The sequence below is a fragment of the Gossypium arboreum genome, chromosome 5 (genome assembly GCF_025698485.1).
Source record: "Gossypium arboreum isolate Shixiya-1 chromosome 5, ASM2569848v2, whole genome shotgun sequence".
Lineage (NCBI taxonomy): Eukaryota > Viridiplantae > Streptophyta > Magnoliopsida > Malvales > Malvaceae > Gossypium > Gossypium arboreum.
Window position 1 is genome coordinate 25798066 of NC_069074.1, and position 58937 is coordinate 25857002.

A 58937-nucleotide genomic window follows, 5' to 3' on the forward strand; every position below is an offset into this window, starting at 1 on the left:
TTTTTAAAAATGAATGGGTCATATTTGAATATCAATTGAACCAATAAATTGAAAATTTAAACAACACATAATTAATTTCAATCTCAACTCTTAAAAATGTTTATAATGGAGTTACCAAGTTGTCAAAACAATTTTTTGAACAAAAGTTAGTTTGACCATATTTGAAAGAACATGAAACTTTCAATTTTAAAACACTAGAGTTTTATTAAAAAATTAGAAGTCGCCATCGATTATTTTTACTAGGTGATTGGTCACTCATAAATTGCCGTGAAATTCGTCTTTTTTTTAAGATTATTTTCAATGTACGTTGAAGCTGAGAGAAAAGTTAGATTTATGAATCAATTACATACGAGGAAAATTATAGCACTATTATATCATCTAGAAATTAGTACCTTATTTCATTGTGGTTTGAATTTAATATTTAATCATGATGCCATAAATTTTTAGATTGTGCCCAAAATTTATAATTGAGTGAATCGAATGTTGAAAGCTGGGAAGATTTTCAAAGCTCGTAAATTTTTTTATTGTAAAAGAATTGTTTTATTCACTTGTATTTGAGGAGGGCATTCGAACATTAAGAGCAATAAAGGAAATTGCGTCCGATAATTTTGAGAAACCTCATCAATTTCCCTAATGTTACAATATTGCCTTAATTCTGAAAAATCAGAATTCCTTTTGGTGATTATGCATGTCTTAAAAACATACGTATACGTAGATGATAGAGTAGATTCTATATTAGTATTGAGATTTATACAAATTAACCCAACTTAAGTCGGACAAAATATGATTACCACAGTTATCATGACGACAGTTTAACTTTATTAATACCATGCTCCCTTTTTCAAAAAAAAAAAGAAATTCTACATATATAAGTGGTAACTCAGCAGTTGGCGTACCGTAATTAGTATGTTTAAGATTTATAATGAATTTACAGTCCCTATTTCTTTTTTCTTTACAATTTGCCATCTGAAGGGTAGCAGAAGAGTTTGGAAGGGAGAGAAAGAGGGGAAATAATGAATGAATGAATGCAGTGGCCATGAAAGAGGAAATGGTCGGCCCTGTATTTTGCCCACCTAAAGCATCCTGTGTCATGTGATCTGTTGGGATTCCCTGGGAAACGTACGCCAATGCCCAATCTATTTTTGTCACTCCTAATACAAGTATTCTAAAATAGATACGTGTATTCAATTCGATATATTCGATCATTTTTTTTTAAAAAAAAAATTATAGACATGGAGGATTATATTTTTTTAGTCCATGATTTTTTTTATAAAAATAACAGCATGATTGGATGAAATAAATTATGTCACTGCATGTATTGCAGCTGAGAAATGGGCAGTTTGGCAACTTAATTGTAATTAAAGAATTAAAATCAGCTTGATCTGGGTTGTGGTGTAGGTTAAGAGGTGACCAATACCCAGATCTTATTTCTTTCACCCTTTCATTATTTGTCCCCATAACCCAGCATTGCAATCCTAATTCCTTAATCTTCAATGGCTTCCAACATGGTCCTCTTCCATCAGCATGTCCAACATATAAGATGTTTGAAATCTGAAACAGTAGATGATATTGATAATCAAAGAAGCTAACGGCCATTACATATTACTAACTTCATTTAGTTATCGTAAAACTCCGCTCTCGCATTAAAGAATATTAAGGATCCGCATATACGTATAGAAATTTACGTTTATACTAGTGAAACAAAACAATAACAGCACGTTTGGTTGGAGGGAATGGAATAGCCATTCCCTCCTTATTCTTGGATGAACAGCTATGGCATAGTTTGGTTCACCGTTTTCTTCATTCGGCGAATAGCTATTCCTTTATTATTCGTCTAATTTATCGAATCATCATTCGGCGAAGGGAGTTAAGAATAGCCCATTCAACGACGGATGTAATAGCAAAAATTTTCCCTCAGACAATTTTACCCTGTGTTTCTTCACCCCTCGACCGTCAATTCGGTCGTTGTTGTAAAAGTGCTGCTCCCTCGATTCCGTCACTGCGAACCGTAGATTTATCTCCGACTCGTTCCCCACCTCCGCAGCCTCCTTTCCTTTGTGAGAACTCTGTAAGTTCAACTTCTTCCCCTTCTTGTTTTATAATTTCAATTATGTTTGTATTATTGGTTCCGTTTTTCCTCTTTCCTTTCGATTTTTTTCAATTATTATTGAGAAATCTAGTTTAGTAATTATTTTTCCATAATTTTCTTGAATTTTGAAGAAAAATGGAATTTTTTAGTTCTTGCTATCTTGAATTTTTTTTCAACTATCACTATCGCGTCTTATACTGTTCATTGTTGTCATGCTCACAAGGGTCTTATGGCTGTGTTTTCTTCTTTTCTTCTGCAGAGCTATTATTATAGGTCTCTTGAAGTTCTTCTTGGGTATCAGTATCCTTTTGACATGGATTTACAGCATTAATTCATTTCTATCACTTGATCTTACTTACCGCTTTTGTCTTTTGGTGGATCATGGTGTTGTTTCTTTCCTTGTAGTATATCTTCTCATCTTCAATGACTTTCTGAACTGTAACTTTGGTGGAATGAACATCAGCAGAACTTATTTGACATAACCAATCCTCAGGTTTTAAATGAACCTTTGGAGTTCAGGTTATTTATCATGTGAATCATCAGGGCCTATGTTCATTATGGGTGCGAAAATTTATCCTGACCTTTTATATAGTTCTGAATTTGTTGAAGGTGTTCTCTGTTGATATAACAACTTACTACTGCAATTTTTGTTTCCTTAATGAGATTTTTTTTTCTTTCTTCTCAACCTGTTTCAGGGTTTGTATCTGTTATTTGATCTATTATAAGTATAACATAAGGTAGGAAGGGCATAAAATACCAAACATTAAACCTCAAGTAGATTGTTGAAAATGTTGGTTTAGGCTTGTCTGCCTTTGTCATTGTTTTACCGTTGATAGACTGGAAAGAAACGAGATAAAGTTAGGTTTGCACTCATTGTAATATCTCAGATTATCTTTAAGGTATTTAACTATTTTTTCCTGGATGATATGGAACTCTATCTAAATTGGCAAAATAACTTATTTGCTTGAGTATCTGCATCTAAATTGGCAAAATAACTTATTTTCTTGAGTATCTGCAGTATAACTAAGATCTTTCTATTTCTATGTGAAGTTGATATCTTTCAAATAATGATATAGAATATTTGGTCTTATTTTCTATCGCTGTTTTCTTTAACAAGTTGCAACCTATATAACTTTTTATTTATCACATCTTTTAGTCTTTGGAAGTAGTATTAGAAAACACTCACTCTAAAAGGTGTTCTGTGGTTGTGATTTGTTATTATCTTTGATGATTCAGAACATTGATTTTGATTTCAATGTCTTCTGTTATGATTGTTTTAGTTTGAACCTTGATCCTTGTTCGGATATACAATGATATTGACATGTGGTCCTTTGGTGCATAGTTGCGAACTCTTTTTAGGGTTGCCGTTATTCCTGTGTGCTTGAATTTGATCTTCTAAGGCGAATGATTGAAATACTTGGGTATGCCTCTTCTTTGGTGGATGCATTTTGGCTAATAATTTCATGCTATTCTAGGCATCGGTTTTTTAATTGATTTAGGAATAGATATTTCTTTGGTAGGTTTGATAGGAGGATAATCAAGTCTCTCTCTCTGTGTGTGAGTCCCCCTTGGGGGTTCTAAGATTGACCACCCGTGATCACATTAAACAATTTGGTTCAGCAATTATTTTTCCATAATTTTCTTGAATTTTGAAGAAAAATGGAATTTTTTTAGTTGCAAAGACTGCAGTCTGTGGATAGGGTTAGAAATTGTAGATTTTGGTATTGGGACCTTTTTCATTAACCAACTGGTTAAATCCAGATGATAGAACTGGTATGTTTGTATTATTGGTGTTTGCTGCCATGGATACAATCTTGGTTTTTGTCTTGTGACATCTTTGTTTTCCTTATACAGGGTAAAGACTACAGGTCTCAGTTTCAAATGGGAAATGGTACTTTTTTTGGAGCTAGTTATATCCATGTAAATTGTATGAAGCCATATTATATTTGTTGAATTGAGCAGAGATGAAGAACTTAGCAGAATAGACAAGTTATTGGATTTTTAGTACCTAGAAAATTGACTTTTATGCTTAGATCCAGTATAACATGGATCTATGCACTGCTATGGTTTGTCTTCCTTGTCATTGTTTCTGTTAAAATATGCACTGGTAAATTTGTTCCTAAATATGCCATTAAGGTCTATTTGGTATGAACAAAAGAGTTGGAAGTAGGTTTAAAAAAGGAAGAAAGGTGTCTTGATTCTCTCAAGCATTTTAATAAACTCATGCTAGATTAAATACAGTGATTATTGATATTCTGTTGTGACATCCAGTCCATGTCCTCCAGTGAATTAACCACATTCTTTATGCATATCTACGGAGCACAATGAAACAGCAACAATAATTGGTCAATATTATCCTTCTCTAAGCTTTTTTAATGCCTTGTCTCCATCTTTGTTTTTGTTAGCTTTGTTTAATGTCTATTTTCCATAGAGAAGAAATTAGATTCTCTTTTTTTGCATCATCTGACACTGCTTTATTTGGTTGGTGATTTGAACAATTTGGCATGGATTTGAAGTTAGAGCAGTTCATTAGATAGTGTGAAATAGAAGCACATTGATCATAATAGAGAAGAATTGGAGTTCAAATAGAATCCTTTAATACTGCAAGTTTCTATCGCGTGTTGTATTGATGCAAATGTTGAATAGGACAGAGTAGGAAATGCAAAATTGGATCAATTCCTTTTATTGAAACATATAAAATTACATAAACAAGACTGGAGTATCGAATCGGCTACCTATCCAAGAAAGAAAATGGCTTTTTGTCAGGTCGTAAGAGGTGTACTTTTTCTTTATTTTGCATTCTTTTGTTTTGTTTTCCAAGTATTCGTTTCGGGTACTTTAGAGGAAATTATATTAATAATGTTATTAAATTATATATTATTTTATTAAATTATATTTAATAATAATTATGTTAAAATATGTTTAAATTATTTATTTTATTTTTATTAAAAATATTTAACAATAATCTTATTAAAATTTAATAACAATAATCATCTATCAACAAAAATTACATTAAGGGTATTTTGGTCATTTTAGCCTTTTTTCTTATTCTATTACAACATCATTCCATTCAACCAAACACAAGAATTCTATTACAGCTCTACTCCATTCCATTCAACCAAACAGTTGAATTACTGATTACAGCTCTATTCCATTACAGCTCTATTCAATTACAACCCTATTCCATTACAGTGAACCAAACGTAACGTAAAGCTGCCAAGTTTGGTGTGAATGTGACTTGAGAGTTATTTGTCATTTTAGAACTTAACTTTAGTTTTCAATCCATTAGTTGGGTCGGGTTAAAAAATTTCAAGTCTATATCCGTTTTTGTCTAATCTAGTCCGTTCATTTTACTATTCAAAAATTAATAATATATTAAAAAATATTTGCATTTGATATTTTATATATTTTTTTAATTAAATTAATTTTTTAAAATTATTATTTAAATTAGATTAAGTGTAAAAATTATTGCCAAGACAAGTTACTTGACCCTTAAAAAGATCTAAATTTTTAAGTCCGGCATTTTTAAGTCCGTCTTTAATAGATTATATGAATTATTATTTATATTTTAATTATTTTATACACTATTATTGTTAGTTCAACTCATTTTAAATTATTTTTAAATTATATGAATGATGGTAAAAAGCTTAATTTAAGCAAGAAAGGTGTCTTTTCGCTCCAACAGATCTTATTTAGGGATGGCAATAGGGTGGTCTATCTTTTGCAGCTTCAATATAAAATGACCCACCCTGAATTTAACCCAAAAATAAATGATACACTCGACTTTGGTTCTGAATTTGACCCAACCCCATTTTAAATATCAAACTTAATTTATTCCTTTTTTTTCCTAGTTTTAAAACATAGATACAAATGGCAGAAAAAAATTTTCTACACAGTTTAATTTTTAAAAAATTAATACCACGTCATCGTCAAACGGTTATTAACAAAATTATTAATCAAAGTTCTTAATTGATGCAATTCTAAAATAATCTTACATTTTATCAGTTAAATAATAATATTTTACATGTCAATAAAATGAATCAAATAAAATAATATAATATATAGTTTGGAGATCTTATATTATGCCATATTAATTACGAAAGAAGTAAAATTAAAAACAAAAATTTTAGCAATAAGTTAGAAACAAAAATTAAATTAATCCATCATAATATTTTTAATTTATACATCATAAAATTATGAATAGTTGAAGCTTTATGTATATTAATTTAGTGGATAAAAACACACTTATTCATAGTTGTGTAACTACTAATATAATTTACTTAAATAAAAATAATTTTTAAAAAAATCTTAAAATTTATTTTTTAATGTATTAAAATTTGCAATGAATGTTGATCAACAAGTGGCCAACCATTCAAGAAAGCTAGTTAATATCAATTAACGATTAATGGTCACATCATCAAACATTTGACATATTCTCATTAGTTGAAACATTATTAACTTTTTTATACCAAAATTTTTTATGTTGAATTATGGGACATCCTGGATGGCTTGACTCTTCTTTATGAGCATGGTTTTGGTAGCATTTTAATTGAGACCGATAATCTTAATATAGCAAAAAACTTTACAAGAGAGGACAAGAAATGGCTCCAATTCTGTTTTAATCAGGAGAATTCACCAATTGTTGTTATGATTTGAACAATAAAACATTCGACATATACCCAGATGATAATACTCTAGAACGTCATATTTTTATGTGTTAATTGCATGTTTATTTTGAGTATGATCCTACTAATTTGGGCTATTTATAGTCTTTTCTTTTTTAGGGATTAAATTGAAGGCAAAAGTAAATTTAAGGGAGAAAAATGTGAAATTAATGATGAATTGGGCCAATTTGCCAAGTAGGAGAAAAGGTGGTGCCGAAAATGCAAACATGGAAGACCCAAGGACAAATATGCAAAAGAAGAGATTTTATAGCACAAGACTCTATTTTAATTTCAATTATATTAGGATAATTATTAAGGATTTTTATTTAGATTTAATTTAGGATTTATTTTTATTTATCTTTATTTATCTTTATTTATTTGTATTTATCTTTTAGAATTTAATTAGGAATAGACTAGGTTTTCTAGTACTATAAATAGGGGATGGAGTGGCATATATTGAACATCTATTTTTTCTGTAAACACTCCTTCTCTCAAAAATTCTGTCTTTTGTTCTCTCCATATTTTTTTCAATAAAAATCCAATTTTTATTATATTTATTTCTTTCCCAAAAATCATGAGCCACTAAACCAATTTAGCCGAAGGTTGTCAAAATTCCCCAAAAAGCTCATGAGGCTTAGAACCTGCGCTTAGCCTTCTCAACATAGTGTTGTAGGCCAATTTTAACCCATTTACATCAAAACCCAATTTAATCTTACCTAACCCACCAAAATTAAACCCAAAATCTTAACTACCCAAAGCCCAATTTACATCAAAACCCCAATGGCCCAAACCCTAAGCGCAAATCAAAATAAAAAAACCCTAGCCCACAACCTAAACTTTTCTCAACTAAATCCTAGCCTTTGCCACCACCAACTCCACTAGCCACACTTGCTCCACCACCTACTCCATTAGCCACACTTGTTCCACCACCACTTGTACCTACAAATGAAGACATAAACAATAAAAAATATTTTGTAAATGGCTATATAAGCATTCTCATATTTTGTATTTAGGGGAGGAAGAAGTTTTGGGGGAGAAAGTTATTGTAAAGGATTTTTGAGAGGTTTTTTGAGAGTAATCAAGGAGAAGAGTTATTGTAAAGGCTAGTTTTTGGAGAGGCTAGTTTTTTTTTTTGAAGATTAATCAAATATCAAAGCAAAAGAGGTTTCTTGGTCTATTCTCGTTTCAAGTTCTTTGTTTGCTTATTGTTTTCCTTTCAGTTTTATTTTGTTTCTTTTATACGAAAGTAAAAATTAAAGGAGGAAGCTTTCCTATTTTTACCGAAAAAGTTTTTTTTGAAGTCCGGCTGCCATGTACGGTGGCACCGACGGTGGCCGGCGGCGGTCCGGTGGCCGAAAATCACCCACTCTCTCCCTCTTTTTTTTGTTATTATTATATTTCTTAATATTATATTATATATATATTCTTTTAATGTATTAGGTATATTCTAAATTCTATATTACGTATATATATTATACTATTTTATGTATATATCTTTAATACTATATTATTTATATATTTTTTTCTACATGTTATCTTATGTATATATTTTAATTATATTATGTATGTATTTTTTACACTATATTATGTACATATTTTTTTATATCTATTTTATACATATGTATATATTATATATATCTTAACATTACTAGTTATATTTTCACTATTTTATGTATATACTTCAAACACTATATATAGTATATTTCTAACACTATTACTATTTATAAATATATATATATTTTACGTACATACTCTTAATATCTTTATTATGTATAAATTCGTTGTTTTTATTTCACATTGGATACTATTATTACGTTTAATATATCGCATGCATTGTTATTGTTTTAATATTGTTGTCATATTTATTATTTGTTTCAATGTATTTCCAACTCGTTTATTTTTATCTCCCGCCTATTTTATATCATTCTGTTGTTCATTACTTTAAAGATTTTTATTCATGTTTTTACTAATTTCAATAAATAATGCAATGTTTCGCATTTTGGAATATCGAAGAATTGTGCCCTAACTTACGGGGTTTTGGTTCTCTTGTTGGTTCTAAATAGCTAAATATCCTTTTGAGTTTTGAAATGCACAGATTTCCAATTTAAATTAAAAGACGACCTTGTGCTCGGGAATTCATGGTATTGTGTCCTAACTTACGGGATGTGATACTTCGATATCTCGAGATAAGGAAATCTTTAAACAAATCGATTTAATCTAATTCAAGAATTTTAAAATCAGTATTAATAGAAAAGATCGTATTTCAAGTGCCTTCCCGATTTTTAGTTTTCGACATTAAGACACTAACTAATCAATTCGGTACCAATTTTTTGGGCGTGTCGAGGGTGCTAATCCTTCCTCGCACGTAACCGACTCCTGAACTCATTCTCTCAAGTTTCGTAGACCAAAGGCCCTGTTTTAGTAAACTAAAATTGATTTATTAAAACAAATGTGATCCGATCACACCTGATAAAAGATTGGTGGCGACTCCCGTTTTAATTTTCACTTTCAAACAAAGTTGATCCCCGTTTTCAAAAGAATGGTTTCGACAGCTTGGCGACTCCACTGGGGACCTCGAGAGTCGAGCCTTAAATTGATTATTTTTTGGCTTTTGTCAAAAATTGAAAATCGATTTTAAATTTACTGCATTGCATGTTGTCTGTTATTTTCGCGACTTTCTTCATAATATGCTTGCTTTAAGTGGTTTAATTCTTTGAGGTATCTTTGCATATCGCATCGCATTATTGGTCAATTTCACCCTCTTAAGTGGAAGTGAAAAACTACTCCTTCGTGAGGTCTTCACCTCCGTATAGGATAGTGGATCGCTTTCGGGATACATCCGTACCTGCGTCTTCGTGAGGTTTTCACCTCCGTATAGCCGTAGGGAAATGTATTTCCTTGAATTGAACTCGGTCTGCATGAACCTATAATGGGTGAGGATCAAGGAATCTGCTGGTTCAGGTACCTTTACTTTAGAACCAAACTACATGTAATGAGCCCTAGGAGCCTACCCTAGGTAGAACCACACCAAACCCTAGTGGTTACCTGATTAGGTGCTTATTTACTCACTATTTGCTTTGAATTCTATTCTTTGTATATAATACTAACTTGTTGTATTTTGATCATTTTCGCATGACATTTCATCATAAAAGGTTGTTGATTTACGTTCGGTTACTAATTAGAAGAGTTTAGCATGAAAAAGGATTTCTTGATAGAATGGAGGATAATACGGCCGTCCGAGTGTAGTCTGAGAGAACGCAACAGGAGAAAGGAAATAGTTTTACCGAGGGATATGAATCGTAGTTGTGGGATTTCACTCGTATCAGTGTGACTCAGAACGACCTGCAAGAGTTAAGGGATATATGGAATAGTTGGAATGGCGAAGTCAAACAACTCTTATACTGTAACTACGACGACTTACCCTATTTGCTCGATGTAAAGGTGGAAAAGTACTTGTTCCGGGCCCTCGCGCAATTTTAGAACTCTGCTTACAGTTGCTTCACTTTCAGAGGAGTTGATTTAGTACCTACGGTGGAGGAATACATGGCGTTACTTAATTGCTCAAGATTCAGCCGATAGGGCCTATTCAAGACCTGTTAATGTCCCTCCTTTTTTGAAGAAATTGATGAATATAACGGGATGAGCGAGCAATGGGTTGCGCCCGCATCAAGCAAAAAGGGATAGTAAATGTATTCCTTGGAGGAATTTGAGGATTTTATTCTTGCGCTTTTCGGATTCAAGAAAAGGGTTGATGTTTTTGCCTTAAGTCTCTACGGTTTGATCGTCTTTCCTAAAGCACTTGGACACATAGATGAAACCGTCTCAGATTTATTCGATCGACTTGATAAAGGTACCACACCCGTCCCGGCAATCCTAGCAGAAACTTTTCGATCCTTGAAGATATGCCGGAGAGCGGGCGAGGAAAGATTTATTGGTTGCGCACAACTTCTTTTGGCTTGGTTCCACAGTCATTTTTGGAAGGTGGAGAAGGTCTCCTATCGGGTATTCTCTAAGGATTATTCCCCATTAAGAGAATTAGTGGCCACATCGAGGCGGGACGACATCTCCGAAGAGAGGTGGATAACTATTCTCTAAAATTCTGAGCATCAAGACGTTGAATGGAGGGCTCCGTGGTTGATTCCTGACGAGATCTTATATAGGTGCGGTGATTTTGACTGGGTCTCTCTGGCTGAAATATGGGGAGCCATTGAATACGCTCCACTGATGGTGTTAAGGCAGTATCGATCAAGGCAGTTTATACCGGTGACACAAGGGTTGGCACAATATGAGTTCCCCTATAAAGACAACAATTATAAAAAGAGGGTTCGCGAGATATCAGATGCACGGAACCAAACTCGAAGAATGAAAGGATTCACTGCAGGCCCGATGACGACCCCCGAGTAAGAATGGTGGTGGGGTAGGAGAGTTAACAACAACATCCCTAGGCAGAATCAAGGGAACACAACCGATAGAGGAGCATTTACGGGTCATCCCATCCGAGTTAGAGATCATTAAGTAAGATTTTGAGAAAAGAAACTCGGAGTTGGGGAAGAAGATAGAGCAGCTAGAAGAAGATAAAATGAAGTTGGGGTTAGACGTCGATATCCACAAGCTAGAGGCCGAGAAGTTAAGGAAATGAAAGAACAAGGCCGAGGAAGATTTAGATAGTCTGAAAGCCGATTACAAGAAGCTTCGTATAAAGATAAAAACTGCCAGATTAGGTAAAACGTCGGAGCAATGGCGTCAAGAGATTAAAGAGGAAAAGACTAGAGCTGACCATTGGGAGAAAAGATTTCAAGATGCCCGAGTACGAGAGGACACTCTGAAGAAGAGTTTGTTAGAAACCCAAAACGAAAGGGAGAAGTTACGAGCTCGGGTGGCTGAATTGGAAAGATTACTTCAGCAACATCTTAGCCATAATTCGATAATTAAGCTAAAGGCTAGTCTGAGCAGGATCAAAGAGTTGAAAGGGAAAATAGAAGAACTCGAGACCGCACTGCGAAATAGCAAAATTCGAGTGGAACTTCTTGAGACAAACAACGACCATTACAGAGAACAGCTTCACCACTCTCAAAACCAGATTAGAGATAGAGACTATGTCATGGGCGCTATAGCTCGAGTTCGGAGATAGGTGATCACTTGCAAACCTTGGCGATTCAAGGCGATATATTGAGCTTAAAGTACAGTCGGAATCGATCGAGGTCAAGCTTAGCTTGGCTTTTAGGAAAGTTAAGACTTTAGGCATTAGGGCAAAGTCGTATATGTAATCATCCGTTCTATGTAAAGAAATTTTTCTTCTAGTGAAGTTCTTCTAATGAAATTGAATTTTAATCAACGCCTCTTTTTGCATCCATTAATCCATTCATTGCATATACATATCCCATAATCATTTGCTAAGGTTAGAATCATATAATTTGCAGTTGCAACACTTCAAATCTGGAACCACGCCATTCGTATAAAACGCGTCGACAAGCTAGAGCAATAGAGGCTGAGTTCAATGAAAGAATCGAAAGGATGGAAAGAATCCAGAAGGAATTACAAGAACAATGGCTAAGTCACAAAGAAGAAACGAGGATTTGATAGTAAGATCTCGAGAGGAATCACTTGAACAAAAGGATCAAATGGCTAGAATGATGGAGATGATATCAGTTTTGGTCAAAGGAAAAAGACCCATGCAGAACCCCGACAGTATGGAACCTCAATCAAGAATTAATCATGACTAGGATCCACTCTATCCCCCAAGATTCACTCCACCATATGCCCATGCAACACAAAGAGGGTATACTCAAGGGGAATCCATAGGCTTGGAATAACGACCTATGCCATTTGCTCATCTAGGGCAAGGAACATTTATGTTAAATCCCGGAGCAACCCTTACCAATCCTGTAGTTCTAGATTTAGATAATCCAGTCGAAATAACCAAGTTGAAAATAGATGATCACGAGGCTCAAGAGAAGTACAGGAATTTGGAAGAAAGACTCAAGGCAATAGAAGGCACTGAAGTCTTCTCGATACTAGGTACTAAAGAACTCAGTTTGGTACCTGACCTAATCCTCCTCCAAGTTCAAGGTGCACGATTTGAAAATACGATGGGACAAGATGTCCAAAGCACATCTTGTCATGTTTTGCTAAAAATGACCGATTCGTGAATGAAGATAAGTTACTTGTACATTGTTTTCAAGACAGGTCTAGTAGGATCGGCTCTTGATGGTACAACCATTTCGATGGAAAGGATCCAATCTTGGAAAGACTTGGCGTCGGCATTCGTGAGCAAGAAAAGCATGTATCAAATATGGTGCCTGATCGGATGACTTTACAAATGATGGAGAAAAGTCGTCGAAACTTTTAGGCAAGATGCTGCAGAGATTGAGGGACGTCTCAGCCCAAGTGGAACCCCCACTAACGAAAACAGAGATAACCGTCCTTTTTATCAACACCTTAAAGACGCCGTTTTATGACAAACTAGTGGGAAGCGCCACAAAGGACTTCGCGAATATTGTAATATCCGGTGAGCTTATAGAGAACGCCATCAAGAGCGGTAGAATGGAAGGTCAAGAAAGTTCAAGAAGGGTAGCACCCATGAAGAAGAAAGAACCAGAAGCCCACATGGTGGGAATGAGAAGCCGTTATGCCCCTAATCCATATCCAAACCAATCCCGACCTCGAAGTTATTCACCTTCAAATTTCTATTATCCCCCTCAAACACCTTACTACCAAGCACCACCTCCTTCCTATCCCGTATACCCCACGAACAACCAAAGACCCGTCACCACATTCCCACAAAACACGGTACCCGCTCAAAGCCAGCCCAGAAATGAACCAAGACCAGCAAGGCCTAATCCTAAGAGACCACAATTTACTCATATCCCTGTGTCGTATGGGGAATTGTACCCAAAACTTCTAGAGAAACAGCTGATTTCTCCCCATTACATGGCACCCCTTAAACCTCCATACCCAAAGTGGTACGATCCAAACGCTAGTTGTGCATACCACGAGGAGAACCAAGGGCATTCCATGGAAAATTGCCTAGCCTTTAAGAGGAGAGTTCAAGGACTCATTGACGCGAGTATCCTACGGTTCGATAGTGCCAGTAACGCAACTGGAAACCCGTTCCCTAACCATGCTGAAGGGAATGTGAGCATAGTGGGGAAAGAGGATGAATGGAAAGTCAGAAGATGTGTTTCGGAAATAAGGACGCCTCTGCAGAAAATCTGGGAGGTACTGGTTAAGAAAGGATTATTTTGTCACCCCGATAGAATTCTCGGAGAAGAATGTCAAAGTTTTTACAATTTCTATAGAATTGTAGGACACGACATTCAGTTGTGTGAGGAATTTAAAAGGTTGCTTCAAGACCGGATGGATAATAAGGAGATTAAGGTCCTTAACAAGAGGAAAGAGACCAACGAAAGAGAAGTATGCACCTCTGACAACCAGTCATCAAGTCTCCCTTATAGCGCGGATCGACCGTTAATAATTTATTACGACGCGACGAAAGAGCCGGTGAAACCAAAAATGATAATCGAAGTACCGTCTCCTTTCCCGTACAAGGACGACAAAGCCGTACCATGGAAATATGACATCAATATCGTCACACCGGAAGATGAAAAGCTCAAAGCCATAACTGGAGATGTTGGAAAGGCAGGTCATTTTACCCGAAGTGGAAGATGTTATTCGAAAGAGGTCGAACCAGTGAAGAAGAATAGTGACTGGAAGCAAAAAGGGAAAGCAGTGATGCATGAGGCTGAAGTCGAGCAAGAAATTTCACCCGTGCAAGAAACTAAAAAGCCTGCGAATGAGGAGAAAGCACAGGAATTCTTGAAATTTATCAAACACAGTGAATACAATGTGGTGGAACAATTGAATAAGCAACCAGCATGAATCTCGGTTTTATCTCTGCTGCTAAATTTGGAGCCACACCGGAACGCTTTGCTAAAGGTGTTGAATCAAGCTTATGTGGCAAACAATATATCCGTGGAGAAGCTGGACAGATGGGTGAACAACTTGAATACGGATAATTTCATTTCTTTTAGTGATGACGAAATACCACCCAATGGTAGAGGCTCCGTGAAAGCACTACATGTTACGACTCGTTGCAAGGACTACATAATACCGAATATGCTTATCGATAATGGCTCGGCACTCAATGTCATGCCTTTGGCCACGCTTTCTAGAATTCCGATAGATCTGTCCTATTTAAGGCCCTGTCATTCCAAGGTAAGGGCATTCAATGGGACAAGGCGTGAAGTTATGGGAAAGATTGATATCCCTTTAGAAGTGGGCCCTTACATTTACAATGTCGAGTTTCAAGTCATGGACATCACACCCTCGTATAACTGCCTTCTGGGAAGGCCTTGGATCCATTCTGCTGGAGCAGTTCCTTCCTCTCTCCATCAAAAAGTAAAGTTCATCATAGATGGTTGTTTGGTCACTGTCGAGAGAGAAGAAGATATTATCGCATCTATCTCTGCTGATACGCCATATCTTGAAGTAAGCAAAGACGCAGTGGAATGTTCCTTCCGATTCCTTGAATTTGTCAATGCCACTTTTGTCGCTGAGGGAAATAGAATTTGATGCCAAAGCGTAGAAAATACCGAATGGGTGTCAAGTTGACTGTAGGAAGGGGAGCTCGAGCGAGAAGAGGTTTAGGGAGATATCTGCAAGGAATAGTCAGGGCTCGATACGGTTTAGGGTTCCAGTCGGACATGCGTCAAAGAAGAAAGCAGTGGAAGAAAGATTCAAGAAAGAAGGATCGCGAGAACATTAAGCCGAGAACCAGAATGGGAGCCCATGGAATTCCCTCATTTGTCAAGAACATTTACGTCTGCGGGAATGATATACCTAGGGCAGTATAGTGCACAAAGCAAAATGTTAATGATCGAAGAAGGTTTTTAGAATATCAGTATAAATGTCATTGACAAAGGAGCTGACGCGAATAAAGACGTCTCAAAGATACGCCCTCGTCCCCCGGGTTTCATGTTGAACAATTGGACTACCGAGGATCTTCTTGTAGTTTATAAGTCTTCAGAGTAATGCTCAAACGTTAACATTCTGTTATGTCCTTAGGTATAATAGAATTCTTTTGTAAGAGCTTGCATTCGCTCTTTATCATTTAAATGAATATTAATGAAGATGCATTTTGTCACGATTTTTCGCATTATCATTAATTCCATAATCATTTCATAGCCTATCTTTACATTTGCCTCATGCCATACCATAACATTCAGTTTGTTGGTTTCAATACTTGGATGCCCTCTATAGTTTCCTTTTCCATTCAACTTTCGGTGCTCGATATCAATTGCATGAACAAACACATTACGAGTCCTGAAATCAATTTTGAGAAGGCTGTTTGTTTAGGAGAATTCAAAGCTGAAGAAAATGCTGAAGACTATGTCTCGTCTCCTGACTTGCTAAGAATGGTGGAACAAGAGGATAAACAAATTTTGCCTCATCAAGAATTTGTTGAAACAATAAACTTGGGAGCTGAAGAAAGGAAGCAAGAAGTGAAGATTGGGACCTCTATTTCAGGGGGCACCAGGCATAATTTGATTGCTTTGCTCCGTGAGAACAAAGATACATTCGCATGGTCATATCAGGATATGCCAGGATTGGATGAAGATGTAGTGGTCCATAAGCTCCCATTGAAGCCAGAATGCAAACCCATTCAACAAAAGCTAAGACGGATGAGACCTGAGATGTTGTTGAAAATAAAAGAGGAAGTCAATAAGCAATTTGATGCTGGCTTCCTACAAACCTCCAAATATCCAGAGTGGGTGGCCAACATAGTTTCGGTACCAAAGAAAGACGGCAAAGTACGAATGTGCGTGGATTATTGTGACCTGAATCGAGCAAGCCCCAAAGATAATTTTCCCTTACCACACATTGATACGTTGGTGGATAACACAGCAAAACATTCATTGTTTTCTTTCATGGATGGATTCTCGGGGTATAATCAGATCAAGATGGCCCCTGAGGATATGGAGAAAACTACCTTCGTAACAATGTGGCGAACATTCTGCTACAAGGTGATGCCATTTGGGTTAAAGAATGCTGGGGCAACATATCAGAGGGCTATGGTGACGCTATTCCATGACATGATGCATAAAGAAATAGAAGTCTATGTCGACGATATGATTGCTAAATCCCGAGGGGAAGAAGAGCATGTAGTGAACTTGAAGAAGTTGTTCGACAGACTGAGAAAGTTCCAGCTAAAGCTCAATCCGGCCAAATGTACGTTTGGGGCTACCTCAGGAAAATTGCTTGGCTTCATTGTCAACGAGAGAGGCATTGAAGTTGATCCAGATAAAATAAAAGCCATTCAAGAGTTACCACTTCCGCGCACGCAAAAGGAAGTCAGAGGATTTTTAGGGAGATTAAACTACATCGCTCGATTTATCGCTCAACTTACCAACCAATGCGACCCAATCTTTCGACTCCTTCGAAAACATAATCCCAGATAATGGAACGAGAAGTGCCAAGTGGCTTTTAACAAGATAAAACAATATTTGTCTAGTCCTCCAGTGCTAGTACCACTAATGCCGGGAAGACCATTGATATTGTATTTGATTGTGTTCGAGAATTCAATGGGTTGCGTACTGGGGCAACATGACGAGTCCGGAAAGAAAGAAAAGGCGATCTACTACCTCAGCAAAAAGTTCACTGAATATGAGGCAAAGTATTCATCCATAGAAAAATACTGTTGCACTCTGGTTTGGGTAGCTCGAAGACTCAGGCAATATATGCTGTATCATACGACATGGCTAATTTTAAAGTTGGACCCAATAAAGTACATGATAAAATCACCTGCACTCTCAGGAAGAATGGCACGATGGCAGATCTTACTATCAGAATATGATATTGTCTATGTGAGCTAAAAGTCGAAAAAAGGGAGCGCAATAGCTGACTTCTTAGTAACTCGAACAACAGAGGAATACGAGCCATTCGGATTTGATTTCCCAAATGAAGACTTGATGTGCATTACAGAAAAAGAATGTGAGCCATCAAAAGAAAAGTCATGGAAGATGAGCTTTGATGGTGCATCGAATACATTGGGGCATGGGATTGGAGCAGTCTTAGTATCACCAGAAGGAAACCATTACCCACTCACTGCCAGGTTGAACTTTTTCTGTACCAATAACATAGCAGAATATGAGGCTTGTATCATGGGACTTCGTGTAGCAATTGGACGAAACATCAAAACTTTAGAGGTATACGGAGACTCGGCCTTGGTGATATACCAAATCAGGAGATTGGGAAGTGAGAGATTGGCTGGTCAAATCTGATAATCTAGTGGCGAAATGATTAAAGAATTGAAGAAATAACTTTTAATTACCTCCTACGAGAAGAAAACCAATTGGTGATGCCACGCCACTTTGGCTTCAATGTTCAAAGCAAGCAGAGAAACAAAAATAATGCCTCTTCAAATGAGCATATATGAAGTCCCTGCACATTGTTTCAGCATTGAAAAAGAGCCAGATGGACGGCCATGGTTCCATGATATCTTAGAATATGTCAAGAACCAAAAGTATCCCGAACAAGCAAATGAGAATGACAAACGAACAATCAGAAGAATGGCAGCAGGATTTGTTCTTGATGGGAACATCCTGTACAAAAGAGGAAAAGATCAAGTGCTCTTGAGATGCGTAGATGCTGTTGAAGCCAGAAAAATACTTGAAGATGTCCACGAGGGAATTTGTGGGACACATGCCAATGGTTTCACTATGGCTAGGAAGATTATGAGACTCGGTTACTACTGGCTGACGATGGAAAGCGACTGCATTAGTTTTGCAAGAAAATGCCACAAATGTCAAATTTATGGCGATAAGATAAATGTAGCCCCTTCGCCCCTTCATGTCATGACTTTTCCGTGGCCCTTTTCTATGTGGGGCATGGATGTTATAGGGCTAATTTCCCCAAAAGCTTCTAATGGACACCGGTTCATTTTTGTGATTATTGATTACTTCACAAAATGGATAGAAGCTGCTTCGTTTGCCAATGTGACAAAGACTGCGGTTTGCAGATTTTTGAAAAAAAGAAATCATTTGTCGATATGGTTTGCCTGAGAGAATTATTTCAGATAACGCCTTGAATCTGAACAACAAAATGATGAAGGAAGTGTGTGAGCAGTTTCAAATAAAGCATCATAACTCGTCACCCTATCGCCTGAAAATGAGCGGAGTCATTGAAGCGACTAACGAATATTAAGAAGATTATTGGGAAAATGACTGAGACATATAAAGATTGGCACGAGAAGCTACCATTTGCTTTGTATGCATATCGCACATCTGTACGGACATCTACGGGGGCAACTCCTTTCTCTCTAGTCTATGGAATAGAAGCTATGCTACCTATCGAAGTTGAGATCCCCTCTTTACGAGTCTTAATGGATTCGAAACTAGAGGAGACAGAATGGGTTCGAGCTCGATATGACCAGTTAAACCTCATCGAAGAAAAACGTTTAAAGGCAATTTGTCACGGACAAATGTACCAGAAGAGAATGATCGCGGCCCATGACAAGAAAATACGGCCAAGAGAATTCCACGAAGGAGAACTCGTGCTGAGAAAGATTCTTCCAATACAGAAGGACTTACGAGGAAAATGGGCACCAAATTGGGAAGGACCATATGTCGTAAAGAAGGAATTTTCGGGCGGAGCTTTGATTCTCACTGAGATGGATGGGAAAGAGTTACCAAATCCAGTGAATTCAGATGCTGTGAAGAAATATTATGCTTAAAAAAAAGAAAATCAAGATGAAAACCCAAAAAAGGGCATCTTAAAAAAAAAGAAAAAAGAAAAAGAGAGAGGGATCAAGGTGAAAACCCGAAAAGGGCGTCTTGATTAACACAAAAGATTAGGATAAAAACCCAAAAGGGCGTTCTAATGAAGCAAGCACTGGCTTAAAAAGCAAGGCGTTTTGAACGGTGGGTCAAACAAAGAGACTACAGTATTTGAAGCATTTCTGAAAACTCGAAATCTCTTACGCAAGAAAGCCATGCTCGAAAAGATTCTTGATTGAGGAACGTGGAAGAGTTCATGCGTTGAATATCTAGAGTATTTGTATTTGTTGAAATGCGATCCCCTTTCTTTTTATGACACTTTTTTTTACTATCATTGATTAACTTTCTTTGTTTGCTACATTTGAAATGAATAAATGTGAGGTATCCTTTTGTCCTTACCTGACCATTTTCATGCATCTTATTATGTGGTTCATTTACATGATAAATAGTGAAATGACATACTCTAAACAAAAGAAGTACTAAGCATTACCCGGATAAGAATTTGATAAGTACAAGAGCCTCAAAGCAAGGACAAAGTTCAACCAGGGGCAAAAGAGCGATATCTGAGAAACGCAGATTAGTCGTGAAGCTAGAAGATGGGTACAGGGCCTGAAGAGAAAGTCAAGAGTCAAAGCAATGAACGTAGATCATTAAAAATCATGACGGAAAGGGACATATGACAAGCAAGCCCAAGGCACATAGCATGATCATGTAGGCATAAAGGTATTTAAGGCAAACATGTGCATTTCATGATAAAATCATGCATGACATATACATATATTTCAGCAGAACAAGAGATTTCGATGATAGCTGTACTGAATCAAAGGAAAGGACACTTGAGTTCTACCAGATGACATCTTTTGGTATTTTGATGTTTTTATTTTTATCTTTCAAAAAAAATCAACTCATATTGCGAGAAGTGAGTTGGGCCTCAGGTCACACGCTGAGGTATTTTCAATTTCCGTTTTTTCAACTTATGCTTTTCAAAAATCAACTCATATTGCGAGAGGTGAGCTGAGCCTCGGGGCACGCCGAGGTATTTTTAATTTCTGCTTTTAATTTCTGTTTTTCAAAAATCAACTCATATTGCGAAAGGTAAGTTGAGCTTCAGGGCACGCTGAGGTATTTTCAATTTCTTTTTTTCAATTTTTGCCTTACAAATTCTGCTTTTCAAATCAACTCATATTGCGAGAAGTGAGTTAAGTCTCAGGACACGCTGAGGTATTTTCAATTTTCGTTTTTTTAATTTATGTTTCTAAAAAAATCAACTCATATTGCGAGAAGTGAGTTGAGCCTCAGGACATGCTGAGGTAATTTCAATTTTTGTCAAAACTCAACTCATATTGCAAGAGGTGAGTTGAGCCTCAAGGCACGTTGAGGTATTTTCAATTTCAGTTTTTCAAAAAAATCAACTCATATTGCGATAGGTGAGTTGAGCCTCAGGACACGCTGTGGTAATTTCAATTTTTGTTTGTCAAAAATCAACTCATATTGCGAGAGGTAAGTTGAGCCTCAAGACACGTTGAGGTATTTTCAATTTCAGTCTTTTAAAAAAATCAGCTCATATTGCGAGAGGTGAGTTGAACCTCAAGACACGTTGAGGTATTTTCAATTTCATTTTCAAAAAATCAACTCATATTGCGATAGGTGAGTTGAACCTCAAGACGCTGAGGTAATTTCAATTTTTGTTTGTCAAAAATCAACTCATATTGCGAGAGGTGAGTTGGGCCTCAAGACACGTTAAGGTATTTTCAATTTCTGTCTTTAAAAAAATCAGCTCATATTGCGAGAGGTGAGTTGAACCTCAAGACACGTTGAGGTATTTTCAAAAAAATCAACTCATATTGCGATAGGTGAGTTGAACCTCAAGACGTTGAGGTAATTTCAATTTTTGTTTGTCAAAAATCAACTCATATTGTGAGGTGAGTTGAGCCTCAAGACACGTTGAGGTATTTTAAATTTCTGTCTTTCAAAAAAAATCAGCTCATATTGCGAGAGGTGAGTTGAACCTCAAGACGCTGAGGTGTTTTCCATTTCTGTTCTTCAATTTTTATGTTTCAAAAAAATCAACTTATATTGCGAGTGGTGAGTTGAGCCTTGACTCACACTCTGAGGTATTTTCAAATTCTGTTTTTCAAATTTTGTTTTTCCAAAAAATCAACTCATATTACGAGAGGTGAGTTCAGCCTCAGGACACGCTGAGATATTTTCAATTTCTTTTTTTTTTCAATTTATGTTTGTCAAAAAAATCAACTCATATTGCAAGAGGTGAGTTGAGCCTCGATCATCTGTGAGGTATTTTCAATTGATTTTTATTTTTATTTTTTTCAATTTATGCTTTGCAAAAATCAACTCATATTACGAGAGGTGAGTTGAGCCTCGGGTCACATACCGAGGTATTTTCAAAATCTGTTTTACAAATTTTGTTTTAAAAATCAACCCATATTGCGAGAAGTGAGTTGAGCCTTGGCCCACGTGCTGAGCTATTTTCAATTTCTGTTTTTAATGTTTAGTTTTGAAAAGTCAATTCATATTGCGAGAAATAAGTTAAGCTCAGGATCACATGCCAAGTAAAGAATAAAGATTGGAATTAATCGAAGACACAGATTTTATTTCCCTGAAGTTACAGTGAAGCTAATTGAAGTTGCAGTGGAGCTGATCGATGATATCAGATATTACCTTTCTAAAAGTTGCAGAAGAGAAGACCACAAATTTTATCGACTAAAGCGATGGAAGAGCAGATTGAAGTCAGAGATCTTATCTTTTGAAGTCACCTTGGAGTAAATCGAGCTACAAGGCATATATCGAAGATGCGATGGATTTGATCAAGACAACAAGATACGATGGTTTGGAAAGAGACTACCTGGATGAGAAGAGCACCAAAGAAGTCCATACTTAGTAAGACCGGGAAAAATTGGCATTTCTTTGTGTCTTTGCTTTATTCCCGTTACACGATAATAAGCAAAGAGGGGCAGCTGTTGTGGGCCAATTTTAACCCATTTACATCAAAACCTAATTTAACCTTACCTAACCCACCAAAATTAAACCCAAAACCCAAAATCTTAACTACCCAAAGCCCAATTTACATCAAAACCTCAATGGCCCAAGCCCTAAGCCCAAATCAAAATAAAAAAAAACCCTAGCCCACAACCTAAACTTTTCTCAACTAAATCCTAGCCTTTGCTACTACCAACTCCACTAGCCACACTTGCTCCACCACCAACTCCACTAGCCACACTTGCTCCACCACCAACTCCACTAGCCACACTTGTTCCACCACCACTTATACCTACAAATGAAGACATAAACAATAAAAAATATTTTGTAAATGGCTATATAAGCCTTCTCATATTTTGTATTTAGGGGAGGAAGAAGTTTTGGGGGAGAAAGTTATTGTAAAGGATTTTTGAGAGGTTTTTTTAGAGTAATCAAGGAGAAGAGTTATTGTAAAGGCTAGATTTTGGAGAGGCTAGTTTTTTTTTTTTTTGAAGATTAATCAAATATCAAAGCAAAAGAGGTTTCTTGGTCTATTCTCGTTTCAAGTTCTTTGTTTGCTTATTGTTTTCCTTTCAGTTTTATTTAGTTTCTTTTATACGAAAGTAAAAATAAAAGGAGGAAGCTTTCCCATTTTTACCGAAAAAGTTTTTTGAGGTCCCATTGCTGTGTACTGTGGTGTACAATGGCAGTGGCGTGATCCGAGGATCGGACGGTGGCGACCTTGTGTAAAAATCACCCACTCTCTCCCTCTCTTTTTTGTTATTATTATATTTCTTAATATTATATTGTATATATATATATATTCTTTTAATATATTAGGTATATTCTAAATTCTATATTACGTATATATATATATTATACTATTTTATGTATATATCTTTAAAACTATATTATTTATATTTTTTTTCTACATGTTATCTTATGTATATATTTTAATTATATTATGTATGTATTTTTTACACTATATTATGTACATATTTTTTTATATCTATTTTATACATATGTATATATTATATATATCTTAACATTACTAGTTATATTTTCACTATTTTATGTATATACTTCAAACACTATATATAGTATATTTCTAACACTATTACTATTTATAAATATATATATATTTTACGTACATACTCCTAATATCTTTATTATGTATATATTCGTTGTTCTTATTTCACATTGGATACTATTATTACGTTTAATATATCGCATGCATTGTTATTGTTTTAATATTGTTGTCATATTTATTATTTGTTTCAATGTATTTCCAACTCGTTTATTTTTGTCTCCCGTCTATTTTATATCATTCATTTGTTCATTACTTTAAAGATTTTTATTCATGTTTTTACTAATTTCAATAAATAAGGCAATGTTTCGCATTTTGGAACATCGAAGAATTGTGCCCTAACTTACGGGGTTTTGGTTCTCTTGTTGGTTCTAAATAGCTAAATATCCTATTGAGTTTTGAAATGCACGGATTTCCAATTTAAATTAAAAGACGACCTTGTGCTCAGGAATTCATGGTACTGTGTCCTAACTTACGGGATGTGATACTCCGATATCTCGAGATAAGGAAATCTTTAAACAAATGGATTTAAGCTAATTCAAGAATTTTAAAATCAGTATTAATAAAAAAGATCGTATTTCAAGTGCCTTCCCGATTTTTAATTTTCGACATTAAGACACTAACTAATCAATTCGGTACCAATTTTTTGGGCGTGTCGAGGGTGCCAATCCTTCCTCGCACGTAACTGACTCCCGAACTCATTCTCCCAAGTTTCGTAGACCAAAAGCCCTGTTTAGTAAACTAAAATTGATTTATTAAAACAAAGGTGATCCGATCACACCTGATAAAAGATTGGTGGCGACTCCCGTTTTAATTTTCACTTTCAAACAAAGTCGATCCCTGTTTTTAAAAGAATGGTTTCGACACAGGGTATTCAACGCTTCTCCGCATTACGGGGCTAACGCTTCTGTCCATGTCCCTTTATAATTGACATTTTCAACTTGTGCAAGGAACGACCGCTTTGTACGTTTTGGAAGGGTTGCACAATCGGCTCGTTGACTTTCTGCGTTAGAGGTTGGCGAATCCAAGAGACAAAACGGCGTGGTACTCGCCATTGGGAAGTGATGATCTAGCAGAAGATAGTCCCACAAAAGCGATTATTGGCTAGAGTTAGGTTCTGCCAAATTTTAAGTCTAAATCCTTGGAGTTGGTGGTCGTAGGCGTCCTCTTCTACTATAACTGGCTTATCCGACTCGAGAAGGGTTACTTAAAAGCTAAGGATTGAACCCAAGGCGGATTGAGACAACTGGAGGCTGGAATCTCGCCACATAAGAAACTCTCTTTTTTCCCTAACTTTGTTTATTTTTATATTCTTCATTTTAATTTTTGTAATTTATTTAATTTCGAAATTTCAATTCAACTTTAATTTCTGTTTTTATTTTATTTTTCCAGATCGAAATTCTTAATTCTGTTTTTTTTTATTTTTCAGGAACGCAAGTTTTCTTGGCCAAGAAATTGTCCAGGATTTCAAGAAACGAGCATTCGTACAATCTAGTCCCTGAGGATTCGACCCTACTTCCCCTTTACTATTATTTTTACTATTTTATAGGAAATAGGATATTTTTGGTACGCTCAACGACGCATCAAATTTTGGCGCCGTTACCGGGGATCGATAACGTACTAATCTTGTTTTTTGTTTCTTATGACCAGATCTGCTCCAGGTACTCTTGCATTTGATTCAGAGATTGAAAAGACTGCAAGAGCTAATCACAAGGAAACAAAGCTAAGAAAAAAGCAGTCAGCGGTGGTTGAGACACAAAGTAATCCACCACTAGAAATCAGAATCGACGACGAAGCAGGGTCTAGGGTTAACAAAAACCCTACTAAAACTTTTGAAAGCGAAAAAGTAGAAGTCGATTCCCCAGAAGAAGTGCTTAATGCTAGGGTTAACAAAAACCTTAATCTAACACCACAACCTATGACTCAAACAATTCTGCAATTGACCGAAGCTCCGGCAGAACAACCGCCACTATGCATCGCGTATCCTACTATGGATACTGATTTTGAATTAAAGTCAGGCTTAATCCAGCTACTGCCAACTTTTCGGGTTGCAGAACGAAAATCCCCACAAGCATTTGAAAGAGTTCCATATGGTTTGCCTTAGTATGATACTTCAGGGGGTAATTGAAGATCAAATTAAATTGCATGCTCTTTTTCCTTAGTAGATTATGCTAGGGAATTGTTATTTTATTTACCTCCTGAATCTGTAACGACTTGGGTTGATCTTTCTCGTTTGTTTCTCGACATATTTTTTCCAACGTCGATTGCAGCAAAGTTAAGAAGAGAAATCGTGGGAATAAGGCAAAAAGACGCAGAGTCTCTATACGACTACTGGGAGTGATTTAAAAAGTTGTGTGCAAGTTACCCACAACACGGTATAACGGAATAGTTTTTGTTCCAGTACTTTTATGAAGGCCTGAAACCTATGGAAATGAATATGGTAGACGCTGCTAGTGGAGGAGCGTTGGTTAACATGACTCCCCAACAAGCAAGAGACTTGACCTCCACAATGGCTGCAAATACTCAACAATTTCGAGCCAATCCTGAACCCCCTAGAAGGGTTCTTCAGCTAAGTAATTCAACCTTAGAAGATAAAATTGATAGACTTATTAATAATATGAGCTCTCTTGTTGCAGAAAAAGCCAAACCAGCCCGAGTATGCGGAATATGTGTGCTACACCTGAACATACAACTAATGCATGTCCCAGTTTGTATGATGATACTATGGCTCATTTAGATGCTGCGAGAAATTTTCCTGGGCCACCACAAAGGCGATACGACCGTTACGCTAACACCTACACAGGATGGAGAGACCGCCTTAACTTAAGTTATAGGGTCAATCCACGATATAACCTGCCATACCAAAATCGGGTTCTACAGCAGCCACAAGATTCAGGTAATTCTCTAGAAACTTTGGTTAATAAATTAGCAGGTAATATGCTTGATTTTCAACAGAAAACCAAGGCATATATAAGAGAATTGATCATATCAATTGAGAAATTGAACTCTCAAGGGAAGCTGCCATCACAAACAGAATCAAACCCAAAACAACACGCAAATACAATGACGTTGCAAAGTGGAAAGGTATTGGAACCAATTCCTGGCAAGAATATTGGCCAAGAAATCGCCCAGGAAAAGCCCGAAAAATGATGAACAGGTTCGAGCGAAGCCTCCATTACCAAAAGTCAAACCTCCATTCCCAGGCCAATTAAATTAGTGTCGAAAAGGTAAAGAAGATAAGGGGATCCTTGAAACGTTTAGAAATGTCGATATCAATTTACCACTGTTGGATGTCATCATACAAATTCTGAGGTATGCCAAGTTCCTTAAAGAACTCTGCTCCAACAAACGAAAATTAACAGGTAATGAAAAGGTAAGTGTTGGTAAGAATGTATCAGCAGTGTTACAGCGAAAAATGCCAGCGAAATGCAAAGATAGGGGTATGTTTGCAATACCATACAAAATAGAGCATTTGGGAATTAAGAAGGCTATGTGTGATTTAGGGGCCTCAATAAATGTAATGTCTTTTTTTGTTTATGAATCACTTAACGCGGGTTTTTTGACAAAAACAAGTGTTATCATTCAATTAGCAAACAGGTCCATTATGCATCCCTGATAAGTCGTAATTTATACATCTTTTTATCCTATGCTTAGCACATTTTTGGATGAATTATTATTAGATTTTTGGAATTTAATGCTCCTAATCTTTTAATTTCATGTCTTACACTTAGGTGAGCATAGGAGAGTAAAAAGAGAGAGAAACAGGCCAAAAACGAAGAAAATGGGTCAACATGGGAAATCAACATGGCCTGGACTTCCTCACACGGGTAGACCACACGCCCGTGTCTATTTAACAGACTCTAACACAGCCTAAGCTACACTGCCATGTCCCTGTCGAGCCCAAGCCTAGTTCTATTCGGAAAAGGGTACCTTTGAGGGTTTGAAAGCATTTTAAAGCCTATATTAACACCCTAGGATAGGAGGAGAAAGGACACACAGAGTGGGAAGTAAGGAATTACTCGAAGAAATCCGATTAATCCATCTTAGAAGCCGGATTCTCCTTCAAAACTGAAGATCTCCCTTCAATTTCCTTCAAGAGTTTTTGGGTTTCTTTATGTTTTGTTATTATTATTCTTCTGAGATGTTTTCTTTTACACATATGAACTAAATCCCCTAAATACCTAAGGGGGAGGAAATCTAAGGTGGATCTTGTTATTATTTTCTGAATTATATGATAAATACTTGATTTGTTCTTAATTATGTGTTCTTAATTCTTACTTTAATATTCCAAGATGTTGATTCAAGTATTGATGTGCTTATTTAGAGGAGCAAAAGTCCCTGTCTAAGAGTAGATCTAGCATAATTAAGCGGAGTTGATTGCACCCCTAGATATAGGGCGACATAAATCTGCCAGATTAGGGTCAAACCTAATAAGGGAATCCATAGATCGAGTTAATATAACACTAGGGGTTTTAATTAGAAAGAGATTTCAATTAATCAACCTAGGGTTAGACGTTGTTAGTCTTGAGAGAGATAATAATATAAATTAGGGATTTCTACGGATCGAGTCAAGTGAATAAATCGTCTAGTTCAGAGTCAAATAACAAGTGAAATTTAAGTGGATTCTTCCTTGGGTATTGTCTAAATCAATCATTTTTCCCAAAAGTATTTCCCCAATTTACTTTTTGTGAATTCTTAGTTTAGTTAATTAGTTTAGATAAAGCAAACACCCTTATTCTTAGGCTAGATAATAAAAAAGAGGTTAATACTAGTACTTTTAGTTTCTGTGGGTTCGACATCCCGGTCTTGCTATAAACTATACTACTGTTCGATAGGTGCGCTTGCCTTTATCGTGATAATAGTTAGTTTTCAAGTACGATCAATCATAAATATAAAACTTATCACGAGCACATCAATCCTGAAGGAGTCCTCGAGGACGTATTAGTCAAAGTCAATGGGCTTATCTTCCCAGCAGATTTCTATGTGATAAAAATGGAGGATGATAACGCTCCTGGGTCTTCAGACATCTTATTGGGGCGACATTTCCTTAGTACTGCAAATACTAAGATTGATGTACGAAGCGGAACCCTTACGATGGAGTTTGACGGGGAGATCGTGAAGTTTAATATTTATGGTAGTATTAGTCACTCAAGTGAAGTCTTGGACGTAAACCGTGTCAACATAATTTACTCATCCGTAGAAAAAACTTTTGATTCATCTTATGGAGATAAATCTAAAATGATGTTTGATGATTTTGAATCTGTTAATAAATTATTGGCTCCTATGGATACTAAACTTCTATCTTCTGTTGTGCAGGCACCAGATCCGAAATTAAAATGACTTCTCGAGCATCTCAAATTCACATTTTTGGAGAATGATGAGACCATTGCGACTTAAAAGGGATCAACCCCTTGGAGGAAAATATGAAACAAAAGAAAAAGGCGCAAGGACGATTAAACCGAAATATGGTGGATGTGATAAAAAAAAGGGGAATTTCCAAACTCATACGAACGAAAGAATTCAGTTGGAACAGCCCCAATACTAGTTGAGGCGTCAAGCTAGCGACATTAAAAAGGCGCTTGTTGGTAGGCAACCCAACCTTTATTTTTTACTTTTCTTAATTTTTATTATTTATTATTTATTATTTTTTATTTTATTTTATTAGTATTTATTATTTTATTTCATTTTATTAGTATTTATTATTTTATTTTGTTATTTATTACTTTATTTTTGGATATTGATAAAATCCTCTTCTTCTGTCTAGGTAAATTGAAGCGAAAATAGGGAAAAAAAAGAGAGAAACAAAATATTTGCATGCAAACAAGCCCTTTTCCTACCCCTATTCCAACCAGGAATAACCTATCCCTACTTTATGACTACCCTAATCCTGTAGCCAAACAACCACCTTTTAGCCTAATATAACCCAAGACCTTAATTTTTTTTTACCCTTTTTTACCCTTTTTTAGATAGTGAATAAAATATGAAATTGAAGCTTATTGAGCCTATTTTCATATGGAAGAAACAAAACAGGTAAATGAGTTGTATTTTATAAGATATTTGAGTTCTAGTAAAACAGGGTCAAAGCAATTTCTGAATCCCCTATTCTGACTTTAGAAATTCACTAAAAATTGTACAAAAATAATTAGGAGTCATACTTTATATGTATAGATTCCTTATTGAGTATAATTTTAAGAAAAATAAGCGGCATAATTATCTGAATTCTATACAGAGAGAAAAGTAATTCTTAGTTAACAGAGGTCAAAGTAGTCGAACACTGAAATAGGGGAAATTTTAACTAATAAACTGTACTAATTGGCCCGACCAAAAATTCTGGAAAAAAATTAGTAAATAGATATATGAGTCTAGTTTTAGGAAAATTTACAGATTTAAATTTTGAGTTTCCTAACTCGAGATATGATTTTTTTAGCGACTGTGACGTAGATTAGCAGTTTATTACGAAAGGTGAAATAAATTGTTTGGAATTGTTTAAGTGATAAATTAACTCTGTTAACGCCTCAAGCTCTACTCCGGCGACGGTCTCGGGAAAGGGGGTGTTACATTGGCTGTCATCTCTCTTCGAGTCAAAAGGTTCGATATGTTCTTAAGAAAAATAAAAATTAGGAATGTGTTGGGCTGAGTAATCGGGGTGAGGTGCTTGGCTGCCATCTCTCTTCGCGTCAAAAGGTTCAATATATTTTTAAGTAAAAACAAATAAAAGAAAAAAAGTAAAAGTAAAATGAAAAAAATTAAAAAAAAAGGAAAAGAAAAAGAAGAATGAGGTATTAATAAAATGTGGGGACTAAAGGTAGAAACAAATAGGGTATCTTGATAGGTTTGGTAAATTACGTAATTTTCATGAAATAATCCAAGTTGATCTTAATTTTTTTTTTGTGTTAATGGAAATACTTTTTCAATTTTACTTAAAGCAAGCTAAGGGTTCTCTTTATTTTTTGTATGCATTTTGACTAATTTTTATAAAACTTTAGAGTAGTATTTCTTTCATGGCAGAATCTAATTTTCACAGTGGATAGGAACCATACTTGAGGGCAAGTATGGGCTAAGTAGGGGGAATTTAATAATACTCTAGAATGTCATATTTTTATGTGTTAATTGCATGTTTATTTTGAATATGATCCTACTAATTTGGGCTATTTATGGTCTTTTCTCTTTTAGGGACTAAATTGAAGGCAAAAGTAAATTTAAGGGAAAAAAGTGTGAAATTAAAGATGAATTGGGCCAATATGCGAAGTAGGAGAAAAGGTGGTGCCAAAAGTGCAAACATGGAAGACCCAAGGACAAATATGCAAAAGAAGAGATTTTATAGCACAAGACTCTATTTTAATTTCAATTATATTAGGATAATTATTAAAGATTTTTATTTAGATTTAATTTAAGATTTATTTTCATTTATCTTTAATTATCTTTATTTATTTGTATTTATCTTTTAGAATTTAATTAGGAATAGACTAGGTTTTCTAGTACTATCAATAGGGGATGGAGTGGCATATATTGAACATCTATTTTTTCTGTAAACACTCCCTCTCACAAAAACTCTGTCTTTTGTTCTCTTCATATTTTCTTTAATAAAAATCCTATTTCTATTATATTTATTTCTTTCCCAAAAATCATGAGCCACTAAACCAATCTAGCAGAAGGTTGTCAAAATTTCCCAAAAGGCTCATGAGGCTTAGAACTGTGCTTAGCCTTCTCAACAGAGCTCATGAGATTTTTTTAAATTTTAAAATTAATTTGAAAAATACATTTTAAAATTTATAAATAATTAATTTCACAAATATATATATATAAAGTTAAAAAATATTTTTAAAAATAATAATTAAAATTTTAAAAAATATTATAAAACATTTTAAATATATATTACAAATTTTTTAAAATTAATAATATAAATTAAATAAGTAAAATAAATTAAGAAAATAATATAAAACTTAAAAAAATCTAAGAAAGAGACAAAATATAAGAAAAAAAGTTAAAAAGTTAAAAAAGTAAAAAAAAAATATAAGAACCTGACAAATCAGAAAAGTGGTGGCGCCATTTAGAATGGCTCCACCCAAAAATGGAATTTTTTTTTAAGTCCCCCGTTTTTTCATATTTTTTAGTATTTTCTTAGTATTTTATACTGGTGGTGCCATTCAATATGGCTCCACCAAAAAATAATTTTTTAATACCCCTAGCTGACGTGGCAAAGTGATGGCGCCATATCATATGGCTCCACCACTTTTTACTGTAGAAAATAGTTTGTACATAATTAAAAAAGTGGATTATTTTGATAATTAATTTATTTTTTAGGGTTAGTTTTATAAAAAAGCCCATAATTTTCTATTTATGACTTCATCCTATCACTACTATTAGAGGTGTTCATAATTTTATTGCTTTATTTTTGTTTAAATTTGGTCCAGTTTAAAATACGAGTTTAGAATTTTATTTAATTTTAATTTAAGCTCATTTTATTATTTTTAAAAAATATTTATATTATTTTTATTTAACATTTAATTTTTTATATATTTTTATTTATTAAAATTTTTATATAATCATATTAACATTATTTTAATATTTACATTAGAGTAGTATTATATATTCAAGATATATTTATTTTTTTACTGTCTTGTAAATTACATAATATATAAAAACAAAGATAATATAAAATATTATAAACTTAAAAACGAGATGAATTGGACTCGGACCTTAATGTTCAAGCCTAGCCCATTTTTTAAATTGACTTAATTTTTTACCTAATTTTATTTTTCGAACTTAATATTTTTATACAAACTATCTCAAATTTCGAACTAAATTTCAACCGTAAAAAAATAACAGTTGATCCTCGTTATTTTTTTACGGTTGATAAAAACAATTTAATTATGATATAACCAAGAAAATATTAAATGAGTTGTTGATGGGGTTATTATTATATTTCTTAAAAATCGTGCACTTAATTATTAAATTAATACTAAAGTCATTAAATAGGGGTGAAACATAAAAGTCTAGAAATGTGGAGGTTGAATATTAGGCATTCTAGAAGATTATTGACTTCCAAGTTCAAACATGATAAGGTCAGGAAAAACAAGACCTGTTTGTAGAAAATATAAAAAAGTAAAGCGTAAAAGATAGAAATGGAGAAAAGTAGTGTGAAGGTCCCTTATTCCACAATTTTCATTTCAAACAGGGCCCGCCCAACCCCTGACTTTCATTTTGGTGCCCATTGGCTAACAAGTTACCCACTATCTTAAATAGCTATATTGCTAAATTTAGCACTTAATATTTATCTTCTTTAATCAATTTCATCCTTATATTTTTGTTAAATTTGACTTTCGATTTATATAAATAGTCAACTTTGATCAATTTTTTATAATAGATTCAAAACTGTTTTTTTTTTAATGAAAATAATGACTTAAACGTTTAATTTTTAAACATTACAATCATGGGCAGGAGTCCTAGTAAGGGCTCTAATCCCATAAATTTCATAAAATTTTATTTAAACCCTTTTAATTTTTAAAATTTTAATTTGAACTTATAATTCATGTCGAAAAATAGATTGAATTTGTGCTTGGCCCCTGAAGTATTCCAATGTTTTTTTTGACATAAAGATAAATTTAGCTTCTAATGTTTCCTTATTTTGTCATTTTGACTCCAATTCTCTTTTTTGGGTCATTTTGGCTCTCAACCTTTAAACTAACTAAAATGTTAAATTTTAAATGGAATTGACATGGTAGCTCATGTGACCTTTTACGTGTACTTCACTGCTAACATGGATAAATTTTCTAAAAGTTTTTATAAACTTTCTTTGAAATTAGTTGATTTTTTAAATATTTTTCAATTCAACTTTAATTTCTGTTTTTATTTTATTTTTTCAGATCGAAATTCTTAATTCTGTTTTTTATTTTTCAGGAACGCAAGTTTTCTTGGCCAAGAAATTGTCCAAGATTTCAAGAAACGAGCATTCGTACAATCCGGTTCCTGAGGATTCGACCTTACTTCCCATTTACTGTTATTTTTACTATTTTACAGGGAAGAGGATATTTTTGGTGCTCTCAACCACGCATCACCAGAGAAGATAATCAGGATGCTATAGAATGGTTAAACTAGTGCATTATAAATCTTATGATTTGTGCTTGTATGAGACCTACTCGTTGGGGGAGATGATTTAGGCTTTATAATTAGTTTAAGTACTCTTTTTGTCACTAAAAATATATAGTTGAAGTACTAAAAAAAAAAATGTAACACCTCATACCCGTACCCGAGACCGGGATAGGATACGAGGCATTACCGAGATTTTTAGAATAATTTCAATTAATTTATATTATTTTGCATTCATTTTCATGTTCATGTAACATCTTTTTCATATATTCAATTCAAACATCATATAAAATACAATACAATATTTAAATTGTCATATTTACATGCTCATTCAAGTTATACGGACCTACCTGACTAAATTACAGAAATACCAATATTTAGGGACATTTTGGTAATTTACCATTTTTTCAATTTTCACCCAATCTTAAATTGATAATTTCATTCAATTTATTAATTTAGATAATAAAACAATTCATTCCCTTCAATTTGGTCATTTTTGACATTTTTATAAAATTACCCCCTAAAGTTTTACTTTTATTCAATTTAGTACCTGAGCCTAAAACATGCAAATTAGCCATGCTAGCTGAATATTCATATATATTTTTCTCCTCCTCCTCTCCACTTAATGTATATATCATGCTTATAAGTAACATTATCAATAATTTCACTACTGACTTATTTATATATTCAAAACTATCCATCCGTGTCATAGTCACTAAATCATTTATATCTAGAACTATGGTACTTCAAATTAAGATACGCTAATTTTCTCTGAAACTAGACTCATATATCTTCTTACTATAAATTTTTCAGAATTTTTTGTTTAGCCAATAAGTACAGTTTATTCTTTAAATTTACCCCTATTCTGCTCTCTGACAGTTCTAACCCTTCTTCACTAAGAATTAATTATCTCATCGTACAGGATTCGGATGATGTTCTCGCTTATTTCTCTTGAAAATAAACTCATTAAGTATTTTAAAAATATAAATTTAATCGCTTAATTATTTTTCTCCAATTTTTTATGATTTTCCAAAGTCAGAACAGGGGAACCTGAAATCATTCTGACATTGTCTCACTAAATTTATTATATCTCACAATTCACAATTCCATTGCCTACACCGTTTCTTCTATAAGAAACTAGACTCAATAAAATTTAATTTCATATTTTTTTCATATTCTAGTTTGATTTTTAAAATTTATGGTGATTTTTCAAAATTAACTTACTGATGTTGTCTAAAACTATTTTAGTGCAAGATGTTTATTTACCATAAAAAATGTAAGGGATACCCATGTTAGGGTAGTAATTGGTTGGTCGTCTAACCGTGTTAGCAGTGTACTTGATCTTAGGCACCTACTGGTCATGCTCAAAAAACCAATGAAAGAAGAAAGAGATAATGCTAGTAAAAGATGTATACAATTATTAAATATTAAATAATTATATTTAAAAATAAAAACTAATATGTACGGCTTAAACAAGCATATGTATCCAAACAGGAAGCTCTTCATCTTAGTACTAGTTAATACTCGAAACAAAGGGTTTATATTTGGGAAAGCAAGGGAACAAATGGTTGGCGTGGTCGACACTTAGCCTGTAAAGGTTGAGCCTTGGGCATGGTAAGCCCTGGCCCTTCGCTCATATCCACCATCTCTTCACCTTTTCTCTCCCACTCAAAGCATTGAATCAGTGACCCCAAAGTTAATCCAACCATCCGCATGGCTAACCCTTCTCCGGGACACCGCCGCCTCCCGTTCCCGAATGGCATTAACCTGAACGCGAAGTTCGACGGATCTAAACCCTCGAATCTCTCTGGCTTGAACACATTAGGCTCCTCCCAATTGTTGGGATCGTTTTGTATAGCCCATGCATTCACCAACAACATGGTTCCACGCGGTATACGGTACCCTCCCACTAAACATTCTTTTGATGACTCGTGAGGTACTAACAATGGACCGGTGGGCTTGATTCGAAAAGTCTCGTTAATTATACAATGAAGATAAGGAAGATTGGGCAAATCTGATTCTTCGATCAACCGATTTTGTCCGACCACTGTATCAATTTCAATTCGGGCTTTGTTCAAGACTTGGGGATGGTTCAAAAGGAAAGACATTGCCCACTCTATTGTCCCTGATGACGTATCAGTTCCAGCCAAAAGTAAAACCTGTTTAACATTTTCAATAACCGAGTTAGGATACTATTTAATGAGAGTAGACATTAAGAACAAGAAAGCAAGAAAAGCAAAAGCTTACCATCATGAGACTTCTAATAGTTTCATCCTTGTAATTTTCAGGCTCTTGTTCTTGCAAAGACAACATGACTTCAATCATGTTCTTTTTTTCGTCTGTGGATAAACTACTTTTCTTACCAATTTTCATATTATGTCGACATTCATCAATCAATTCTTGTGTAAATGCCTCTCTTCTTTTGAACAAGTTGATCATCCTTTTCTCAGTTTTCTCGAACCACTTCATCATCGGCAGGAAATCACCCATGTTCGTTGCGCCGGCCAAAAGAAAGGATTCCCTCATTATTTCACGAAACCGGGTGCCTTCCTCGACGACAGCCACATCGTCACCGTAATATCTTTTCCCGGATATCATCCGCATCATCAAGTTCAGCATCAGCTCGAAAAGTTTGGATTTCAAGTCCACCGTTCGATCATGATCCTTGAACAGCTTCCGTAAGAGCAAACGGACTTCATCGAGGCGTGTGGCGTAAAGCAATTGGAGACAGTGCCCCGAAAGAAGTTGAATCGACGATATACGCCTCAAGTTTCGCCAGTTATCACCGTAGGAATCCCAGATAAGGCTAGTGTAATTATAACCTAGATGCTTTCCGTATAAAAGTAAAGGGCGGTTGGCAAAGATGATGTCGTTTTTGGTAAAGCATTCCTCAGCAGCCAATGCCGATGAGATAACCACAACGGGGCGTGACCCAAAATGGAGGAGAAGGACACGGCCATGCTTGGCAGAGATCTTGGCGAGGGAACGATGGAGAGGCTTCTTGAGAAGTAAATAGAAGTGGCCAATTAATGGTAAAGAGGGAAAATGGGTGGGAGGATGGTTTTGGAACTTGTGGTATAAGTGGACAGTTATGGAATAAAGAGCTACAAAGAGGAGGATTTGCATAAACATGGCTTGGCTGGCGACCAACTTCAATTCTCAAGATTGTCCTAACTATAATTTAAATATATTTATTTATAAATTGGAGGATTGTTCTTCTGCGTCAATTTAATTAGATAGTTGGATTTGCACGCTTCCTTCCCCTCCTTGACTACTCAATAGTGGAAAATTCAACCACGCAAGTTCAAACATAAAAGTGAACATGATGAGGTTGAATAGGCGTGAAACATAAAAGCCTAGAAATGTGGAGGTTGAATATTAGGCATTCTGGAAGATTATTGACTTCCAAGTTCAAACATGATGAGGTCAGGAAAAACAAGACATGTTTGTAGAAAATATAAAAAAGTGAAGCGTAAAAGATAGAAATGGAGAAAAGTAGTGTGAAGGTCCCTTATTCCACAATTTCCATTTCAACCAGGGCCCGCCCAACCCCTGACTTTCATTTTGGTGCCCATTTGCTAACAAGTTACCCACTATCTTAAATAGCTATATTGCTAAATTTAGCACTTAATATTTATCTTCTTTAATCAATTTCATCCTTATATTTTTGTTAAATTTGACTTTCGATTTATATAAATGGTCAACTTTGATCATTAATTTTTTATAATAGAGCCAAAACTATTTTTTTGTTAATGAAAATAATGACTTAAACGTTTAATTTTTAAACATTACAATTATGGGCAGGAGTGCTAGTAAGGGCTCTAATCCAATAAATTTCATAAAATTTTATTTAAACCCTTTTAAGTTTTTAAAATTTTAATTTGAACTTATAATTCATGTCGAAAAATAGATTGAATTTGTGCTTGGCCCCTGAAGTATTCCAAAGTTTTTTTTTTAACATAAAGATAAATTTAGCCTCTAATGTTTCCTTATTTTGTCATTTTGGCTCCAATTCTCTTTTTTGAGTCATTTTGGCTCCAATTCTCTTTTTTGAGTCATTTTGGCTCTCAACCTTTAAATTTTAGTGAAATTGCTTACTTTTTTACGAAAAAACTGACTAAAATGTTAAATTTTAAATGGAATTGACATGGTAGCTCATGTGACCTTTTACGTCTACTTCACTGCTAACATGGATAAATTTTCTAAAAGTTTTTATGAACTTTTTTTGAAATTTTTTGAAATTCTACGTGGGCTACCATGCTAGTGACCACTTTAATACTATTAAAATTTTAACAGTTCAATCAATTTTTTTGTCAAAAAGTAAGTAATTTGACGAATATTTAAAAGTCAAGTGTCAAAATGACAAAATGAGTAAATGTTAGAGGCTAAATTTATCTTTATGCCCTTTTAATTTGAATTGTTTATAGTTTTATGATAAATTTAATAACATTCTTAGTTGATTAGGAAAACTAATAGAATGTAGTATGTAAATATTAATTTGGTAAAAAAATAAAGTAAAATAAATAAATCACGTTGGTATTAGGTGCAAATTCCGTTGATTAAGGAAGCAAAGACAGAGGGAGACAACATGTGTATAGAAAAGGAACTTATGTTTATAATAAAATATCATGAAAGCCCAATTTGTTGACCAACTTCATGTGGCGTTGCTTTACTTTCTTATAAATTATTCCTCAATTACTAAAATGGTGGTCTTAAGCCCAATCTAAACATGCCTCACCCCTTTCGTAATTAGAGTTGGATTTCGTTTTCCACAAGAAATTGTGACCTTTAGCCTACTTTCTTTCTCCGTTTCTCACTCAAACAAACAATCTTGGGTATCAAGAAATAGCTCTTATTTGCTGTCAACTTTGACTAAGTCAACTATTTTTAACCAACATAATTAGTTTAATTCATTAATTACAAAAATGACTTTAAAAGGTAAAAAATTATATATGTAAATGATTTGCTCTCTACTGTGATCACCGGTGTTGCCTGGCACATCGATAGCATCGCCTCCTAATGATGACTCAATCATACACTTTAAAAAAAAAAAATTTAGGTGTTGTCAATGTGTTAAGTGGTATCGAGAAATTTTTAAAAACAAATTTTGTGTCATCGATATATCAAGCAGTATTGGTAAATATTTTAAAAAATAACTTTTTTGTCATCCATTCTCTAAAACAAAGACCTGGATCCAATGCAGCAGCAAAGTTGATGCAAATGAGGAAGTATTCAGTAAGATGATCATGGAAATCAAATGGTGGAAAACAACACAGTAGCTTATCTCCTTAATGATTTCAATTCTCAAACACATTGTATCAAGCTTATGAGTAACATTATAGACTAAAATTTTCAAGAACATTAAAAAAATTGGTACATTCATCGTTGAGTGAAGAAGCATGAGAACAAAAAATGAAGAAATATCATCGCCATTACTAAAATCCCATAATAAAGTTCCTCCCTTTTTCTTCTTTATCTTATCCAACAACATCCCTTTCTCCATTTCTCAAAACCCACCGGAAAAAAGAATAGACTTTTACTAGCGTGACTATGAAAGGCTTAATTTAAAAGAAAAAAAGTGATTGTTATAAAAAAAAAGTTGATGAAAGGTCTAAAAATAATTGTCAGAAAAATAAATAAAAATGTTAGTTGAATTTTATTGATGTACAGAGGTCTAAAATAAATAAATTTAAAATATATTTTTAGATGTAATTAAGGCACTATCAACCTTTGAATAACGTTGTAACAACCACCTTAATAATAAAGTTGTAATAGCCACCAAAAATACTGAGGTATTTAAAATTAAAGTAACGTGGTTGGTGTGTCAAGTGACACCCATAAAATATTATTATTTTTTCGTATTTTTTATGTACATTTAGAAATAGGAAAAAAAATTTAAAAATTAACTCGCGTCACTTGACAAATCAATAGCACCTATTAAAAAATATTTTTTTTACCGTGAATACTCATATTTCTCATGAGTATTTTGAAAAATACATTCAGGATGACACCCAAAAATAATATATATTTTTTAAAAAAGTTTATGATTGGGTCATCATTGAGGGGCGGTGCCACTAGTGTGTTAGGCGGCACCGATGGACACTGTGAACTTTAGGTCATTTTCGTATTTAATTTTTTCCTTAGTTCATTTTCTTAATAATTAATTATTTTGGGCTATTTTTTAAAAAAAGTCAACATAATTGCGTAAAGCTAAGATGACATGGCCTCAGTTTATGTTAATCAGTTTTTTTACAAAATAACCCAATTTAATTAATTAATTACGAAAATGACTCCAGTAAAAAATTATATACGAAAATGACTTAAAATTCAATGTTTGTCGGTGTCGTCTAACACACCGGTGGCACTGCCCCCCAATGTTGAGCCAACGATAAACTTTTTTTTTAAAAAAAAAGAATTTTTTTGGTGTTGTCACTATGTCAAGCGCACCTGTATGTATTTTTCGTAATACTTGTGAACAATACGAGTATTCATGGTGGAAAAAGAAAGATTAAAAAAATATTTTTTAATGGGTGGCGTTTGTATGTCAGGCGACACCCATTAAAAATTTTAAAATATATATATTTTTTAGGTGTCACCGTCGTGTTAGGCGGCACCGGTAATATTTAAAAATACTATTATAGAAAGAGTGTTTCAAAGTTTTGGTCATTATTTTAGAAGATTTAGAATCGACTATTAAGATATCTGAATCGTAAAAGTCAACGAGAAAGATGAAATCTCTTCTTTGCTATCAAAATCGGCACGAAAGGCCACTTTAATTGGCTACTTGGTTCATATTCCCACTAAAATTCACTTAACTTTCCTTTGTATTATTCTTTTCTTTCTTTCTTTCTTTCTTTTCATGTTGTCCTTACTGTTTTTTATTTTATTTCTTTTCTTTAACTAAATTACCTAAAAAGGCCCTTTTCCATTCATATTTACGAAAATGGGTTGATTACACCATTATTTACCGGAAATGGCCGATTTTTACAAAACGCGCCTATGTGACCGCGTTTTAGGGGAAAAAGCCAGAAAATTGCTCCCTTAGGGGAGCGCTTTTCGCCACGTCAGCAAAACGCTTCCATGGGAGAGCAATTTTCTGGCTTTTTAAAATTTCAGCTGGCATTTTTTTTTACCGTTGGGGGGGTTCCAACGGTAAAAAAAAAAAAGTATAAACCCCCTATTCCTATTATTTCACACATAAATTCTTAACAATTTAGCAAAATATCTTTACAATTTCTCCTAAAGTTCTCAAATTTCTCATTAAACTTAGAAAAGCTCTTTATAATTAGTTATTTACTTTAATTTTTTTCTAAATTAGTATTATATTTTTTATAATTTTAAAATATCTGATCATGTTAGCAATGGCGGGAAATTAATTGTCTCGATCATAAATATATCTTCATCGAACAAATGAAAATGGTAACGATTTATTTTAAACTTTGAATATTTTTAATATTTTTCATTTATGTAATTTTAATTAATTTTAATTTTGAATATTATTTAATATTTTTTCATTTATGTAATTTTAATTAATTTGTATTTTATAATTTTTATAACAATCAGAGATCGGTGTTACAATGTTATATTCGTAACATATCTGGTTCGCCATCACCGTTGATAGAAAATAACTTGAGGAAAGTAGGTTTTTGGCACGCGGCCATTATAGGCCAAGGGTGCAAGTTGGATCCGAAACTCATAAGCGCGTTAATAGAGAGGTGGAGACTGGAGACGCACACATTCCATCTTCCATGCGGAGAGTGTACTACCACTTTGGAAGACGTCTAGTTACAATTAGGATTGCCAGTGGATGGGTTCGCAATCACCGGGTCCGTTCAACCTGTTGATTGGGGAGCAATATGCTACGATATTTTGAGTGTGATTCCGGATAATATTTACTGAGGTCTGATCGAGATGGGCTGGTTACGAGACACATTTTCGGAGCCGGGGAATGATCTGACTAAATTAGAAAGAATACGATATGCTCGGGCATACATCCTTAAAATGATTAAAGGTTATCTGATGCCAGATTTGTCACGAAACCTCGTACTTCTAATGTGGCTGCTGAAACTCGTTGATTTTAAAGCAGCTAATGAACTTAGTTGGGGGTATACCATGTTGGAAACATTGTACAGGAAGATGTGCGGGGCGACGCCACCGAATAAAGCCAAAATTAGAGGTTGCATATCACTACTATAATCATGGGCTCGGTTTCGCTTTTCATTTTTACGTCATCGAATGAACCACCTATATATATTCCTACTTATAACAAGGTAAAATTTTTATTTGATTTTACAATTATTTTATAGATTTAAAATAAAATTGTATGCTGAAAATTTATTTAATTAGGTGGAACCAATTATGTTGGAATACCTACCGCTCTTGAAGATATATGGTTTCTATTAGACCAACGGTCAGAAGCGCAAGTAAGTATTAAATAAAATATATATACATAAAATAGTCGTTTCATATTTAGTATTTAGTATTATGTATATAATTAATATTTTTATCCCGTTCATATAGTTTCAATGGACACCATATGAGGATCCGGCAATACGGGTAGTAATTTTGAAAGAATTATTTCAAAATTCAAACATTTGACATGTTAAGGTCTCATTGGTAAACTATTCTATTGTCGAGATGCACTAGACGAATAGAGTGTTGCGACAATTTAAATTCAGACAACTGATTCCTAAGGAACCTGAAGTGCTCGATGAGCAGCACAAAATCAACTTACAGTTAATGAATACAAATTGATCATTATTTTGGTCGGAATATATCAAAATTTAGGAAAATCGGTACGATCATATACTTGATCGCAACCGATCATTGTCCCAAAGTTAGTGTGCACCCCGGATTACATGCCATGATTTAGGATTCATGACAAGCCATATTTACTGTCGGAAGAGTAGAGGCGTCAGCAAATTCGTGTAGAAAGGGAACAACGGGGCCCTTTAAATCCAATGAGAAGGGATGATGGGACGGGCCCATCAACAACGCCCACACAATCACCGAGCCCAATGCCTCAACCAACAACACCCATATCACAGCCCCTTCAGATTATGTCAGGTGCGTATCCTAGCCCTTATATGTATCCTAACCTTTATATGTTTCCTTTTCTCAGTCCTATGCTAGGTTAGAATGCATAGCCCGGTACATCTCCTTTCCCAATGACTTCGACTCAACCGATGATATATAGGCCATCATCGCTGGAGGGAACGCATGAGGCACATCAGTGAGCTCATCTCATTATTATTCCCCATCACCTTATAGGATTCAAACACCTCCGCCGTGAGTGATGCAAACACCTCCATATTCTTTATTCTACCAAGGTGGATTATCCTCCCAACATCCACAACCAGAGCAACCACAACCCTTGCCTGAGCAACCAAGGAGGAATCCAGCTCGTAATCATCATCCACCTTCATGTAGCATTGATTCCAATCGGCATATACATTTATTTTTTTAAAATATATTTGTAGAAGTTGTTTCTATATTGTTTCATTTAATAAAAAATAGTTATTTTTTATATTTTAATAGTAAATTAATTTTATAATTTTAATAAAATATAAGTTCTTTTGAATAAGGCGGAATAGAAATAATGTAACATCGTTTCATTACAGCAATTATCAACTATTTCTATTTGGACATGATCGAATTGTATGACCTGGGTTCCTACATCATCCACACAACTTCTGTTGGTTTGTTTTTTCCTAGATATCCATAACATTACGTATTCTACTCGAGCAAGGTCGACCTTTTGGTTTGCGATGTAATTCTCTATCTGGTAGCAACTTGAACAGACCAAGCGATATAGACGACCACTTACGTTCATCTGGGATATGTGGGAATACGTGTCTCCACACATTGTACATGTTTTCTACTTTATACACTTCGTTGACATATCTTATGGGATCCAAATGGAGATTTTGACAAGTTGCAATTGCATGAGCACATGGATAACGAAGTGCGTCAAATGTCCCACAGTTGCAGGTCCTATTTATCAGGTGTATACGATATTGCCCGCCGGTAATACATTGGGTGGGTCTGTCAAACTCAGTCACATGAAACCATAAGTTGTCACGATCGTGACATACAATGTGCATCGTATTAGCCTGCACCTTCGTCTTGTTAATTTTTTGCAATACCTTCCATAACCATACATGGCATCCCTGCATTTGGCCTTTATAACTCGCTACTCGCTTTGAAAATAGTGCCGCCATACGAAAATATGTCTCTCGCACAATCAAGATTATCGGTAAATTGCGTGTTCCTTTTAGAATAGAATTTATGCATTCATCCAGGTTTGTGGTCATATAACCATATCGTAGGTCACCGTCGTATGTTTATGTCCACTGTTCTAAGGGTATGTTACAGAGGTAGTCTACACCTTAATCGTTAATTGAATGCAAAATCCCCAACATTTTATGAAAACGGTTCTTATTGGTCTCGTACCCTGCCAATATAAGTTGATAGCGAAAATTACATACCAATATTCCATTCAGAATAAATTGAATATTACAACCGAAAGTATATTAATAAAGATTAAATACCCGTGTTAGTCACTTGCTTTCATTCAATCGTAGACTGATATTGCCCTTAGTAGTTGGACGCAACGTGCCTTAGACAATACCGATGGTGTGTGGGCTTCCATGTCACTCAATTGCATTTAGTATTCTAGTTTCCCGATCCAATATAACGCAGATATCAGATTGGGGGCATACATACCTCCTTAACCTAGAAAGAATGAAATCCCAATCATCAGCTGACTCCCCCGATGTTATTGCAAATGCAACTGGAAAGATTCTTCCACCACCAACTTGTGCCACAGCTAGCAATAGCTGATGGGTATATCTACCATACATAAATGTATCGTCAATTTGTACCAATGGTTTGCAGTACACAAATACGTCCCAACATTGCTTAAAGCTTCACAATAGACGCTTAAACATTTGGCATCCACAGAGCAATCGATTGTTGTAGTACGCAGGGACCGTTTCAAGGTCTGTTATGCAACCTGGGACGTACCTCTCCAGCACCTGACACCACTGCCAAACCTCATTATATGAAGCGTCCCACCCACTATGCATCTTTTCCAACGCCTTTTGCTTAGTTATCCAAGCCTTGCGGTAAGATGGCATGTACCTCATTTGGCTACGAATACTGGCAATTATGTATGACACAAAAGTCCTAGGATCCGCCTTCAAAATCGGTAGTATTAAGCTGGCATCATGCCTGAATCCATCTTGGGATGATCTTGTGAAACACCTATCAATGAAGTACGTTAAATAATGCAACATTAAGTAATAGCATTATTATTCAAAACCCTAAACACCCAGTGATACTGTAACGCCCCCACGCCCGAAACCATCACCGGAGTCAAGCTTGAGGTGTTACTAAACTTATCTTACCTTTTAAACAACTCTAAATCACTTATTTTAATTTTTGGAATAAACTGTTTTTCTGCGTCATGGTTACTTAAAAATTCATTTCTTGAGTTTCAAAACTCGAAATTAAGATCTGTAAATTTTTCATAAAACTAGACTCATATATATATCTACTAATTTTTTTCTAGAATTTTTGACTTAGCCAATTAGTACAGTTTATTAGTTAAAGTTTCCCCTGTTTCAAAACTCGACTGCACTGACCTCTTCTTACTACAAACCATTTTTCTTCCTGTACAAAATTCATATGACTAAGTCGTTTGTTTCTCTCAAAACTAGATTCAACAAGAATTCTAACCATATAAATTATACCTTCTAATTAGTTTTGTACAATTTATGGTGAATTTCCAAAGTTGAAACAGGGGATCCAGAAATCGCTCTGACCCTGTTTCACTAAAACTCAGATATATCAAAAATATAATACTTTTACCTGTTTTGCTTATTCCATAAGAAAATATACATAATAAGCTTTAATTTCATATATTATTCATCTTCAAACTATGTTTCTACAATTTTAGTGATTTTTCAAAGTTACATCATTTCTGTTACTTGAATCTGTTTTTAGGTTACTTTCACATTTTCATAATTTTCATGTGATAATCATCATTCAATCATACATATTAATAAACATGTATATCATCAGCTATTTTCTTAGCTAATCACTAGCAAGTATTTACACATCATTCATTATTCATATTATACCAAAAGTAGCTAAGTTTCTATACATGCCATACCCAAAACAAAACGTCTAGTTATACCGAGTTATTTCCTTGATAGTGTGATCGGCCTCCGACATTTCCTTCGATCCCGAGTGACTAGATAAGTACTATAAGAAGAAGAAAATAAAGAGATTAAGCACTAGGCTTAGTAAGCTTACAAGCAAATAAATCACAACATTCAACATAATGGATAATTATGCATAATATCATCTAACATCATAAATTTCTTTACTTCTCAATTTCTATCTTCTTCTTTATTCCCTTACCTTCTTTCTTACGACCTTTCCTTTTCATAAGTATAATCTACTTTTCCTTTGCTGTTAATTCACTATAATTTAACTCGTATCCTGACCCGTTGAACCACTCGGAATACTAAGGATACTAGGGTCGTTCCTGTCTATCAATATCCTGCCAATGCCATGTCTTTGACATGGACTTACATGAATTATTCCTGTCTCCAATGCCATATATAATATGGACTTACATGGCTCAATCCTGTCTCCAAAGCCATATTTCTAATATGGACTTACATGGCTCATTTCGTTCATCTGTCAACCCTAATATCCTAACATTCCTAGGGTTCAACCGGCTTTCTAACACTTTTCCTCTGTCACTTCACCTTAAATTTGACTTTAAATATTTTCATAACATAATATATAAATGCTGAAATTGACAATAATAATGTAAAATAAAAGAATATTGCATTTATTTACTGTAAACTTACCTTGATACAAAATGTGACTAAACCTTACAATTTAGTCCTTTACTTTTCTTTTCCTCGTTCTTCTTTGGATTCTTGATCTATAATATAAAATATTTCTACTCATTAGCATTTATTTGATTTCTATTTCACTTCACAATTTATGCTGTTCAAAATTCGAAATTGCACTTTTACCCCAAAATTTACAGTTTTTACAATTTAGTCCTTGCTCAATTCACCCATCAATTGAACTAATTTTTTCTAAATTAACACTTTTATTTTATAAATATAAACTATTTCACAGCCTTTGATATTCTGAATTTCAACAGCAACATCTAATTCACAATTTTGCTCACAATTAGGTCCTAAATACCATTTTCTATCAAAATGACTTAATAAAACAACCTTAATATGAAATTAGAACTTCAATTTCATAATAATTCATCATAAACTACCCTTACTCAGCCAGGGTAACTTCCAATTTCACCCACCAAATCAAAAACTAATGAATTAGATGATTGGACCTAATTGTAAAAGTCACAAAACATAAAATTACTAAGAAATAGTAAAAATTGAACTTACATGGTGCAAAAATATGAAAAACCAGCATAGGAGACCTGCTACGGCGTTTCGGCTGAGAAAGATGAAGAAATGTCTAGATTTTCAATCACATCAGTTTTTAACTATTAACTTTTATGCTAATTCCAATTTTGTCCCTTGTTCACATTGTTTTCTTGCTTATTTCATACCCAAACCGTCCAGCCATTAACCTTTGGGTCTAATTGCTCTTTAAATCCATCTTTTAAATACTTAAGCTATTTACTCACAATTTAACAAATTTTGAGCTATTTTCGATTTAGTCCTTTTTAATTAATTAGCTATCCAAACATCAAAATTTTCTAACTAAACTTTAATACTAACTCAATGACACTTCATAAATATTTATAAAAATATTTATAGCTCGATTTTCAAATTCGAGGTCTCGATACCTCGTTTTTGACCCGTCGACCTAATAAATTATTTTAATTCACTAATTTCACCATTTCACAAATTCTTTTTAATTCTTACTTGACTCATAAATATTAAGTTACTATCTTGTTCAATCTTATTTGTCCGATTTAGTGATCTCAAATCACCATTTTTGACACCATTGAAAATTAGGCCGTTACATTCTACCTCGAATTTGTGGTTTCGCAACCACTGTTCCGTTTAGGCCCTATTTCGGGATGTTACAGATACTGTACTGGCAACACAGGTATGTGGACCTTTGTACTTTTTTATCTCCAATAAGCATGTCTTTTTCCTTAAAGAAGCCATTATTTTCCATGAACGTGTACCATCTTGCACTGTATACTTGGCCTCGAACTTCTCAGATTTGGATTTAACCATGTTGTAATTAACCCCGTAATTGATGCTATGTTGTTTCAAAGCACCACGAAAACTATCCTTGCTGGAAAACTCCTTACCAACTTCCAAATCACCTGAATCCAATGTCGAACTTGTACGGTCACGCATTCTGTGTGGTAGATCTGTGTGGTAGATCTAACGATATATCGACATTATGCATGTGGGCTGGAGGCGAGTACGCCCTGAATCGTAGATCTTCTTCTTTTTCATCTGAACCCCTTTCAACGTCTTCAGGTTCAGATAGAATAGGCTCTAACTTAAAAAATAATGCCACTTCTGCACCATAGGGGCAGGGCTCTCGAGATGGATCCATATCGGACTCATCATCCAACCCACCATCATTTGCAATGTACGAGGTCCCTTTGCTGGTGGACGTCTTAGGGAGCACATCATCCCTTCTTGTGGATGTTTCGTAACGTCCCCAATCATATGTGGATTGCCAACCACTAAAATTTGATGTTTTTCCCAATATGTATTTCCAGTATCGAACATCGGCCCACCGATATGCATGTCTTATCCACTAACCGAGTATCATGCAGGAGTTCTGTTTTCCATACTGCCACCAAACACGGGCGCTTTTGTGTTATGCCTCTCACTAACGGAGTGTCGGCTAGGGGTCGTATATTCCTCTTGAACAACAATTGATGTTGAAGTCGCAAATATTTTATTTGGTGATGAAAATTGAACATATAACTCAAGATAAAGTGATCCACTAGTGAGATGAGTCTGCACCATCGCCTCAAAGCTACAAACACATTTGATATCCAATGAGTCATATGTCACGGGATCAATCAAAGCACAAAATCGATACTTAGTAGAAGAAACCCTACTTGGCATCATTTCGAAAATTTTGCGCCTAATTTTTTTACGAAATTCTATAAAATCTATACTCTGGTTAAAAGCCATTCAAGTTGTGTTCTCTAATAAAAAAAAAACGTCGTTCTCGGTGTCACGGACTTTACCATTATAGTAAATAACAACACTAATACGTTCACTCATCTTCAATTTCTATTCTGCTTAGCTTCTCTAATTTTTTTTGCTGAAACTTATGCAACCTAAGAATGATATTTGTCTTGTTTATAGCCTAAGGCCAAGTATGAACTACTGTAGAAAAAGAGCGTCTACGTGAGAGCTTTTTTTAGAAATTTTGCTGACATTGCATCTTGGTTGAAGCATTTTTGACACTATTTGTTCAGAAACGTCTTCTCAAAATTATTTTTTCAGGAACTACTGTAGCAAAAGAGCATCCACATGGGAGCTTTTATAACACTCCTAACCCGTATCCGTTGCCGGAATAAGGTTATGAGGTATTACTTGACTGAACAAAACTTCTATAAGGTCAAAGATACTTACCAAACATAAATTATCAATAATGCAAACATGTCTAATTGATTTTCCATAAGAGCTCTTATAAATTTCCAAAATGACTCACTATCAAAACATAATCGAATATCTAATAACAAATTAACTACTGTCAAGTTATAACTAAAACATTTCACCACATTAGTTCAATTATAAGGCTTCTCTAAACAAAATGAGCAAGCCATCTTCGCATGGCTATAATGTATACAAAGTCGAGATATCATTCTACCTATAGTCTATCCTATACATGCCTTAAACCATGATGATATACAATCTTCTCAACTCACATAATGACTCGATAGTGTGATGATATCTCCGGCCCTTCCAACTCGAGCTAAAGTATAAACCTATAAGAAATAGAAAAGAGAACACGGAGTAAGCTTCAATGCTTAGTAAGTTTTAAGCAATGTAAACAATTAATTTACTTATAGATCGATTATTTCAAATTTTCAAGAAATCATTCCTAGATAATTGCCATTTTGGCCAAGTATCCATGAACATAATGCATATTTAGCAAATTCACCTCACTTGAATCTGAACTCAATAAAAACCAAATATTGAAATCACAAATAAGATCATAAGAACTCGAAAAGCATCTCATTAACAAGTTTTAACCATGTTTGCAACAAAATCACAAATTCACTACAAGCTGTCTTCCTGAGCAACAGTCACTAAATTATTTATAACTGGAGATAAGAAACTCCAAATCAAGTGCCGTTAATTTTCCCTGAAAATAGACTCATATATCTTCCATCCATCAAATTTTCAATTTTTTTTTTGACCAACCAATACCAGATTTTTATTGAAGTTTCCCCTATTTCACTGTTTGACTATTCTGACCACTCTTCACTACAAATCAATTTTCTATACAGAATTCGAAATATGTTATCATTTATTTCGTTTGAAATTAGACTCATTAAGGAGTCTAAGAATATAAATTTTATCTTATAACCATTTTTGTACCATTTATAATGATTTTCGAAAATGTAGCAGGGGACCTCAAGTCATTTTGACTCTATTCCACGCCACTTCAAATATCTCATTATTGGAAATTCTTTTGCTTACACGGTTTCTTTTATAAGAAACTAGACTCATTAAGATTTCGTGACATAATTTATTCAGCCTCTAACTCAACTCCCAAAATTTATGGTGATTTTCCGAAATCACGTTACTGTTGCTGTCCCAAGAAGATTTATTACCCATTCTTTGCATTCATATTATTTAACATGTATATCACCAAATCAATCTCATATAACCTTTCACCATAACCGAATACACACATACACATATGAGCTTTTCACATATACTTTTCATTTCGCATTCATGATTCAATTCCGATCAATCTAACATATAAAAGTATATAATACATACCTGACCAACTTAATGTATTGAACTTATTCAATGGTAGTTTACTACGAACATTCGAAATCAAAATCTTACTCCAATCATCGGCATTAAGTCTGCTAGGTTTAAAATCCAAATCCAATCACCACCACAAAGCATGCGGACTTTAAGCCCATATATAATGCCAAAGACAAAGCTCATGGGACTTTAGCCGGATATAACACCAAGACGAATGCCTTGGGGCTTAACCGGATATAACACCAACACGAATGCCTTCGGACTTAGCGGATATAACACCAAGATCTGAATGCCTTCGAGGACTTAGCCGGATATAACACCAAAGACGAATGCTTTCAGGACTTAGCCCGGATATAATTCTCCATTATCATGCACATATATATATATATCATAACACATTAGCATTTCATTTACATTACTTGAACACAAGCACAACATGCTTATCAACCATTCCACTTTCGGCTCAATAGCCACATACAAAGAACATGATTTCGTTTAGCTATCCAACATGATTTCTATAACCATTCGGCTACAAGTCATATGCACAAATTATTTATCCCACTACGTGATTCAAGTAGAACCAATAGGTCACAATTTATTTATTATGCTTATATACCATGATTTTATCAAATCATAAGCTAAGTTTCATTACTCAAATACTTACCTCGGATATTTTGAACAGTTGTGGATAGGCTACTCGATTGCTTTCTCCTTTCCCCAATCTAATTTAGTTCCTCCTTGCTCTTGAGCTTTAAATTTAAACAAATGAATTTGTTTAATTACTTACTCAACTTTAATTCTATAATAGTCACATTTGACAATCATATAATTTCAATGCATATTATGTTTTATAAAATATATGACTCGATTTCATGCTTATTATATCAATAGCTAATTCGCATACACAAACAAAGATTCACATAACTTACCATGCTACCTTATACATGAATTCAACCATATATACAAAAATCAACTTATTAAACATTTATCACATTTCCACTTGCTATTTATCAATAATGTCGCACACACACAAATACATACATACTCATATGCATGCAACCCATTTTTGATTAATATATATCCCATTCAGGCCTAACTACTCAATTTAACCTTCATATTCAAAATTATAGGTAATGCCGAATGCCCAAACTTAATCAATCTCAAAATTTAGCTTTCATCACTTTAATTAACTACTACTTATTCTTCCAAAACCTCAAATACAAGGTATTTAGCACCTATACACTTATACCGAATTAGCAAGCACATATGATCCTTGGCCGAATGTCATTAAACACAAGTCATCAAAATCTTATTATTTAACATCTTATATATTATTAGATAAATGGATTAATTATACATATATACTACCAAAGCCGAACATAAAAATTTTACCTATGCATAACATTACTCATATTCCAATACTCATATTATTCAAAATCGTACTCTAAAAAAATCATGTACAATGCCGAACACTTAGATGATCAAACATTTAATTTATTCATTTCAAAACACCCCAAACGGCATTTGTTCAAGACATTAAGCAAACCCATGTTCGGCTATTACACATATGAGTATTAGCAATTTATATTTTTAACAAGATCAACTTCTTTCATCAAGAATTCTTCATCAAAACTTAAAGGCAATAATCAAATTCCTTCCTTATCTACCATAACCGAATGCTCAATTCATCACTCAAAATTCAAAGTTTTGGCATGGGCTAAATAAGAAACATGATAATTAACTTAAAACAAGCTACAATTTCAAAAATCTAACATAATTTATTAACCTTCCTTATGTTTCAAATGGCCGAATGTCTTGCTCCTCTTTTTCTTTCTTTAAGTTCGGTTAAGAAGAACAAAGATGAGACTTTGTTTTCTTCACCACTATTTCTATTATTATTACGATTTTATTCATCTATATTATAAAATATAAAGCCACTTAACTAATAAATAATACATATATTTTATATAAACCATTATCATGGCCGGCCACTACTAAAAAAAATGGATATTTGACTTGCAAGTCCATCCTCTTTATTACATGCATTAATAGACCACTTTGAAATTAACCTATCACATTTCACAATTGTCTCACATAAGTCCTATTTAATAAATTTCACATACAAATGACAAAATTAAAGCATGAAACTTTTCACACATGCATTGTCTCATATAACAGACATGAAATTTAACATTTAATTATTTTCATGACTCGGTTTTGTGGTCCCGAAACCACTTCCCGACTAGGGTCAAATTAGGGCTATTACAACTCTCCCCCCCTTAGGAATTTTCGTCCCCGAAAATCTTATCAACAAAAAAAAATAGTTTCCATTCTGAAAACGTTTTCAAAAATTTCGGAATCACAAATTTCCATTCATCAGATGTATCTCTTTTTACCAACAATCTCTAAACTTTAATTCACACTGACAGATCATATTGGCAGACTATATTATAAATATCTCAACAACTTTGTCGATCGAAATTTTGTACATATTAAACTGAAGACAAAGATTCTTCCTTGTTAAAAGATCGATCATGACCCAATGACATTTCTTTTTTAGAAGACAAATAAAATTTTTTTATTCGGTTTGGATATCAATTCTGTCTCATAACCACTTCTATAACATCACTTATTGCTTTTATTCCATATACACAAAATTTCAACTCTGACAGATAGCAACTTGTCATCTGAATATAGTTCTGAAATACGCTACAATACATAGTCACTTATACACCTGATCCATATATCTTTATTATTTATTTTAACTCAGATAAACAAACATTTCACAGTCAGAGCTGATATAAAAATCCTTTAACCCATCTGAATACTTATTCCATATAAGAACAATAATAACATTAACAGAAATTTCATATGTCCAGACATCCATAATAGAATAACTGTTACTCTGAACTCATTTTGAACTATCACATCTCAATATACTTTTATACTTCTCAATTTCACTAGAAGAATAGACCTTGCTTAACGTCCAATACTTTTATTCCTTGGTTCAAGAAACATTCAAATTTTTCCCTCGAATACTCGAAACTGTCAGATATGCAACACTGACACAACCATAATCATCTCTAATTATCAGCTGAACAGTTCTTTTTATAATAACTTTAACATTTGTCTCTGAATCTTTAACAAATTCAATCATACATATAATCCGAGTTAAACCACACAACTGAATCAGTCTTGTCTAACAAATAATAACTTTTCAAGACTACTTTTCTTTGTGCATGTCGTAACTCTTCAAATATACATTCTATTAGATCCCTTCAGATAACTAATCAAAATTCATTATCACTGCATAACTCGAAAGAACATAACACTCAATCTTTAACTTACTGATATATAAGTGAAAACTAATCCATAGGTCTGAGCTGAATTCTCTATCATTCAGACCCTTATTTATGGCCATTCCTTTCATAAGAATCAGAGAAATCCAAATATATAATCATTATAAACATAATTGTTTCAGATAAAAATAAAAATATATATATATATATATACACTTTAGAACTGAGCCATATCTGATTATTCATATAAGAAAAATGAAAAGAAAACCAGAATACAGAAATCCAAAATACAATGTCGTATCAGAAATCCTAGAATGGAATCTCCCAGAACATAGAAATAAAGATCAAAATAAATCCTCAGAGAATTACTAGAAGAAGACTATAATTAATAACCCTGAAATTTCCTCTATAACAGAAATAACACATTCTTCAACATTTTTATAAGATGGAATACCAATCAATAGAAACAGAAGAATAACCTCATATGAATTTATCCCCGAATTCATTCCGATCATACTACAATGAATTCTCAAACAGAGGAATACGATGATACCGATTATAAACCAATCAAAATGGCAATACTTTTATTAAACATAGGAGTCAGATAACATTCTCACTTTATAGCATTTTCATCAGAAAAAGCAACAATCACACATGTGTCTCTGAGAATAAGAAATATACAGAATATTTAAAAGAAATCATCGAAATTCACTTGACTGTAATTATCCAATTCAGACACTCTTACTATTCATTCGTCATTTCGAATTCCATTCTATTTCATTCACTAATGAAAACCACTCGGAAGAATTTCCAATGATACATACTTAGACATCATATCGATTGAATTAAATTACTGCACCAACTTTCTTTTACTAATGACAATATTCAATCAAGAACCTTCGGGACATTGTACAAGTCCTTCCAATTTAATTCATTGCCAAATTGTTCGAACTTTGCTTACTTTATCATTATCTCACTATTTAACTCTTTAATTTTTCTTTGCAAACTCGTTCTATTTCGTTCCATTGAAACCTTATAATCATATCACTGGTAAGGGGGTGAGGTCGTTAAGCCTCGAAAGGGAGTTTCATATTCTGCCAAATCCTTGATTCAAACACTTCATTCAAACATTTCAACTTTTCATCTTGTTACAAACACATTTTCACATATATCAGTTTCACATGCAACTTTATTTCATGTGAGTATTAACAAAACATAAGTGAATTTATCACGATTCAAACTTTCATTTCTATTACTCAAATTACCAAATAATTTCTTATCAAATTTCCACATTTAGTCTTGATCATTTGTCAATATTTATCCCATTGAAAAACGTCTTACGGTTTTGAGTACGTCGCTTACTTGATGCCATAGTCCAACTATGGTCTTATACTAACTTTGCTCTGCCCATGTTGATGCCTATTTCCAATAGGTCTTACACTAGCTCATCTGTCTCATGTATTGTCATGGTCCAATCATGGTCTTTTCCGTCAATTCATTATTGAACGATCGTACTCATTCCCTGCGTTCTATCCAATTTGATCTTTCATTACCATTTACTTTATACGATCTCATACATCTCTTTACACTGATGCACACATATCATAAAATTCTTTTCATACCTTTTTAATTCCATCATATCACATATATATTACAATCAGTTCAATATCAACTTCAGATCAATTAATAATAACTCGGTTGGAACACATCATTACCTAAGAAAAACAATTTATAAGAGCCGGGAGACCTCATACTATCAAACTTTACTTACGGCATGTATAGCTAGACTCTTACACTTGCTATGTTAGTCCGAGAACCGACTAAACCATAGCTTTGATACCACTAAATGTAACACTCCTAACCCGTATCCATTGCCAGAATAAGGTTATGAGGTATTACTTGACTGAACAAAACTTCTATAAGGTCAAAGATACTTACTAGACATAAATTATCAATAATGCAAACATGTCTCATTAATTTTCCATAAGAGCTCTTATAAATTTCCAAAATGACTCACTATCAAAACATAACCAAATATCTAATAACAAATTAACTACTGTCAAGTTATAACTAAAACATTTCACCACATTAGTTCAATTATAAGGCTTCTCTAAACAAAATGAGCAAGCCATCTTCGCATGGCTATAATGTATACAAAGTCAAAATATCATTCTACCTATAGTCTATCCTATACATGCCTTAAACCATGATGATATACAATCTTCTCAACTCACATAATGACTCGATAGTGTGATGATATCTCCGGCCCTTCCAACTCGAGCTAAAGTATAAACCTATAAGAAATGGAAAAGAGAACATGGAGTAAGCTTCAATGCTTAGTAAGTTTTAAGCAATGCAAACAATTAATTTACTTATAGATCGATTATTTCAAATTTTCAAGAAATCATTCCTAGATAATTGCCATTTTGGCCAAGTATCCATGAACATAATGCATATTTAGCAAATTCATCTCACTTGAATCTGAACTCAATTAAAACCAAATATTGAAATCACAAATAAGATCATAAGAACTCGAAAAGCATCTCATTAACAAGTTTTAACCATGTTTGCAACAAAATCACAAATTCACTACAAGCTGTCTTCCTGAGCAACAGTCACTAAATTATTTATAACTGGAGATAAGAAACTCCAAATCAAGTGCCGTTAATTTTCCATGAAAATAGACTCGTATATCTTCCATCCATAAAATTTTCAATTTTTGGTTTGACCAATCAATACCAGATTTTTATTGAAGTTTCCCCTGTTTCACTGTTTAACTATTCTGACCACTCTTCACTACAAATCAATTTTCTCATTATACAGAATTCAAAATATGTTATCGTTTATTTCATTTGAAATTAGACTCATTAAGGAGTCTAAGAATATAAATTTTATCTTATAACTATTTTTGTACCATTTATAATGATTTTCTGAAAACAAAACAGGGGACCTCAAAGTCATTTTGACTCTATTCCATGCCACTTCAAATATCTCATTATTGGAAATTCTTTTGCTTACACGGTTTCTTTTATAAGAAACTAGACTCATTAAGATTTCGTGACATAATTTATTCAGCCTCTAACTCAACTCCCAAAATTTATGGTGATTTTCTGAAATCACGTTACTGTTGCTATCCCAAGCGATTTATTACCCATTCTTTGCATTCATATTATTTAACATGTATATCACCAAATCAATCTCATATAACCTTTCACCATAACTGAATACACACATACACATATGAGCTTTTCACATATACTTCTCATTTCGCATTCATGATTCAATTCCGATCAATCTAACATATAAAAGTATATAATACATACCTGACCAACTTAATGTATTGAACATATTTAATGGTAGTTTACTACGAACATTCGAAATCAAAATCTTACTCCAATTATCGGCATTAAGTCTTCTAGGTTTAAAACCCAAATCCAATCACCACCACAAAGCATGCGGGACTTTAAGCCCGTATATAATGCCAGCACAAAGCCTACGGGACTTTAGTCCGGATATAACACCAGGACGAATGCCTTCGGGGCTTAACCCGGATATAACACCAGCACGAATGCCTTCGGGACTTAGCCCAGATATAACACCAGCACGAATGCCTTCAGGACTTAGCCCGGATATAACACCAGCACGAATGCCTTCAGGACTTAGCCCGGATATAATTCTCCATTATCATGCATATATATATATATATATATATATATATATCATAACACATTAGCATTTCATTTACATTACTTGAACACAAGCACAACAAGCTTATCAACCATTCCACTTTCGGCTCAATAGCCACATACAAAGAACACGATTTCGTTTAGCTATCCAACATGATTTCTATAACCATTCGGCTACAAGTCATATGCACAAATTATTTATCCCACTACGTAATTCAAGTAGAACCAATAGGTCACAATTTATTTATTATGCTTATATACCATGATTTTATCAAATCATAAGCTAAGTTTCATTACTCAAATACTTACCTCGGATATTTTGAACAGTTGTGGATAGGCTACTCGATTGCTTTCTCCTTTCCCCTATCTGATTTGGTTCCTCTTTGCTCTTGAGCTTTAAATTTAAACAAATGAATTTGTTTAATTACTTACTCAACTTTAATTCTATAATAGTCACATTTGACAATCATATAATTTCAATGCATATTATGTTTTTTAAAATATATGACTCGATTTCATGCTTATTATATCAATAGCTAATTCGCATACATAAACAAAGATTCACATAACTTACCATGCTACCTTATACATGAATTTAACCATATATACGAATATCAACTTATTAAACATTTATCACATTTCCACTTGCTATTTATCAATAATGCCGCACACACACAAATACATACATACTCATATGCATGCAGCCCATTTTTGATTAATATATATCCCATTCAGGCCTAACTACTCAATTTAACCTTCATATTCAAAATTATAGGTAATGCCGAATGCCCAAACTTAATCAATCTCAAAATTTAGCTTTCATCACTTTGATTAACTACTACTTATTCTTCCAAAACCTCAAATACAAGGTATTTAGCACCTATACACTTATACCGAATTAGCAAGCACATATGATCCTTGACCGAATGTCATTAAACACAAGTCATCAAAATCTTATTATTTAACATCTTATATATTATTAGATAAATGGATTAATTATACATATATACTACCAAAGCCGAACATAAAAGTTTTACCTATGCATAACACTACTCATATTCCAATACTCATATTATTCAAAATCATACTCTAAAAAAAATCATGTACGATGCCGAACACTTAGATGATCAAACATTTAATTTATTCATTTCAAAACACCCCAAACGGCATTTGTTCAAGACATTAAGCAAACCCATGTTCAGCTATTACACATATGAGTATTAGCAATTTATATTTTTAACAAGATCAACTTCTTTCATCAACAATTCTTCATCAAAACTTAA

The 58937-nt window shown here is 34.0% G+C and overlaps 1 protein-coding gene across 1 annotated transcript; it reads right to left on the reverse strand.

Annotated features, from left to right (window-relative positions):
* Positions 1 to 35095: 35095 nt before the first annotated feature.
* Positions 35096 to 36895, reverse strand: LOC108450544 (cytochrome P450 81Q32-like). Its single transcript, XM_017748221.2, has 2 exons — positions 35926 to 36895; positions 35096 to 35837 (listed from the first exon to the last, which is right to left on the reverse strand). The coding sequence occupies exons 1-2, from the start codon at positions 36808 to 36810 to the stop codon at positions 35217 to 35219; spliced, it is 1506 nt and encodes a 501-aa protein (XP_017603710.1). The 5' UTR covers positions 36811 to 36895; the 3' UTR covers positions 35096 to 35216.
* Positions 36896 to 58937: the final 22042 nt, after the last annotated feature.

What these genes read in the sequence shown, in the direction of transcription:
- LOC108450544 (XM_017748221.2), bottom strand. Translation starts at nt 36,810, where the DNA reads ATGTTTATGCAAATCCTCCTCTTTGTAGCTCTTTATTCCATAACTGTC. An exon ending in CTATTAGAAGTCTCATGATG is followed by an intron (nt 35,838 to 35,925) that starts GTAAGCTTTTGC and finishes AATGTTAAACAG; the next exon opens with GTTTTACTTTTGGCTGGAAC.